The sequence below is a fragment of the Hyla sarda genome, chromosome 6 (genome assembly GCF_029499605.1).
Source record: "Hyla sarda isolate aHylSar1 chromosome 6, aHylSar1.hap1, whole genome shotgun sequence".
NCBI lineage: Eukaryota > Metazoa > Chordata > Amphibia > Anura > Hylidae > Hyla > Hyla sarda.
In genome coordinates, this window is record NC_079194.1 from 234,773,972 (window position 1) to 234,846,060 (window position 72,089).

Below are 72,089 nucleotides of genomic sequence, written 5' to 3' on the forward strand. Positions count from 1 at the left end.
AATGAATAAACATTGCTAATCTCTACACCCCGATGCAGCATGTAATCTTCATCTGGTGATTTGCTAGCTATGAACCAAAGTTCAGGGGGAATTCACTGCCAGGAACATACCAAACACATCAACTGTAACCTTGTTCCTCATATAGGCATAGTAAGATAGCGGATAAGTGTCTGATCACGGGGTCCGAGAGAGCATGAGATACCTGGGTACAGCGCTTAGGTATCTCCGGCTTTCCCATAGAGATGAATGGAGTGCACGTGCCAATCATCATTTCGTGCCCAAAGAGAGCCGGAGAGGTGTGCAGGATATCAGACACTTTAGATAGGGGATACACTTAGAATACAAAATTTTGAATATATTTAGAAAGTAATTACTACATTTAGATAAAGCTGAGAGTATGCTGTGGTCATATACTTTTCAGGCTAAGGGAGAACTTGCTTTGCTTGATGTCTATATCTCCACATATAGTTAGATCACATATAATATACACTTCTTTAATTTAAGTCTTATTTTGAGCAGTTTTATCGGTTTTACATGTAATAAGGACTTGCTTGCTGGGAGGTGGTTAATTTGCTGCATGTTATTTTATGTGAAGACATGAAAATTAATTTCATTTCCATAATGACTTGTCAATCCAGTTACTGTATTTAAAATGCAAAACACATTAAAATGTATAACTCATTTAGTCTGATATACAACATAATTCCTCTGAGCAATTCCTTTTTTTTTTTTTTGTAATTAACAATAATACACGATCCATTTCTCATGTCAGCTAATGACTGGTAGAGACCCATCAAAGAAAGGTGACCTCCAAATGAGATTTCTGGTTTCATGTTGAAGTAGTATGTCAGTCTCCATTATCTGTAATTATTACACAAATGGATGTACGCTTCCATGGAGCTCTTTGATGTGCTTTCAAGCAGCTAGCAGCCAGCCCCAGCCCTCTTTATAGACACTAAATTAAGGAGCCTTAATGTATAAAGAGATAAATGAGGAACAAAACAGAGCAGAAAAAACAAGATCTCGCCCATTCTTGGTGATATGATTAGATTAGATTTCTAATTGTGAGTATATAATAGATGCATTGACACACTGGGTGTCGAATAAATAACCACCTCAATTCATGTGGCATGCCACTTAAAATTCTGGACTAGAGACATTTAGTTTTGAAAGTACTCTTTTCTTGTTATACATATTTATGGCATGTCCACAGCGTGTGCCATAAATGTCTAATAGGTTGGGGTCCCAAGTATTGGGAGAAGTGGCTTCTCTGACTCCTGTTCTTTCAGGCTCGCTCATCACTCAACTTACACTTGTAGGACCACAAAACAACTAACAAGGCCCCCGGTCTGCTATGTTATAAGTCCCATGGTCTCCAGAAGAGTGTGGCTATACATTACTTCATTAAGGGATACCCGCCCCTAGACATCTTATCCACTATCCAAAGGATAGGGGATAAGATGTTAGATCGCGGGGATCCCGCTGCAGCACCCCTATGTCATTACTGCACAGAGCAAACTCGCTCTGTGCGTAATGACGGGCGATACAGGGTCCGGAGCATCGTGACATCACGGCTCCGCCCCCTCGTGTCATCATGGTCAGCCCCCTAAATACAAAACTATGGGCGGGGATGTGTGGCGGCCGTCACGCCCCCTCCCATAGACTTGCATTAAAGGCACGGGCCGTGATGTCACGAGGGGGCAGAGCCTTGACATCACAATGCTCCTGCCGCTGTATTGCCCGTCGTTACGCACAGAGCGAGTTTGCTCTGTGCAGTAATGACAGAGGGGTGCTGCAGACGAGATCCCAGGGGTCCTCAGCGGCGGGACCGCCGCGATCGGGGATAAGATGTCTAGGGGTGGAGTACCCCTTTAAATACCTTTGACCCTGATTCCACCCACCCACTGCAGCATAGCCATGCTTCCCTATTGACCATGTGATCTATAACACTTTCTGATGATAGGAGCTGACATTAGACACAGAAGAGCACAGCAGCAGCATCTGTCATTGTCTTCCTGCCTGTACCAAGGTGTCACCCACCTTCATGCTGATTGCAAAAATCACGTATGTAACCACTACATTGCCAACCTTAGAAAATTGTGCATGTCATTCTCCATTGAAGTCTAAGAAAGCAGCCAACGTTCATTCACCTTATTAGACATGTAGGGACAATGCTGGACCAGATGCAATGGACCCATAAGATAAAATCATTCTTAAAAATCACCCACCAGCTATACGGTGCAGATACTGCTAAACAAAAAGAACTAGATGGATCCTATTAAAGTCAATGGGATCCGTTGGTATCTATAGTGCAAAAAATTTCCTTCTTCTGTAAAGTGGTTTGCCCTCTAAATACTAGTAATGAGCAGCAGGAGCCATATTCAAATTTGCGATATTTCGCAAATATATGGATGAATATTTGTCCTATGTTCGTAAAATTTGCATATTCGCTATGTTTGCTATATTTGCATAGTGTGCATGTGCAATTATATTTTTCACGTAAAAGAAGGGAGAGATCAGTGTCCTATAGAAGTGTGGATATTTGCAAATATTTCCATATTTGCATATACAAAATATTTGCGGTCCCCACCAACTCACACAGTAAGTAATATTGGAGCCTTCTTTGGACCACAAGCTGAGAGCAGGGAGGGATGATCATTTTTTAACATTTTTTTTTTTTTTACACAGTACACATCATTGTTGTAATGTGTCCTGTGAAAAAAAAAAACGACTATTCATAATTATTAATATATATAGCTATTAGAGATGAGAAAAGTTACAGTACTTCGATTCTGCAGTCCTAGTGTCTAGAGTACTGTAACTTCGCTCATCTCTAATCGCTATATTCTAAATATTCATGAAATCACGAAGTGCCGATATTCACGGTAAAAATTAGCATTTCGAATATTCGCGCTCAACACTACTAAATACCCATTTTGTCTATGCATAACCTGTACTATTGTAAGTAATTAGTTACAATAGGAGATTTGTTGATAGATATAGTTTGATTTCATACAGTTACAGTAAACTCTCCCTTAGTGGACACCTCCCAATGGGGACAGTTTTTAATTCCCCATTTTTATGGGAATTTAAGTCCCATAAAACTCAATGTATTGGCACTCTCCGAATAGGGGACATACCCAATAGCATATGCAGACAAACCTTATAGGGGACAAAGCACTCTCAATAGGGGACAAAATATACCCAATGGGGGACAAACCACTCCCATTAGGGGACAATCAGGCTTATGTGTCAGCATAAGGGATAACTCTACTGTAATATTGCTTTTTATCGTGTTGTTTAGGTAATTTTAGTATTTGGTCATTTAGAAAGATTTTTTTGCCTTTTTTCCCAATAGGGCCATCTCTCAATAGCGGACCCTTTTTTATTGCACTGTACTGCATTGTATCCAGCGTGCCTAAAAATTAATGGTATAGATCACAGTCGTGCCATGAATCTCTTTTTATAATGCAGTTAGTAAAATGTATTCCCACTTTTCTTCACAGTGTATACAATTCACCAAAATAGTCTGAAGATGAGCACTCAGATAATAATGTCCCTCAAGTTCAATTTTTTTTACTGCAGCCTCTTTCCATTGATTGACAGCTTAAATTAGGGAGATATTCGTATCCAATTCTTTTTGGAAGAAGTCAGTCCCAGCTTGCTGTCAGTGAACGGCTCATTGTTCCCAACACTAATTCCACAACTACTTAGAGTTGTAGCCGTTCTAGAATTTGGTAGGGTTTATTTAATGTACTGACTTAAGTGCATTTTGTTAAAACATATTTCAAGGCTAGGAATCGATCATCCTTAGGCGAATCTCTTTGTGCTCTGAGGGAATCACTGGATTAATGGATAGAAAATAATATCGGTGCTTGGATTCTATCAGGACATCTGTCAGTTTTATCATCCCGCTCCAGGTTCAGCATTTCAATGAGAAGGACATCAGGAACATATAAGAAAGATGCGGCAGCAAGGAAATGTTCCAAGGCAGAGAGTCACAAAAAATGAAGGATTTTATTGCTTTGCTTTTTTGTTTCAGCAGCAGGTATGACATGAAAAGGATGGGACAAAGTAAATGGAAATTATAGATATAAAGTAAGACTACATCAAGGAACATTTTGTGACTTTTTTCCGTGTTAGGTTCTGACGGTACAAAAAGTATTTTTGTAGCTCTGTTATCATAAACAGTGTTTATTGAAATATTTTTTTATACTCAATTTCTAGTCCTAGTAAAACTGCTATTTGATCGAAACAGTCCATTGGTTGTAATGGTTTTATGTTTTTGTTATAGAATGCATCAAAATATAAAATGTTGTTATAGTCATGGGGCTGTTATTAAATAAAAGTAACATTAAAGTGGTTTATATACAGTATTTATTTTGAGGCTTAACTGTGCAACGTATACTCTATAATTTGAGGGTTAAGTTAAGGCCTCTGGGTCCTAATATCTATAAAGGACCCAACATTTACATGACAACTTTGGTTGGTGCAACATCCAATCTTAGACAAGTTGTGTGACTTGCTGACCGTGCAATAGCCTAGAACAGTGTTTTCCAACCAAGGGGCAATAAGCTGTTTCAAATCTACTACTTTGAGCATGCATGGGCAGCCTTTGACTGGAGAACCACTAGTTGGGAAACACTGGCCTAGAGGGAGTATAGATGAAACAATAGGGAGGAGGTGTGTACGATGGTTGAGTAGTTCTCACACCTTTCATGATCTGTGTCTTACCATTCAATATGGCTTGAAGGCTTCCACATGGTTTCCTCATGCTTTGTAGTGCTGGATGATGGTGCTTCCGGTCACCCTCAATGGTTATCTGCACTGATGGAACCAGAGACTGTACTAACATCTCATGGGATCATGTCTGATTTTGCCAATAAAAAAGCAATTACAGCTTATCTTTTATTTTATCAGAGCTTGTTAAGATATAAAAATTTGTTGAGATTGGTTGCTATGGACAAAACAGGGCAGTTTTTCTTTCAGGCAGATACATTTGCGCTATGGTTTACCTAAAAGGAGGTACAGCTTTTTTCATAAGAAAAAAATATAAACCATGTTGAACCATGCCCAAAGACATGTACATCAGGGTAAATGTTATGTACAAAGAAAACAGGAAGAAACAAAACACAACAGGACAAATAGTGGTGCCAAGGAAAAACAAGTTAGGCACATGTGAAACCAACACCACAGCTGAGAGAACTTAGCACAGCAGTTCAAAAGCAAGCACCACCAATGCATAATGTCAACCATAGCAAATCACCATGTGAGAACAGTACTGTAATGGAATGACTAGCAATAAGGAAAGGAGATAAGGCAAAATGTAGGAGTAAGTATTTATGTAGTAACTCAGTATCAAGAGTGAGCTCAATACTGCTATTTATCAGTAAAAGCTGAATATGTCTTCTCAATATTATATACATATTATACACATCAATTATCTAAATTGCCTGGGAAGAGAACAGGTTCCTATAAACAATAATGCAAGTTGTGGGGACCATCAAAGCTTAAGAGCAAGTATTTCATTTAGAAGATTATGATAGGCTCACCAGTAGTGTGTCACCTTTGGACATAGCCAGATAATTTGTATTATAGTACCCCTTCCGTCACATTATCTCATTGTAACACTCACGTTTCTGAACACAGGAACCCCGGTGGATGTGGATCCGCTGGACCTGTGTGGCAGATGACTCGGACCGTACCAGGGAGAAGAGTCTAAGGTGCTGCTGGTTTTCACCAGAGCCTGCTGCAAAGCGGGATGGATTTGCTGCTGCAGGTGACACCCAGGTCGCTACCCCTGGCACGGCTCAACAACACAGGCGGCTGAGGAGATGCAAGGCACAGGAGGGATAAGGCAGCTCATAGTCTGGATAGCAGAAGGTCAGGGCAGACGGAACAGTAACGTAGTCTAGACGTAGCAGGAGGTCAGTAGGCAGGCGGCAGAGGAGCAAGGTCGAGTCTCAAAGCAAGAGATCAAATGATCCATAACAGACCAATATATGAAGGGTTAATCCAAGTTATTCACCAAAAGATAACCGCAGTGATCCACTAATTCCCTAATTTCCCATATATTAAAAAGATATAGCTTTATTAGTTCACACACTAGATTAAAAAGTCAGGGTGTCTCTCTTTCCCTATATAGATTTATCACTAAGTACTAATGTAACTCAATTGTTGAAATACTGTATGCACCTGCAGTGTGCCATACAGGTAGGGAGGGACACCGCTGTGTTTAAAATCAAATAGCAGCCCCCCTCGACATGTTTCACCGTTCACACGGCTTTGTCAAGAGGCAATGGGGCTAGATTGAAGAGGCAACGGAGAATAGATTGAAGAGCTAATTCTACATGTGCTGAACTTTTAGGTGCCTTGTGTACCATAGTAAATGCTCCAGTCCAATCAGCAGTAGACAATGTTCTTGCTAAGTCCCTTTATAAACTACAAAGGGGATGTGCCTCAGAAAAGCCTGTTGGTAGATGAATGGTGTTGTAAAGTGGTTTTAAACCTTTCTGATTACCAGACAGATATGTCAGGGCTGTCTGAAGGTGTCAGGCTCGATAATAAATTATGAGAACAGGCGAGACCAGGCTAGTCTAAATCCAGGAGGCCAGGGAGGTCTTTGGTAAAAGTAACTGTATAAAGATGAACAGAAGGACCCCTTCTACCATGCTATAGCTTACTTTAGACAATTTGCGAAATGTAGGGTGTTCTGGTAGACCTGTGTACATATTAATTATATCTACGGTATGTCTGCTGATAAATTCCACCAACCTTTCCATAGAGAGACAAGTGTCGCTAGATAATAATTCTTTAGGTCTGAGAGACCAAGGCCTTCATTGTGGCATTGCCTTATGACGATAGTACTTGCCACGCTAGGTTGCCTTCCCGTCCAAACAAATTTAGATAGTATGCCCTGTGCTAGCCAAAAAAAATTGTCAGGTACTGTGATAGGTGGGGTACAATATACATATTCAATCTTATGCAAGCCACTATATGTTATCCTCATGCTGCCAACACCTCCACGCTGTGTCACTCTGCCACTATATGGTCTCCTCATGCTTCAGCCACATCCGAGCTGTGTAATTCAGCCACTATATGGTCTCCTCATGCTGCCAACACCTCCATGCTGTGTTATTCAGCCACTTTATGGTCTCCTCATACTGATGCCACCTCCAGGCTCTGTCATTGTGCCGCTCTGCGGCAGTGATTCTGAAAGTGATGCCTGTAATCTGCATGTCATACTGAATAACAGTATTATTTCACTACCCCAGCACACTCCATATGCGTGATAGAACAAAGAAAAATATTCTACACCCCTATTGAGGCTCTCTGTAGGCCAGAAATAGTCGTTTTTAATATAGATTCTCCGTGAATAAATTCGGATCGAACCAAATTTTTTCAGAAAATTTGGCGAATCAAATTTTTCAAAAGTTCGCTCATCTCTAATTGTAATCAAATGTGATCAGGAGAAAGTTTATGTGCCTCTGAACAGTGTGCATAATCCCATTGTCAGCAGAGGGGTCTGCAACAAGGTTAAAGGGGTACTCCGGTGGAAAACATTTTTATTTTATTTTTTTAAATCAAATCAAAGAAAGTTAAATAGATTTGTAAATTACTTCTATTTACAAATGTTAATCCTTCCAGTACTTATCAGCTGCTGCATGCTCCAGAGGAAGTTCTTTTCTTTTTGAATTTATTTTCTGTCTGACCACATTGCTCTCTTCCATGTCGGGAACTGCCCAGAGCAGGATAGATTTTCTAAGGGGATTTGCTCCTGCTCTGGACAGCTCCTGACATGGACACAGGTGTCAGTAGAGACCACTGTGGTCAGACTGAAAAGAAATTCAAAAATAAAAGAACTTTCTGTGGAGCATAAAGCAGATGATAAGTACTGGAAGGATTAAGATTTTTAAATAGAAGTAATTTACATCTCATGAGTTGCTTTAATGGGCTGCAGGATGGCGAAGAGGCCACACTGGCAGAGCTGACATGCAGGGAGGTATGAGGGTTTTGACTCACAAGCAAGTAATATGTGCTGTACACTGAGAACTGTCTCGGACAACCAGAGGCAGAGAAGATTAAAGTCCAAAGTGTATCTCTTGAGAGCTTGCTGTATGGAGCAGTGGGGAGTTGAATGTGCTGCCTGTGCTACCTGGCTGCCTTGTATCCATGGCCATCTTGCTTGGAAAAGTAAAATTTTGTCAGTTTTGCTTACCGAGCCAGCTTTATTCTTCTCCCTGATGAAAGCTGTAGCTGGAGATTGGTCTAAGGTCACTATAGTAGGTGAAATAGTTGGAGCTTCTACTCTATGCCCCAGATTTATCAAACTGTGTGAGAGAAAAACTAGAGTAATTTTCCTTTAGCAACCAATCACAGATCAGCTTTCACTTTACCAGAGCTCATTAGATGAGCTGTGATTGGTTGCTGGACCCACGTTCAGCAGGTTTCCAAAAAAATCTATTCAAATTTGGCCACCAGCTCTGGCTGGACACAAGGTGTTTGCAAAAGCAACGGCAATAAATTAGAATTTTGCCCCAGCCATTAGCTGCCAATCCCTGAGCTGTAAATCACATTTGCGCCAGAAATTGTCTTGCTGTTGCATGAGAAAGTCGGTCACTGCTTCGTGCTGCTGGTACAGGTGGTCCAACATGCGTAAAGTGGAGTTCCACTGTATTGAAACGTTGCAAATAGGGGGGTGTTGTGGAAAAGTGTTTTGGCACTGTAGGTGAAGCAAGTCATGTTTAAAAGCATAAGAACGGCTAAACCAACCAAAATTTTCCGGCAAGTAGACACTACTTGCCTGACACCTGGACAAGTTATCAAGAAATGTTTGACCACAAGGTTTTGCTCGTGTGCCAAACAGGGAGAGCGTGTCATGCCACTTTGACAATGTTGGTGCCGCTATCATCAACATTTCCCAATGTCAGCTTATGACTTGGGAACCAGTGTGAATCCTCTTGTTGGAGATAGGGCAGCAGCTCATCCGCCATGTGGCTTTTCTCTCCCAGGCTCAGCAGGTGTAAAACAACATGGCAGGGCTTAATTTTGCAGCGATGAAAGGAGAGTGGGGTGCAAGATGTCTGTGGAGGAGGAGGAGGAGGATAGGTGCAACCATGGAGGTGTCACTACAATCTCCTGGCCTCATTGTGGTGGAGCCTCATTCTGCAGCATGTTGACCCATTGGGCCGTAAAAGACATGTAATGCCCCTGGCTTTAGCTACTACTCCACGTATCAACCATGGCATGGACTGTTCTACACACAGACAAGTGCATGGAGTGGCCCACCCACTCCACCACATGATTGTGCAAAGTGGGGACGGCATTCTTTGCAAAATAATGAGGACTAGGTACACACTACCTGGGCTGGCCACAACCCATTAGTTGCCTGAAGGCCGTGGAGTCAACAAGATAGTACGGGAGGGCCTGTGCCACCAACAGCTTGGCCAAGTATGAATTGAGGCAAACTACAACAGGGTGACTGTGAGAATACTGTTGTTTGGAAGACTTGGATTCCCCAATGGATAACTGACAGGATTGGGAAGGAGGAGGGCACGGCACTAATGAGGCATACTCCAAAAATGTGCTGCCTGTGGTAGACGCCTGGCTGTTAGACAGTTGGGAGGGATCTGGAGAATTATCAGTAGCAGCAGTAGGGTTTTTCTCATGTTGTGTGGCGTCTTGACTGTCCCACGTGGCCTTGGGGTGACACTCCATATGCCTACGTAGAGACGTACTTCCTACACTCGGACCCTGGCCACGAGTTACTTTATGTTTGCAGAAATGACATATTGCCACATTATCTGCATCAGGTAAGGTATAAAAGAAGTTCTACACATCAGAATTTTGGAAAGAGACTGCACCACCTGACTGTGCCCCTCCTCTGGATGTTTTTTTGCATGGCAGAGATGACAGCACAACGAGCATTAAAGGTATTTGGTGGCACAGTTCAATGTACCTCACTGGAGCTGGTTTAGGAACACTATTTAATTCAGTGATATGCAGATATGAGCCTTGAAAAAGGCTGTGGATTTATGGTAGCAAAAGATGAGTCCTTCAAAGGCTGTGATTAGGATGTCCACTTATATGCTCTTTTGGTGTATAGGAGCCCCTATAGGATTCTTCTTGTATGGGAATTGAATCCTGTTCACACACACATAAGGTCTCTCATTCTAATCACCAACTGTCCCTATATCTCCTCTCTTTGTAATCTGTATTGCAGTCTCTATATTTCTAACCACTAACTGTTCCTATGTCTGGCTCTGGAAGTTCCCAGCGCTCTGAACACTGTGGGTGACGTCAGTGTCCTTTTTTCTGTGTCCCTGGCTGTGTCCTTTTTGCCTTTGTGCTTTAGTGATACAATAAGCAGCAAAATCACATGATAGACCTGGGTTATCATGTGATCTGCTACTTTCCCTACATCATCTCACCATTCCCTGCCCACCCTGATTCTTCCATCTGCCAAAAAACTATGCTTTCGGGATTTTTGTTGCGTTATATTCCAAATCAGTGAGCCGAACCGGTAAAAGCTCGAGTGTTCACAGAGCCGGAAAAATCCTAACATTCAGGCGGAATCCAAGTTGGCCGGATTCGGCTCACTCATCTATATTCATGTTGTATGACCATGTCGAAGTAAGTTACCATGTTGCCATATAGCCCTATCCTTATGCAGCTGGAGGGTCATCACATTACGTTTGCATGTTACATGTCACAATATATTAGATTAACATGGGTTCACAGCTTTATATATCTGAAAATTGTTGGTGCTGTTCTGCATTTAAGACAGTTTTTAACACCCATGGATGCAGTCCTGACTTACACCTTCTACTTAAAAAGAATAGATGTGAAGAGAAATTTTTCAACTATGAAACAAAATATCTTCCCCTGCAGTTTGTACTCTTCGAAGATCTGTGCGCAAGCTGTTTCTGAGTAACAAGACATTATTCACATTATCATCAGCCCCGCGCTGCTATAAAGGGCTGCTGACATTTTATTTCTTTCCATTTGCCTATATGAGATCAGAAGAAATGGATTTATAGTAATTAAATGCTCAAAGAGGAGAAGAAAGCCATTTTATTTCTTCAACATTTATTGCCGGCAAAATCTTTGCATATCTTCAATGCAAATGAAAACAAAATGAAGGAAACATTCTTTAAAGAGCATTACTTCTACAAATGCACAGCGATCAAAGAAAAACTATTAGTAGTCAAAATATAGAGAAAGAAGAATACTTAGAGAAGCAAAGAATGAAGAAACACTGATATATACTAGTCATGCTTACTTAAAAAGTACCTCTCATGATCTTGTTAATTTTTTTTATCTTCCCAGTTCACTGCCCCTATCATGATAAACCACCTCCTGCCTTTATTTTTTTTATATATTTTTTGTTTTCTACCTTGATATTGCTCTGTATTTTCTGGTTAGTCAGATTTACAGACTGGGAATGGGCAGGTGTGACATAATCTGAAGCCATACAGGGAAGAACTTCCTCCCTTTCTTTGCTACACATAGCCCACAGTAGTTCAGTTCTGTGATGAGCCATGATTGGCTAAGGCTGCACACACCCCGCTCAGCACTCAAGACTGCATTTCCTGATTTTGGACCTCTGTCAGGCCAGCAGGAGTCCAAAGTCTGCAAGAAATGGGGGGGGGGGAAATTTACTCTGGACAAGTAGGGAGACACCTAGTGGCAGCTTTTTAAAAAACAAATAAAACATAGAAAACTTCATTTTTTAAAACAAAGAACATTAGAAAGATTTTTTTATTTACCATAAGGAGTGCAATAGCAAAAAGTTGTTTTAATGAGAGTACCCATTTAAGCATCTTTTGCTACACATAGCCCACAGCAGTTTAGTTCTGTGATGAGCCATGATTGGCTAAGGCTGCACACACCCCGCTCAGCACTCAAGACTGCATTTCCTGATTTTGGACCTCTGCCAGGCCAGCAGGAGTCCAAAGTCTGCAAGAAATGGGGGGGGGGGGAAATTTACTCTGGACAAGTAGGGAGACACCTAGTGGCAGCTTTTTTTAAAACAAATAAAACATAGAAAACTTCATTTTTTAAAACAAAGTACATTAGAAAGATTTTTTTTATTTATTTACCATAAGGAGTGCAATAGCAAAAAGTTGTTTTAATGAGAGTGCCCATTTATGCATCTTTTGACACTCTCTTTATATTTTTTAATTAATTTCCACATGACACAAAATAATGTTCTTTATCACATAAGTTATAATGTTTCATTATTTGTGTTTTAAAATGTCATTGCTTATGCTAAAATGATATTCTCTATTATGAAATATTATCCTGTGTCTGAAAACAACATCTACAGTATACGCAGATTCCAAGACCCTGCACTTAAAGTAAAGAAGCATGCCCACAGGCTTCTCATTCTCTGTAAAATTAAAACTGACAGGTCAAACTATAAGTGGAGTTGTCCCATGTAGGAAAATGTATTCCCTAATCCCCTATCTAAAGGAGGGGTCGGCACGTGCCTTCCATGCCTCTCTATAGGAGAGCTGGAGATACACGAGCTTGTGTGCGCATGTATCTCAAGCTCTCACTCCGTGCGCAGTACAAGAGATTGCGGGGGGTCCCAGTGGTCGGACCCCCAGCAATCAGACACTTACTACCTATCCCTTGAGTAGGGGGATACATTTTCCAACATGGGACCACTCCTTTAACCCCTTAAGGACCCAGCCATTTTACACCTTAGGACCCGGCCATTTTTTTGAACATCTGACCACTGTCACTTTAAACATTATTAACTCTGGGATGCTTTTAGTTATCATTCTGATTCTGACATAGTTTTTTCGTGACATATTCTAATTTATTTTGGTGGTAAATTTTCGGCGTTACTTGCATTCTTTTTTGGTGAAAAATCCCAAAATGGCATGAAAATTTAGAAAATGTAGCATTTTTCAAACTTTGAAGCTCTCTACTTGTAAGGAAAATGGATATTCCCAATACATTTTATTTTTATTCACAAATACAATATGTCCACTTTATGTTGGCATCATAAAATGGCCATATTTTTGCTTTTTGAAAAAATTAGAGGGCTTCAAAGTAGAGCCGCAATTTTCAAAAATGTCATGAAAATTGCTAAATCTGAAGGGACGGATGTTACAGAACTACAACTCCCAGCATGCCTGGGCAGTCTAGGCATGCTGAGAGTTGTAGTTTGGCAACATCTGGAGGGCTACCGTCTGGGCACCACTGTAACAGTGGTCTCCAAACTGTGACCCTCCAGATGTTGCAAAACTACAACTCCCAGCATGCCCAGACAGCCTTTGGCTGTCTCGGCATCCTGGGAGTTGCAGTTTGGCCTTCCTAGTGGTTGCCACAGTAAAGATCACTTTACTTTCACTTTCAATTACCCCCCCCCCCACACACACACACACCGTCGCTTCCCTACCTGAGCAAGGATCCAGTGACAATCAGCTGTTCCTAGGCATCTTCAGGTAAGGCACCCGGCCTCCATCTTCTTCCCACGATCCCCTCGACATCCAGGGGTGGCCAGAACGGGGGGTTGCCATGGCAACCCACTGTCCTGCTCTGCCATTGGTCAGAATCAATTCTGACTAATGGCAGGGGATAGGAGGAGATTGCAGCATTGCGAATTCACTCCTGCCCTGCAAGATGATTAGGGCTGTCACTGACAGCTCCGATCATCCCAATTTTCCGGGTGATCGGGTCTCCAGAGACCCGATCAGCCCGGAATAGGAAAAAATCGCATGTCTGAATTGACATGCGATTTTCTGCGAGGACCACTCCTCGGCATTTGCACGGCATGTCTGCTGAAGGATTTCAGCAGGCATGCCGTTCCGATCTCCGCCCGGTGAGCGGCAGAGACCGGAAAACACCATGACGTACTCATACGTCATGGGTCCTTAAAGCCCAGGGTGTGGAGATGTACGCACACGTCATGGGTCATTAAGGGGTTGAGGCAGCATTGGGGTTATGAGTGCCTCCATGACATTTATTTGCTCTCCATGTATTTTTGAGAATTTTCACTGAATGCTTTAACCCCTTAAGGACCGAGGTCATTTTGGCCTTAAAGGGGTACTCCGGTGAAAACCTTTTTTCTTTAAAATCAACTGGTGGCAGAAAGTTAAACATATTTGTAAATTACTTCTATTAAAAAATCTTAATCCTTCCAGTACTTATTAGCTTCTGAATGCTACAGAGGAAATTCCTTTCTTTTTGGAACTCTGATGACATCACAAACACAGTACTCTCTGCTGACATCTCTGTCCATTTTAGCAACCATGCAGAGCAGATATATGCTAAGGGCAGCATGGTGGCTCAGTGGTTAGCACTGCTGCCTTGCAGTGCTGGGGACTTGGGTTCAGATCCCACTAAGGACAACAATAATTAAAGTGTTATTATTATTATAATAACGTCAGCAGAGAGAACTGTGCTCATGATGTCATCAGAGAGCATTCCAAAAAGAAAAGAATTTCCTCTTTAGTATTCAGCAGCTAATAAGTACAGGAAGGATTAAGATTTTTTAATAGAAGTGATTTACAAATATGTTTAACTTTTTGCCACCAGTTGATTTAAAAGAAAAAAGGTTTTCACCGGAGTACCCCTTTAAGGACCAGAGCATTTTTTTTTGCAAATCTGGCCACTGTCACTTTAAGCATTAATACCTCTGGGATTCTTTTACTTATGAATTTGATTCCGAGATTGTTTTTTCGTTTATTCTACTTTATGAAAGTGGTCAATTTTTGTCAATACTTGCACCATTTCTTGGTGAAAAATTGCAAAATGTTATGAAAAATTAAAAAATTTTACATTTTTCTAACTTTGAAGCTCTCTGCTTGTGAGGAAAATAGACATACCAAATATATTATATATTGATTCCCATTCACAAAATGTCTACTAAAGTTGACATGTTTTTACTTTTGGAAGACATCAGAGGGCTTCAAAGTTCAGCAGCAATTTTCCTATTTTTCAAAAAAATTTCAGAATCAGAATTTTTCAGGGAGCAGTTCTGTTTTGAAGTGGATTTGAGGGGTTTTCATATTAGAAATACCCCATAAATGACCCCGTTATAAAAACTGCACCCCTCAAAGTGTACACTATAACATTCAGAATGTTTGTTAACTCTTTATGTATTTTACAGGAATAGCAGCAAAGTGAAGGAGAAAATTCTAAATCTCTATTTTTTACACTAACATGTTCCTGTAGACCCAGTTTTTGAATTTTTACAAGGAGTAAAAAGAAAAAATGTCCCCCAAAATTTGTAACCCCATCTCTCCTGAGTATGGTTATACCCCATGTGTGGATGTTACGTGCACTGCGGGCGCACTACAATGCTCAGAAGAGGAGTCACATTTGGCTTTTAGAAAGCAAATTTAGCTGAAATGGTTTATGGGGGGCATTCAGGAAGCCCCTATGGTGACAGGACAGCAAAAAAAAGAAAAACATGGCATACTATTTTGGAAACTACACTCGTCAAGGAACGTAACAAGGGGTACAGTGAGCCTTAACACCCCACAGGTGTTTGACGACTTTTCGTTAAATCGAATGTGTAAATGAAAACAAAATGTTTCACTAAAATGCATTTCCCCCCCCCCCCCAAATTTACTATTTTTACAAGAGGTTATAGGAGAAAATGTCCCCCAAAATTTGTAACCCCATTTCTTCTGAGTATGGTTTTACCCCATGTGTGGACGTCAAGTTCACTGCGGGCGCACTACAATGCTCAGAAGAGAAGGAGTAACATTTGGCTTTTGGAAAGCAAATTTTGCTGAAATGGTTTTTGGGGGGCATGTCCCATTTAGGAAGCCCCTATGGTGCCAGGGCAGCAAAAAAACTAAATAAAACACATGGCATACTATTTTGGAAACTACACCCCTCAAGGAACATAACAAGGGGTACAGTGAGCCTTAACACCCCACAGGTGTTTGACGACTTTTCGTTAAAGTCGGATGTGTAAATGAAAAAAAAAATGTCACTAAAATGCAGCTTTTTTCCCCAAATTTACTATTTTTACAAGAGGCTTTATGAGAAAATGCCCCCCAAAATTTGTAACCCCATTTCTTATGAGTATGGAAATACCCCATATGTGGACGTAAAGTGCTCTGCGGGCGAACTACAATGCTCAGAAGAAAAGGAGCTTTTGGAGAGAGAATTTGTTTGGAATTGAAGTCAGGTGCCATGTGCATTTACAAAGCTCCCCGTGGTGCCAGAACATTGGACCCCCCCACATGTTACCCCATTTCAGAAACTAAACCCCTAACGGAATATAATAAGGGGTGCAGTGAGCATTTATACCCCACTGGTGTTTGACAGACTTTTTAAACAGTGGGCTGTGCAAATGAAAAATAACATTTTTCATTTTCACGGAAGACTGTTCACAAAATATGTCAAACGCCAGTGGGGTGTAAATGTTCCCTGTACCCCTTATTACATTACGTGAGTGGTGTAGTTTCTAAAATGGGGTCACATGTGGTGGGGTCCACTGTTCTGGCACCATGGAGGCTTTGTAAATGCACATGGCCTTCAATTCCAGTCAAATTCTTTCTACAAAATCCCAATGATGCTCCTTCTCTTCTGAGCATTGTAGTTCGCCCGCACAGCACTTTTTGTTGTGTGCTTGCAGAGCATTTTACTCCCACATATGGGGTATTTCCGTACTCTTTTTATTTTGGGGTTCTTTCTTTCCTTTTACCTTTTCTAAAAATAAAAAGTATGGGTCAACACCAGCATGTTAGTGTAATTTTATTTGTTTTTTTACAATAACAAGCTGGAGTAGACCCCAACTTAACCTTTTCATAGAGGTAAAAGGAGAAAAAGCCCCCCAAAAATTGTTAGGCAATTTCTTCCGATTACGGAAATACTTCATATGTGGCCCTAAACTGTTGCCTTGAAATATAACAGTGTTCCGAAGTGAGAGAGCACCATGCCTATTTGAGACCTAAATTAGGAATTTTTCTAGGGGTGGGCATAGGGGTATTCTACGGCAGTGTTTCCCAAACAGAGTGCCTCCAGCTGTTGCAAAACTCCCAGCATGCCTGGATAGTCAATGGCTGTCCCGCAAAACTGGGAGTTGTTGTTTTGCAACAGCTGGAGGCTCCGTTTTGGAAACAGTGCCATACCTGATGTTTTTCATTTTTATTGGGGAGGGGCGACGGGGGGGGGGGTGAATGTGTAGGGATGTGTGTATATGCAGTGTTTTACTCTTTATTTTGTGTTAGTGTAGCGTAGTGTTTGTAGGGTACATTCGTATGGGCGAGTTTACAGCGAGTTTTGAGCAAAAGAGGAAAATTTGCTGCATTTCAAACTTGCAGCGAGAAATTCACTGTAAATCTGCCTGTGTGAATGTACCCTGTACATTCACATGGGGGGGGGCTGGGACAAAACTACAACTCCCAGCATGCCCTTTGGCGGTCCGTGCATGCCGGGAGTTATCCCCTTAAGGACCCGCGGTTTTTCCTTTTTTGCATTTTTATTTTTTCCTCCTTACTTTTAAAAAATCACAGCTTTAAATTTTGCACCTAAAATAAATATTTTACGCAAAAATCTACGGCAAAATGGAAAAAAAATTCATTGTGAGACAGAATTGAAAAAAAAATGCCATTTTGTAAATTTTGGGGGCTTCCATTTCTACACAGTACATTTTTCGGAAAAAAATTACACCTTCTCTTTATTCTGTAGGTCCATATGATTAAAATGATACCCTACGTATGTAGGTTTGATCTTAAGTTTATAGCGGTACCATTTTTGCATTGATAGGACTTATTTTATTCATTTTTCCATGATATAAAAGGTCACCAAAAATGCACTATTTTGGACTTTGGAATTTTTTGGCACGTACACCATTGACCGTGCAGTTTAATTAACAATATATTTTTATAATTTGGACATTTACGCATGCGGCGATACCACATATGTTTATTTTTACTTTTATTTACACAGGTTTGTTTTTTTTGTAAATGGGAAAGGGGGGATTCAAACTTTTATTAGTGAAGGAGTTAAATGATTTTTATTCACTTTTTTTTCACTTTTTTTGCAGTGTTACAGCTCCCATAGGGGGCTATAACACTGCACACATTGATCTTTTACATTGATCAGTGGTTTCTCATATGTTGCCCCGCGTTATAGAACGGGAGTGGACTCAGGACTTACAGGTAAGCCCTGGGTCCTTAACAGGTAAAACGCAAAAAAAAAAAAAATACCCACATGTGACTCCATATTGGAAACTACACCCCTCACAGAACGTAACAAAGGGTATAGGGATCCTTAGCACCCCACAGGAGATTGACACATTTTTGTGAGAAAATGAAAAAAAAAATGCTGATGTTACCCAAAATTTTTTCATTTTCACAAGGGAAAATAGTAAAAAAGCCCCCCAAAATTTGTAACCCCCATTTCTTCTGAGTAATAAAATACCCATATATTGATGTAAAGTGCTCTGCGAGCGAATTACAATGCTCAGAAGAGAAGGAGCGCCATTGGGCTTTTGGATAGAAAATTTGTCCGGAATTGAAGGCCATGTGTGTTTACAAAGCCCCCAGAGCGCCAGAACAATGCCCCCCCCCACATGTGACCCCATTTTGGAAACCACACCCCTCATGGAATGTAATAAGGGGTACAGTAAGCATTTACGCCCCACAGGTGTCTGACAGATCTCTGGAACAGTGGTCCGTGAAAATGAAAAAAATAAACTTTTTCATTTGCACAGTCCACTGTTCCAAAGATCTGTCAAACACCAGTGGGTGTAAATGCTCACTGCACCCCTTATTAAATTCTGTGAGAGGAGTAGCTTCTAAAATGGGGTCACATGTGGGAGGGCCACTGTTCTGGCACCACGGGGGGCTTTGTAAATGCTCATGGCCCCAGACTTCTATTCGAAACAAATTCTCTCTGCAAAAGCCCAATGGCGCTCCTTCTCTTCTGAGCATTGTAGTGCGGCAGTAGAGCACTTGACGTCCACACATGGGGTATTTTCATACTCAGAAGAAATGTGGTTACACATTTTTTGGGAGCATTTTCTCCTATTTCCCCTTGTAAAAATGTAAGATTGGGGGAAAAAACTACATTTTAGTGAAAAATAAAAAATTTTATTCACACATCCAACTTTAACGAAAAGTCGTCAAACACCTGTGGGGTGTTAAGGCTCACTGTACCACTTTTTATGTTCCTTGAGGGGTGCAGTTTCCAAAATAGTATGCCATGTCATTTTTTTTTTTTTTTTTTGCTGTGCTGGTACCATAGGGGCTTCCTAAATGTGACATGCCCCCCAAAAACCATGTCAGCAAAGTTTGCTTTCCAAAAGCCAAATGTGACTCCTTCTCTTATGAGCTCTGTAGTGCGCCAGCAGAGCACTTGATGTCCACACATGGGGTATTACCATACTCAGAAGAAATGGGGTTACAAATTTTGGGGAAATTTTCTCCTATTACCCCTTGTAAAAATGTGAGATTTGAGGAAAAATACAGCATTTTAGTGAAATTTTTCATGAAATTTGGGGATTTTTCACTAACAAAAGATGCAAGTAATGCCGAAAATTTACCACTATGTTAAAGTAGAATATGTCACGAATAAACAATCTTGGAATCAGAATAAATGGTACAAGCATCCCAGAGTTATTAATGCATAAAGGGAAAATGGTCAGAATTGCAAAAAAGGGCTCAGTCCTTAAGCTGAAAAAGGGCTCAGTCCATAGGGGGTTAAGGGAGGATATGATCAACGTATAAAAGTATATAAATGGTCCATACAATGAATATGGGGAAAACTTGTCCAGGTTAAACCCCCTCAAAGGACGAGGGGGCACTCCCTCCGTCTAAAGAAGACAATGTTTAGTCTCAAGGATTAATAGAAGAACTGAATGTTAAACACCAAACTGATCAGGAACATAGAACACAGAACAGTGAGTGAGCACAGAGGAAACTGTAGACTAATGGTAAAGCACAGAGGAAACACTAGATCAGTGATCATGTACTCCATGATCAGTGCATGTACTATAAACTCAAAAGATCAGCAATCATGAACTCTATACAAAAATACAAGAAAACCAAACTCCACAACGTGAAGGAACACAGGTCAGGATATACTAGACAGGATAATTTTCAAGATACAAGACAGGATATATTCAAAACCAAACTCCACAACATGAAGGAACACAGGTCAGGATTCTCACAATGTGAACACAGACTAAGAAACAAGGTACAAACAGAACAGACATACAATAATCCTAAAAACAGACAATTGTACTTCATACTAAAATCTACAATAAACAAGACTATTTACCATGGTTAAAAACTCAGAAATATCACAATATAAATACATGTCTGACTATGCAGACATGAACAGAGTAGCACTAAATACAAGGTGCATAATAAAACATATTCAGAAGTGCAATCACCAGTAACCAGAGTGCAGCAGAGCTAGGGTTTTAAAGCCAGACCCGAGCTGCAATAGGATGACAACCTTAACTCTTCCAAGGCTAGGAATAATTAAAACAAGAACTGCTCAGACAAAAAAAACAACAGACTCCAGGACATGAAAACACAAAAACGGTCATTATACCTTCCAGTACTAATCAGCTGCTGCATGATCCACAGGAAGTTCTTTTGTTTTTGAATTTATTTTCTGTCTGACCACAATGCTCTCTGCTGAAATCTCTGTCCATGTCAGGAACTGTCCAACAAACAGGACCAAGGCAACAGTAGGATCAGATCAATTCAATTTTATTTCAAGGTTATTATCCAGAATGCAACACGTTTCACTGTGTAAGCACAGCTTTATCAGGCATGGCAAGACATAGTAAGGTGCAGACTTAAAGGGGTACTCTGGTGGAATATTTTTTTTTTAAATCAATTGGTGCCAGAAAGTTAAACAGATTTGTAAATTACTTCTATTAAAAAAATCTTAACCCTTCCAGTACTTATTAGCGTCTGTATGCTACAGATATTTTTTTTTTCTTTTTTGTATTTTTTTTCTGTAATGACCACAGTGCTCTCTGCTGATACCTCTGTCCATTTTAGGAAATGTGCAGAACAGCATATGTTTGCTATGGGGATTTGCTACTGCTCTGGACAGTTTCTGAAATGGACATATGTGTCAACAGAGAGCACTGTGTTTGTGACAGAAAAGAAATCCAAAAATAAAGAATTTCCTCTGTAGTATACAGGCGCAAATAAGTACTGGAAGGATTACGTTTTTTTATAGAAATCATTTACAAATCTGTTTAACTTTCTGGCACCAGTTGATTTAAAAAAAAAAATAAAAAGTTTGCCACCGGAGTACCCCTTTAAGTAGTAAAATGTTAACTATTTCACTCACAGATACAATCATTGCAAGAAAATTAGCTTATAAGGAACTTAACAGGTAAAGGAACTGTCCAGAGCAGGAGCAAATCCCCATAGCAAACCTATCCTGCTCTGGACAGTTCCTGACATAGACAGAAGTGTCAGCAGAGAGCACTGTCATTATACAGAAAATAAATTCAAAAAGAAAATAACTTCCTGTAGTACACAGCAGATGATAAGTATTGGAAGGATTACGATTTTTGAAATAGAAGTAATTTACAAAACAGTTTAACTTTCTGGCACCAGTTGATTTAAAAAAAAAATGATTTTCCATCGGAGTACCCCTTTGAAGAAACACTCAGTTTTTTTTTTGGTTTTTTTTTTTTGCTCATATATTACAGCATAGGCTATTATTACAGAATATTGTAGAGGTTGTTGTGTATGCTTAGTGCTTACCTGTTTTAGCTCATGCGGCAGGCTTGAGAAAGCCTCTAGTTTGTATGTAAATCCATCTATGAAATGGTTCCGTAATGCAGCCTACATTTCCCATGAATCCCATCTTTGGCTGGAGCATTTGAATATTACACCTTCATCCTATTAGGCTGCCTGTGCTGAAGTTAACCCAGGGGAACTCATTACATTCTTAAGTGGGTTGGGGACAGTTCAAGGTATTTCTGAATTTAGGAGGGTTTTGCTGTAAGCATGCAAAATCACAGTACCAATTACACATTTGCACACTTACGTAAAATAAGCACAATAATTGCCGACAATTTGGGGAAGAACACAGCAAAAATATAAAAATTCAGCAAAAAATGCAATGTGTGAACTCCACTTGGGAGTTATCACTACTATATAATTGGATCCCTTAGACATAGAAGAAGGGACTGGGAGAGGAGGAGTCTGAGAGCTAGTAGGAGAGTATCTTGTAGGTGATTGTTTCATCCTGTAGTTCACAGGAAGGCAGAACCCAGATCTGACATCCTGTTCTGACACATTAACCACTGAAAGATTTGGAGAATCAGACTGGTGATCACATGACTGTACTACTGTAATGAAAGGTAAGGATGCAGCTGTGCTATGATAAAAACAAATGGTGCTCTATGATTAGTGATAGTAACTGTGCATGATATAGGTAAAAAAAAAAAAAAAAAAAAACAAGCCCTAAATGCTTCTTTAACCCCTCAGGAACAGGCCAATTTTTGTTGTTGCCTTTAGTTTATTCCTCCTCACCCTTTAATAGCCATTACTTGTTTATTTTTTCATGTACACCCATATAAGGGCTTGTTTTTTGGGGGGATAAATTGTACTTTGTAATGTCTTCATTGTTTTTCCATGACATATGCTCCAAAATAGAAAAAAATATATATTTGTGAGGTAAAATTGAAAAAACAAAAACAAATTTGTAGTGATTTCCTATTTATGCTATTCACTGTGCTGTCAAATTAACATATAACCTTGATACTTTAGGTTGTCACAATTAAAACTATACCCAATTTGTATAGTTTGAATCATGTTTTACTACTTTTAAAAAACTTGTAAACTTTTTAGAAAAAAAAAGAATTGCCATTTTCTGACCCCCATAATTTTTTATCTCCATATTACTGGGCTGTTTGAGGGCAAATTTTTTGCGCCGTAATCCGTTGTTTGAATCGGTACCATTTTGGTATTGATCAAACTTTTTGATATGATGATTCTTGGTTTTATATTTATTTACCTTTATGTGGTTCACAGTACGGGATAAATAATGGTTAGCTTTTTTAATAATTTGGACAAGTACACACGCGTTGATACCAAATTGTAACACTCACGTTTCTGAAGACAGGAACCCCAGTGGATGTGGATCCGCTGGACCTGTGTGGCAGATGACTCTAAGGTGCCGCTGGTTTTCACCAGAGTCCGCCACAAAGCGGGATGGACTTGCTGCTGCAGGTGGTACCCAGGTTGCTACCCCTGGCACGGCTCGACCACACAGGTGGATGAGGAGATGAGAGGCACAGAAGGGATAAGGCAACTCGTAGTCTGGATAGCAGAAGGTCAGGGCAGGCGGCACAGTAGCATAGTCAAAGTGAAGCAGGAGTTCAGTAGGAAGGCGGCAGAAGAGCAAGATCAAGTCACAAGAGAAAGAGATCTGATGCAAGGCAATAAAGAGGAAAGCTTTCTCAAAGGCACAAGGCAACAAAGATCTGGCAGGGAACTGAGGAGAGTGGAGGAATTTATAAATGAGCCACAGGTGGATTACACTAATGAGCGTACTGGCCCTTTAAATTTTAAAGCTCCGGGGCGCGTGCACACTAGGGGACGGGGACACGTGCGCTGGAGCAGAGAGGCAGTGGCAGGAGAAACAACTGGAGAGTAACGGACTGGGGCTCCCATGCGGGTGCGTTCCACGATGCGAGTCCCAGCCCCATCGGCTGCAGAAGGTAAGGGGACCATGCGCTCAAAGCGAGCGTGTGTGGCCGGAGCGCATAACGTGACACAATTTTTTAACTATTTTTCATATTTTTTCATATTTTTAATATGGAAAATGGGAAAAGGTGGGTGATTTAAACTTTTAACATGAAAGGGGTTAATGGGTGTTTTTTTAAACTTTTATTTAACTTTTTTATACACTTTATTAGTCCCCTCAACTACATTGATCTGTGTGCTCTGAGTTAGATTGATAAAGCCTGGTCCAGCCAGGTTCTATCAATCACAGAGCCACAATCAGCACAGGTAAAGAGGTAAGAACCTCTGGCCACCTCAGCAGTGGATTCGCCATCCTCTACGCGACCATGCTGTTGGGGGGATGTCACTACTTAAGTCATTTAGTGAGTTCAGCATGACCACTTCTTCTAGCAGAGAGTTCCTTCCTCTCACTTATCTTATGATAAAGGATCCCCTTCTATGTTGGTGTAGAGTCATTCTTTCCTGCTGATTTAGAGACTGCCCTCTTTCTATAGCTCTTTTACATATAATTGCTGTATATTTTTTTCACAATTTAACCAATGTCTTTGAGATCAAAGATTAATGCCAGATGTGACCTCGAGGACACAATGAGAAAATGAGCAATGAATGAATTCATATATTAAGAAATAGCCCAATATATCATCCTACTGTAATATTTGCTTAACACGACAATTTCTATATTTATCATTACTCATAGCAGAAAGGAGCTTAGTGAAATTGGTTCATAACCTTGCCAAAGTATGAGATTTTTACTAATTCAAGTAACTAAATCTTGACAAATGGGGGCTATAGTTTTAAAGTGCCATTTGATAACCATACAATTTTATAGTATTTGAAGTATTATTATATATAATATAATACTATATTATAGTATTATTTGAAGAAATTGTCATAACAAGGAACTGCATTGCTTCTAGAAAGCACATGTCAAAGGGGAAATTAACCTTTTAAAAATTGATTATCTATGATCTTCTAAAGTGAGCATTTTCATAGTAAATTGTTTCCGCTTTTAAAAATGTATTTATAAAGCATGTGGTTTCCTGCATAGTGGGTAGTTTGTAGAGTGACCTAGCTTAGAGCACCAGAGCAACTGCATAAGGGTGCTCCTGTCATTTTGACAAGAGTCCCAGCTTCCTAGCAGTAAATAGTGATGTGCTAGTCATCACTGCTTATTGTTTACACCACAGAGGTAACTGGTGATGCTCCTTACACTTTCTGGGCAAAACAGTTTGTACCAGACCCAGTAAGTGTAGTTACAAATGGGGTCACTTACCCCAGCTACCTCCCTACGTCTGACAGGTGGATCCTGAGCCTCCGCTATCTGGGAGCTGGGGTACATGTTTGCGGCAGCACCTCCACCCAGTGGAGCATTCGGGATACGGATGTGGACTAACTTTATATAGTAAGTAGCAAATCAACAAAATACATAGGATGATACAATAGTGTAACACAGATAGGAATGCAATGTGGATTTTCCTCACCCACCCACTAGCACACCTGCGACCCACCCCTTTTCTTTGCCGTAATGGCTGTTGGTGCACATAGGAGTGTTGGGGCCCTCACAACACCATTACCTAGGTCAGTCCAGCAGTAGTCCACTCTCACTGTATTCACCAGACGTCTGGACTCCATGCTTATCTCTGCCAGCAGTTCTCTCTCTCAGCTATTGTGGTACCGTGTGAAGCAAGTTCTCTCAGCTAGGTGCTATCTCTGTGGTGCAGTCTCTCACAGCTTTTTCTCTGGCTAAGCTTGTGGTCGTCTGAGCAAATCCTCAGGACACAGGACCTGTATGATGTCACACTAATGTGACAGAAGTCTCTACCAATCAGCATTATCTCTCATGAAATGGCGGCTAATCATGTGATCATAGCTCCAGTCTTTATTAACAGCATACTAGTTCATATGTGGTCTCCATCCGCCATCTACTGGGCATTTCAGATAATGCAGTCAACTCCAAAGGGGTTACATGCTCCCCCTTGAAAAATACTTGCCTTCCACTGGCAAGTCCTAGCCAGCAGGCTAGCAAAAAAACAAGGTATAGCATATAAAAATTCTACATACAGTACAACTAGCACAGTAACATCCTAGCTAGCTATTGATCTAGGGCAAAGAGTGATTAACATTTACCACTTCAGCTAGTGCATGTAGGAAAGTGGTAATTTTAGATGCCTCCTGTGTTAGTGGGGCATAAGTGGGCTCTCCTCTGTTATTAAGTGCTGCAGAATCTGTAGGCGCTATATAAATAAATAAAATAAATAAATAAAATAGTTATCATAAACTAGAGCCCTAGGGGGTTGCCGCACTCTTGTGCTGTGTCTCAGTTCTCACTGTGGCAGAGGGCCTTGGGACCACAAATGTGGAACTTTGGCTCCTGCCTTCGAACTAGAGGAGAGTTCCAGGCACAAAACAGGGACTTTCTTGGTTCAACCTTGGAGAACTTCCCCCAGGAGGGGTTCCAGGACTTTGTGAAACCACAGGATTTAAAGGAGGCAATTGCTGTGTCTCCTCATCAGGAGATGACCACCACTGATCCTCTGTACTGGGGGTTCCCAGGGTCTCCTCTGCCCCATTCAGAGGACTCTCTGTTATGCTTTCCTCCAGTTCCTCACTACTCTCTTCCTCTTCATCAGCATATTCAACTGGAAACAGATGATTTCTATGCCAAGTCTTTATTCGGCCCTCTGGACACTTGATGTTGTACACTGGCAGTCCTTCCAGTTTAGACACAACTTCAAACAGGGTATCTTTCCATCTGTCAGCCAGTTTGTGTTTACCAGGCACTCCTAAATTCCGGAGAAGAACTTTATCTGCTGCTCAAATATCTCGATGTCTCAGCTTAGTATCATACATTCTTTTGTTTCGTTCTTCCATTTTTGCTGCAGCTTAGGTGGCCAACTCATAGGCCAACTCATAGGCTCAAGGTTTTGTTATAAGGTGTGGTTTTGGACTTATGCACGTGTAACATGTCCAACAGTTCCTTAATTAACTTGCTCTGAAAGTCTCTACCTTGATCAGAGCATATCTGATTGGGTAGTCCATAGTGTCTAAAATACTTCTGCCAAAGGACTTTGGCTACAGTCACAGCCTTTTGATCTTTCGTGGGGAAAGATTGAGCATATCTTCTAAAGTGATCTGTTACCACCAGCACATACCCAATCCCTGCTGTATCATTTTCAATGCAGAGATAGTCCATGCACACAAGATCCAGGGGTCCCATACTTTTCAGATGACCCATAGGGGCAGCTCTCACAGGCAGGGTCTTCCTCTGGATACACCTTCTGCAGGTCTTTACATGTTGGTCGACATGTTCCCTCATGTGAGGCTAATAGAACCGATCTTGTACTAGGCCATAGGTCTTTCCACCCCGAGATGCCCATGTTGATCGTGGAGGTCTCTCAGGACCATGCCCCAGTATAATTCTCTTCGGTATAATTCTCTCTGACTCACAGGGAGAGAAGTCAGCAATTTAGGATTCTTAGTCTTCATTGCCCTGAACACTGTCCCAATATTCCTGTGCTGTGCTTGAGCCTTCCTCTTGTCATCTGTGGTTATGCTGGACCACTGTTGAAGCATGACTGGAGCCTGGAACACCTCGGGCGCTGCTCCTGGGGAGTGACTAATAGAGTCTATCCCTCTTAGCTTAGCAAATTCCTCTTGACTCTCAGCCACTATATACGTTTGACAAAAGGCTCCCACCCCCGGTCCAGGGATCTCTTCCCATTCATGTTCTTCTTGGTGAGGAGGGAGTCCAGGTCTGCGGGACAGGGCATCTGCACTAACATTCTTGTGGCCTGGCTTTTATTTAAGGCTGAAACTGTAGTTTGACAAGGCAGCCAGCCATCTATGTCCTGTGGCATCCAGCTTGGCCGTAGTCTGAATGTAGGGGAATGGATTGTTATCAGTCCTTACTTCAAATGTTGCTCCATGCAAATAGTCATGCAGCTTATTTACGATGGCACACTTGAGTGCCAGAAATCCGAACTTATGGACTGGATAGTTCTTCTCAGCACCTGTAAGATTTATACTTATGTAAACCACTGGTCTTAATCCTTCTGGATAGCTTTGGTGCAATACACCCCCTAGGCCTTCCATACTGGCATCCACATGGAGGATATATGGTTTCTCAGGGTCTGCATACGCCAAAACAGGAGCTTCTGGAAGTCTCTTCTTTAATGTCAAAAAAAGTCTCTTCACATCATGAAGTCCATTTCCCTCCAAATGGATCTTTAAGACATAGTGCCTTAGCACCCCCTACGTCAGAGGTAATCTTCAGCAGGTCATGTAACTCTCGAGCAATCTTTGAGTAGTCTTTCTCAAACCTTTGATAGTAACCACAGAAACCAAGAAAGGAGGGCAATTTGCTGATGTTATTAGGTCCTGGCCAATTCAACACTGCTTCAAACTTAACTGGGTCTGTGGCTACTCCTTCAGCATAGACTATGTGCCCTACGTAAGTGAGTTCTGGGCAAACCGGCATTTTTTCACTGATAGCTTTAGGCCCTCTGCTTGAAGTCGATCCAACACCTTCAACAAACTCTGTTCATGCTCCTCTGGTGTCTTCCCGAAACACAATTAAGTCATCCAGATACATTAGACACTTTTTGGGATTCATATCCCCCACAGTTTTCTCCATCAGTCTCTGAAAGGTAGCAGGGGCTCCTGTGACTCCTTGTGGCTTTCTGGTAAACTGGAAGAACCCCAAGGGACAGATGAAAGCTGTCTTCTCCTGATCCTCCTTATTCATAGGTACTTGATAATACCCAGATCTCAGGTCAAGCACACTTAACCACTGGCTACCAGATAGTTCAGCAGATCCTCTATCTGGGGCAAGGTGTACTGATCGGCCACAGTCCTCTTGTTCAGAGTACGATAGTCCACACATAGCCGAACTGCATCATTCTTTTTTCTTACTACTACAATGGGTGAAACATAGGGACTCCTGGATTCTGTGATGATGCCAGCTCCTTCCATCTGTTGGAGTATGTCCCGGACATCTTCCACATCTCGAGGGGGTATTCTTCTTGACCTTTCTCTGAAAGGAGTAGGATCAGAAAGTTTTATAGCATGGGTGACACTCTTAGAACACCCCACATCCATTTCTGCTCTGGAGAAAACTCCCTATCGAGTAACTAGTTTAGAACAAAGGCTGTCTTTCCACTGTTGTGGCAGAGGAGAATCTTCCAAATGAAAATCTTCCAGTGCTTTCACATGATCCTTCTGTTCTGCCCTCACAGACATGATGGACGAAACTTGATCTAATAGGTATATAATGCGAATCTTCTGATGATGATCAATCCGGATTTCCGTGGTGGTTAAGTTCTGTACCATCACAGGAAAGCTCCGACACCAATCTTTGCGCCAATCTTTCACCTTAGGTATAAGAGTCCACCCCTTCTTCTGTTCCTCTTCAGGTAGAGATTCAATAAGATATTGTCCAGTTCCCCCCCCCCCCCCAACATTTCACGGTGCATTGAGGCTATGGCTTGTAAGGTTTTGGTGTCACCAGGCTTCACAAATACATGTTCTGTCCCTGAATAGTGGCACAAACCTGGTTGGTTTTGTTTCAAGGGCTAGTCGTTGACACTCTTTTCCTAGGACAGGGCTGATCTACATCAGTCGGGCTAAGGAAATATTTCCCACTTCTGTTAGGTAGGCCCTGAATACATCCTATACCATCTTTGCATTACTACCTAAGATTATTGAGGTGCACACTTTCTTGGCTGCAGGGCATTGAGAGCTTCAAGCTCCATAGGACAAATCATCCCGGTGCTCAACCCCCTAAGGACACATGACGTACTGGAACATCATGTGTCCGCTCCCGATTTATAACGTGGGGCCATGGCGGGTCGGGCCCGACCTCTAACAACGGCCAGGACCCGTGGCTAATAGCGCGCAGCATTGATCGCTGATCCGTGTGCTATTAACCCTATAGAGTCTAAAGTGAAAGTGGAAGCATGCCGGTTAGCTCAGTGGGCTGTTCGGGATAGCCACGGTGGAATCGCGGCATTCCGAACAGCTTACAGGACAGCAGGAGGGTCCCTACCTGCCTCCTCGCTGTTCGATCGCCGAATGACTGCTCAGTGCCTGAGATCCAGGCATTAGCAGTCAAGCGGCAGAATCATCGATCACTGGTTTCCTATGAGAAACCAGTGATCAATGTAATAGATCAATGTGTGCAGTGTTATAGGTCCCTATGGGAGCTATAACACTGGAAAAAAAAAGTGAAAAAAAAAGTGAACAAATATCATTTAACCCCTTCCCTATTAAAAGTTTGAATCACCCCCCTTTACCCATAAAAAAAAACACAGTGTAAATAAAAATAAAAATAAACATAAATGCCACGTGCGGAAATGTCCGAATTATAAAAATATATAATTAATTAAACCGCACTGTCAATGGCATACGCAAAAAAAATTCAATAAGTCCTATCAATGCAAAAATGGTACCGCTAAAAACTTCAGATCACGGCGCAAAAAAATGAACCGTTATACCGCCCCATATGCGCAAAAATAAAAAAGTTATAGAGGTCAGAAGATGACAATTTTAAACGTATTAATTTTCCTGCATGTAGTTATGATTTTTTCCAGAAGTACGACAAAATCAAACCTATATAAGTAGGGTATCATTTTAATCTTATGGACCTACAGAATAAAGATAAGGTATCCTTTATGGAATAACTTTCCCAGCTGTAAACGGTTGATATTGTCAGTGGCTTTTTCATGTTAGTTCTGCCTAGTAGTTAGGAACTTAACCAACAGATGATCCAAATCTTCTGATTTTCCATAAGCGTCCTGTAAAACTTGCAGATAGTCTTGCACAGTAGCTTGTCCATTCACTCTCTTGCAAAGTCTTATCATGTATGCAGCTGGAAAACGAAGACTTTCCACCAACCGCTGTTTCTTTATGGTATCAGTACAAGACCATTCCTTCAACAACTGCATAGCATTATCCTTCCAGACCTCAAAAGGCTCTTCTGGAGGGACAGGCTGTTTCCCGGAAAACACATTTAGTTTTCGGTAACTATGGGTGTGGTTTGCTGTCACTATGGCCACTGAGAGCTTTTGTAGTATGTCAGATACATAACTAGGTCAGTCCAGCAGCAGTCTCCTCTCAATGTATTCACCAGACATCTGGACTCCGCACTTGTCTCTGCCAGAAATTCTATTTCTCAGCTAGTGTGGTCCTGTGTGAAGCAAGTTCTCTCAGCTAGGTGTTGTCTCTGTGGTGCTTTTTCTCTGGCTAAGCTTGTGGTCATCTGAACAAATCCTCAGGGCACAGGACATGTGTGATATCACAATCATGTGACAGAAGTCTCCACCAATCAGCATTATCTCTTATGAAATGCCTGCTAATCATGTGAGCACAGCTTTAGTCTTTATTAACAGCATACTAGTTCATTTGTGGTCTCCATCCGCCATCCACTGGGCATTTCAGACAATGCAGCCAACTCCACAGGGGTTACAACTAAAATCTACTTAACACTTAAAGTGTCCTGGTCACTTTAAAAAAAAAAAAATTGGACATGTGACAGGTCAGAAGTTTAGATTTCGGGGTTTGGGTGCTGATACCCCTTGTCATTATTACATGCAGCACTTAACTAAGCACTTACTCCTGGATTGCTGTGTTTTCTATGGAGACTGTCTCCTCTAGCAAGACAGAGATCATAGTGAGCTGGGGAGTGAATTACTAAGCTGTGCGCTTCTTCCCCAGTTATTGATAGATATGTGAAAAGAGTTGACTCCCACTCCCATATTTAATAACCCACACTAAATGGATTTCATAATATGGATCACTAATTATATAAAATGCAATAATTCAATGGACAATACCAGGTCTTTTTCGTTTACAAAATCCTCACAATAAATCTCCTAAGTTATAGGCTAAAATGTTGATATTAACACCAAATCTATATGGAAACAATGCATTCAGTATGTACCAGAGCAAAAAAGGAATAAGTAATAATGTAAAAAGTAATAATAATATAAATATGTCTAATTCAATTATTATATAAACTTTCTTTGTATTGGAGGATATAATAGGTCTTTTTGTTTTAAGAAATGACAATTTACCAGTCCTAAAGTATGGGTCATATACAACATTAGGTAAATAAAACAATAGTAGGAATTTATATATTACTGTTCCGTATCTGTCACGATGCCGGCTGGCAGGTAGTGGACCCTCTGTGCCAGAGAGGGATTGGCGTGGACCGTGCTAGTGGACCGGTTCTAAGCCACTACTGGTTTTCACCAGAGCCCGCCGCAAAGCGGGATGGTCTTGCTGCGGCGGTAGTGACCAGGTCGTATCCACTAGCAACGGCTCACCTCTCTGGCTGCTGAAGATAGGCGCGGTACAAGGGAGTAGGCAGAAGCAAGGTCGGACGTAGCAGAAGGTCGGGGCAGGCAGCAAGGATCGTAGTCAGGGGCAACGGCAGAAGGTCTGGAAACACAGGCAAGGAACACACAAGGAACGCTTTCACTGGCACTAAGGCAACAAGATCCGGCAAGGGAGTGCAAGGGAAGTGAGGTAATATAGGGAAGTGCACAGGTGAAAACCCTAATTGGAACCACTGCGCCAATCAGCGGCGCAGTGGCCCTTTAAATCGCAGAGACCCGGCGCGCGCGCGCCCTAGGGAGCGGGGCCGCGCGCGCCGGGACAGAACAGACGGGGAGCGAGTCAGGTAGGGGAGCCGGGGTGCGCATCGCGAGCGGGCGCTACCCGCATCGCGAATCGCATCCCGGCTGGCAGCAGGATCGCAGCGCCCCGGGTCAGAGGACGTGACCGGAGCGCTGCAGCGGAGGGAGTGAAGCGAGCGCTCCGGGGAGGAGCGGGAACCCGGAGCGCTCGGCGTAACAGTACCCCCCCCCTTGGGTCTCCCCCTCTTCTTGGAGCCTGAGAACCTGAGGAGCAGACTTTTGTCAAGGATGTTGTCCTCAGGTTCCCAGGATCTCTCTTCAGGACCACAACCCTCCCAGTCTACTAAAAAAAAATTTTTCCCTCTGACCTTTTTGGCAGCCAAAATTTCCTTGACCGAGAAGACGTCCGAGGAGCCGGAAACAGGAGTGGGAGGAACAGATTTGGGAGAAAAACGGTTGAGGATGAGTGGTTTGAGAAGAGAGACGTGAAAGGCATTAGGGATACGAAGAGAAGGAGGAAGAAGAAGTTTATAAGAGACAGGATTAATTTGACACAAAATTTTGAAAGGACCAAGATAGCGTGGTCCCAACTTGTAGCTAGGGACACGGAAGCGGACATATTTAGCGGAGAGCCATACCTTGTCTCCAGGGGAAAAAACGGGGGGAGCTCTTCTTTTCTTATCCGCGAACCTCTTCATGCGTGAAGAAGCCTGTAAGAGAGAATTTTGGGTCTCTCTCCATATAATGGAAAGGTCACGAGAAATTTCATCCACAGCGGGCAGACCAGAGGGCAAGGGGGTAGGGAGGGGGGGAAGAGGGTGACGGCCGTACACCACGAAAAATGGGGATTTGGAGGAAGATTCAGAGACCCTGAAGTTATACGAAAATTCGGCCCATGGAAGGAGATCTGCCCAGTCATCCTGGCGGGAGGAAACAAAATGTCGCAAATAATCACCCAGGATCTGGTTAATTCTTTCTACTTGTCCATTGGACTGGGGATGATATGCAGAGGAAAAATTTAATTTAATCTTGAGTTGTTTACAGAGAGCCCTCCAGAATTTAGACACGAATTGGACCCCTCTATCCGAGACAATCTGCGTAGGCAACCCGTGAAGACGAAAAATGTGTACAAAAAATTGTTTAGCCAACTGAGGCGCAGAAGGAAGACCAGGAAGAGGGATGAAATGTGCCATTTTGGAGAATCGATCAACGACCACCCAAATAACGGTGTTGCCACGGGAAGGGGGTAAATCAGTAATAAAATCCATACCAATCAGAGACCAAGGCTGTTCGGGGACAGGCAGAGGATGAAGAAAACCAGCGGGCTTCTGGCGAGGAGTCTTATCCCGGGCACAGATAGTGCAGGCTCGCACAAAGTCCCCAACATCCGTCTCCAGAGTCGGCCACCAATAGAAGCGGGAGATGAGTTGCACAGATTTCTTGATGCCCGCATGACCTGCGAGATGGGAGGAGTGACCCCATTTGAGGATTCCGAGGCGTTGGCGTGGAGAAACAAAGGTCTTTCCTGGAGGAGTCTGCCTGATGGAGGCAGGAGAAGTGGAGATCAGGCAGTCAGGTGGAATGATGTGTTGCGGAGGGAGATCAACTTCTGAGGCATCCGAGGAACGAGAGAGAGCATCGGCCCTAATGTTCTTATCGGCAGGACGAAAGTGAATCTCAAAATTAAATCGGGCAAAGAACAGAGACCACCGGGCCTGGCGAGGATTCAGCCGTTGGGCCGACTGGAGGTAGGAGAGGTTCTTGTGGTCGGTGTAGATAATAACAGGAAATCTTGATCCCTCCAGCAGATGCCTCCATTCCTCAAGTGCTAATTTAATGGCTAGAAGCTCTCGATCCCCGATGGAGTAGTTCCTCTCCGCTGGAGAGAAGGTCCTAGAGAAAAAACCACAAGTGACAGCATGCCCGGAAGGATTTTTTTGTAGAAGAACAGCTCCAGCTCCTACTGAGGAGGCATCAACCTCCAATAGGAAGGGTTTGGAAGGGTCAGGTCTGGAGAGCACGGGAGCCGAAGAAAAGGCAGACTTGAGTCGTTTAAAGGAGTCTTCTGCTTGAGGAGGCCAGGACTTGGGATCAGCATTTTTCTTGGTTAAAGCCACGATAGGAGCCACAATGGTAGAAAAATGTGGAATAAATTGCCTGTAATAATTGGCGAACCCCAAAAAGCGTTGGATAGCACGGAGTCCGGAGGGGCGTGGCCAATTTAAGACGGCAGAGAGTTTGTCTGGATCCATCTGTAGACCCTGGCCAGAGACCAAATATCCTAGAAAAGGAAGAGATTGGCATTCAAACAGACATTTCTCAATTTTGGCATAGAGTTGGTTGTCACGAAGTCTCTGAAGAACCATACGGACATGCTGGCGGTGTTCTTCTAGATTGGCAGAAAAAATTAGGATATCGTCCAGATATACCACAACACAGGAGTATAACAGATCACGAAAAATTTCATTGACAAAGTCTTGGAAGACGGCAGGGGCATTGCACAGTCCAAAGGGCATGACCAGATACTCAAAGTGTCCATCTCTGGTGTTAAATGCCGTTTTCCACTCGTCCCCCTCTCTGATGCGGATGAGGTTATAGGCGCCTCTTAAGTCCAATTTAGTGAAGATGTGGGCACCTTGGAGGCGATCAAAGAGTTCAGAGATGAGGGGTAAGGGGTAGCGGTTCTTAACCGTGATTTTATTAAGACCGCGGTAGTCAATGCAAGGACGTAGGGAGCCATCTTTTTTGGACACAAAGAAAAATCCGGCTCCGGCAGGAGAGGAGGATTTACGGATAAAGCCCTTTTTTAGATTCTCCTGGACGTATTCGGACATGGCAAGAGTCTCTGGGGCAGAGAGAGGATAAATTCTGCCCCGGGGTGGAGTAGTACCCGGGAGGAGGTCGATAGGGCAATCATAAGGCCTGTGAGGAGGTAGAGTCTCAGCTTGTTTTTTGCAGAAAACATCCGCGAAGTCCATATAGGCCTTAGGGAGACCGGTTACTGGAGGAACCACAGAGTTACGGCAAGGGTTACTGGGAACCGGTTTTAGACAGTTCTTGGAACAAGAGGACCCCCAACTCTTGATCTCCCCAGTGGACCAATCCAGGGTTGGGGAATGAAGTTGAAGCCAGGGAAGTCCAAGGAGAATCTCCGAGGTGCAATTGGGGAGGACCAAAAGTTCAATCCTCTCATGATGAGATCCGATGCTCATAAGAAGGGGCTCCGTGCGGAAACGTATGGTACAGTCCAATCTTTCATTATTTACACAATTGATGTAGAGGGGTCTGGCGAGACTGGTCACTGGGATGTTGAACCTGTTGACGAGAGAGGCCAAAATAAAATTTCCTGCAGATCCAGAGTCCAAGAAGGCCACTGTAGAGAAGGAGAAGGCAGAGGCAGACATCCGCACAGGCACAGTAAGACGTGGAGAAGCAGAGTAGACATCAAGGACTGTCTCACCTTTGTGCGGAGTCAGCGTACATCTTTCCAGGCGTGGAGGACGGATACGACAATCCCTCAGGAAGTGTTCGGTACTAGCACAGTACAGGCAGAGGTTCTCCATACGGCGTCGTGTCCTCTCTTGAGGTGTCAGGCGAGACCGGTCGACCTGCATAGCCTCCACGGCGGGAGGCACAGGAACAGATTGCAGGGGACCAGAGGAGAGAGGAGCCGAGGAGACGAAACGCCTCGTGCGAACAGAGTCCATATCTTGGCGGAGTTCCTGACGCCTTTCAGAAAAACGCATGTCAATGCGAGTGGCTAGGTGAATAAGTTCATGTAGATTAGCAGGAATTTCTCGTGCGGCCAGAACATCTTTAATGTTGCTGGATAGGCCTTTTTTGAAGGTCGCGCAGAGGGCCTCATTATTCCAGGACAATTCTGAAGCAAGTGTACGGAATTGTACGGCATACTCGCCAACGGAAGAATTACCCTGGACCAGGTTCAACAGGGCAGTCTCAGCAGAAGAGGCTCGGGCAGGTTCCTCAAAGACACTTCGGATTTCCGAGAAGAAGGAGTGTACAGAGGCAGTGACGGGGTCATTGCGGTCCCAGAGCGGTGTGGCCCATGACAGGGCTTTTCCGGACAGAAGACTGACTACGAAAGCCACCTTAGACCTTTCAGTGGGAAACAGGTCCGACATCATCTCCAGATGCAGGGAACATTGGGAAAGAAAGCCACGGCAAAACTTAGAGTCCCCATCAAATTTATCCGGCAAGGATAAGCGTATCCCAGGAGCGGCCACTCGCTGCGGAGGAGGTGCAGGAGCTGGCGGAGGAGATGACTGCTGAAGCTGTGGTAGCAACTGTTGTAGCATAACGGTCAGTTGAGACAGCTGTTGGCCTTGTTGCGCTATCTGTTGTGACTGCTGGGCGACCACCGTGGTGAGGTCAGCGACAACTGGCAGAGGAACTTCAGCGGGATCCATGGCCGGATCTACTGTCACGATGCCGGCTGGCAGGTAGTGGACCCTCTGTGCCAGAGAGGGATTGGCGTGGACCGTGCTAGTGGACCGGTTCTAAGCCACTACTGGTTTTCACCAGAGCCCGCCGCAAAGCGGGATGGTCTTGCTGCGGCGGTAGTGACCAGGTCGTATCCACTAGCAACGGCTCACCTCTCTGGCTGCTGAAGATAGGCGCGGTACAAGGGAGTAGGCAGAAGCAAGGTCGGACGTAGCAGAAGGTCGGGGCAGGCAGCAAGGATCGTAGTCAGGGGCAACGGCAGAAGGTCTGGAAACACAGGCAAGGAACACACAAGGAACGCTTTCACTGGCACTAAGGCAACAAGATCCGGCAAGGGAGTGCAAGGGAAGTGAGGTAATATAGGGAAGTGCACAGGTGAAAACCCTAATTGGAACCACTGCGCCAATCAGCGGCGCAGTGGCCCTTTAAATCGCAGAGACCCGGCGCGCGCGCGCCCTAGGGAGCGGGGCCGCGCGCGCCGGGACAGAACAGACGGGGAGCGAGTCAGGTAGGGGAGCCGGGGTGCGCATCGCGAGCGGGCGCTACCCGCATCGCGAATCGCATCCCGGCTGGCAGCAGGATCGCAGCGCCCCGGGTCAGAGGACGTGACCGGAGCGCTGCAGCGGAGGGAGTGAAGCGAGCGCTCCGGGGAGGAGCGGGAACCCGGAGCGCTCGGCGTAACAGTATCAATGGTGTGGACCATTAAAGGGGAACCATGGTGGAAAACATTTTTTTTTATAAACTGGTGCCAGAAAGTTAAACAGATTTGTAAATGACTTCTATTTAAAAATCTTAACCCAGTAATTGTCAGCTGCTCTATGCTCCTCAAGAAGTTATTTTCTTTTTAAATTTCCATTCTGCCTGACCACAGTGCTCTCTGCTGACACCTCTATCTGTCTCAGGAACAGTCAAGAGCTGGAGATGTTTGCTATGGGGATTTAAAATAAATTTTAAAAGAAAATAACTTCATGTGGAGCATACAGCAGCTGATAAGTACTGGAAGGGTTAAGAACTTCAAATAGAAGCAATTTACAAATCTGTATAACGTTCTCACTGGAGTACCCCTTTAAAGATCACCCATGGCTGGTCCAAAAAAAATTACATCATACTATCATTGAAAAGCTTGGGGTGATCACACTTCTTTTTTCCAGTTTCTCAATAGGCCCTTCCTTCCTGAGATTTAAAAGTTTATAGTTATCTGACAATTCAGGGAATCAGTCACATGTGCATCAACTTAAATAGAAGTGGCCCCCTGACTGTATAATCCTGCCCATCACCTACTATTTATTCCTATTGTTAAAATTAAGTTTACACCCACCTGACTGATTCCCTGAATTGTCAGACAAACTGAACTGTAAACCCTCATATCAGTAATCTCATTTTGTTTAGTTCGTCACAATTCCTCTTTAAAATATCTTTTTCCTAGAAAGAACATGAATTTTATTTTTTTAACTTCCTTAAAGGGGTTATGCAGGAATCGAAAAACAGAGCTAATTTCTTTAAAAAAATGCTCCCTCTCTGTCTCCAGGTTGGGTGTGGTATTACAACTTGACTCCATTCACTCCAATGGAACTGTGCTAAAAGTAATTAGCTCTGTTTTTCGATTCCTGGATAACCCTTTTAAACACAATAGGCATCATTTACTAAGCTGAAACCGACTGGTTTTTGTCTGGTTATTTTGGCGCAAAGTGTCTGAGACATGTCTGCGCCAGTCTGCGCCAGTTTGCGACAGTGTGCGCCTGAAAAATCCAACAAACCCGACATTGCACTGTGAAAAGCCGAAAAGGGGCGTGATCTGTCGAAAAGGGGCGTGGTTTCACAACCCGACTGATTTACTATTGAATTCACAGAAAATCCTGTGGGTAAATGGCTGGAATTATCGACCTAGAAAAAGCTGGTCAGAAAATGTTCCCAACTTTTCACAATAGTAAATAGAGAGGAATCCTGCAAGTCTGCAACAACTTTTCCCACTAGTAAAAACCTGAAACTCTTAGTAAATGAGGCCCAATATATTTCTAATTTATACAGTATAAGTAATAAGTTATGAACCAATAGAAACAATTGAATTAATAATTAGCAAAAATAAATAAATAATTCTCCAAAGTCTTGAATCCTATCCCACGTCCTGTAGTTTCTGTGGTGCCCTATTTCAAAGGGCCATGAAAGCTTTGTATATAGACAGATGCAACAAGACTAATTATTGAGCACTCACCAGGTATGCTTAATAGAAGAATCTTTATTTCAATGCGATCCAAACAGATAAAAATCTGATACAGTGGGGAGCGGAGGCAGTAGCGTGCTACTGCCTCCTCTCCCCACTGTATCATATTTTTATCTGTTTGGATCGCATTGAAATAAAGATTCTTCTATCAAGCCTTCCTGAAGAGTGCTCCATAGCTAGTCTCATTGCATATGTATATATGCTGTTGGAATCTCTTGCTTCATGTGCAGCACCGCCAGTTTTGATATATCACTCTCTCCATTTACTCTGACTTGTCCGATAGGACTGTATATTCATACCGAGACCAGTGCCAGGTACTTGTTCACTTTCATGTTTGATACTTAGTATATAGAACATTTTTACACACAGTAGTAGTACAGATAGTTAACTCAATAATAAAAACCTTATATCTCAGTACAAAGTGATATAAAAATGTTTTTTAGACTAATTAAAGGTTCTCTTTGTTTAAAATTTGGATAAACCACCTGTTACATTAGCTGTGTGTATACATTTAGAATTTTTTTTATTGATTGTGAAGCACTTTGATACTTGTTTCTATCATAAAAATATTGAAAAGATTAATAAGATAAATATTTTTTTTTCCATGTTTCCAGCCGAATAACAAGCACACGGTGAAATCTCTTCAGGAAATAAACAGCAGGAAATGATATAATACGGATATGTATCTCTTCAGTTATTTCACACTTCAAGTTAGACTTTGATTACATCTTCTGCTTTCAAAACAGGAGTCTTTGGTTCTTAATAAATGTTGCCTTGGAGCAAAACAGCAAAATGATAAGTTTATAGCTAGAGATAAAGATGAGATCAATGTGTCGGTCAAATTAATGTGGGTTCCTACTGTGTCAATGACATGGGTATTCACTGTTAAATATCAATGTTTTCTATTCTACTTTTAATGAAACCTGTAAAAAATTACAGTCAACCTGTCACAAAATTTAGGAATTCAGATATAATTTACAGGGACCTATAAGAACAGTTGCAATCACAGCAATGCCACCACCTTCAGGGGTGCAGTTATGTAAGGGGAAACTTGCAAATGCATCAGGAGTCTCCAATTGAACGTTGGACCTTCATTCATCAATGTAAAAGTATTAGAGTACACTTGTAGTAGTGCAGATATATATGCATATATATGTGCATATAAATATGTATTTATATTTTTTAATTACTTCAGCTGACTATGCAAAATATAATAAAGTAGATGTGACTACTGAACATGTAACCCCCCCCTAACACAAACACACACTCACTTTTTCATTGAAAAAGAACAATGTTTTTTCAATTGTTATTGAACTCCAACTGTTATCAGAATTTGACAGGACGAGATCTAGATTACTTTATTAAAGGGGTACTCCCCTGGCCTGCGTTCGAAACATTTAGTTCCGAACGCTGTGCGCGCTGTGGGCATCGGCCATGCCCTTCGTGTTGTTAAGCCCCACCCCATGATGTCAAAAGGGGGACATGGTCGACCCCCACAGCGTGCACACAGCATTCGGGAACTAAATGTTCTGAATGCTGGCCAGTGGAGTACCCCTTTAATGCCTCTACATATGCATAATACAATATTCCGTACACAGGAAGCATGCATACAGTATGTGACAAGTAAATATCAAGTTAGAATTAAAGGGGTACTCTGGCACTAAGACATCTAATCCCCTATCCAAAGGTGCCTGATCGTGGGGTCCCGACACTGGGGACCCCCATGATCTTGCACGCAGCACCCATTAGAATCAGTCCCCGAAGCATGTTCGCTCCGGGTCTGATTACTGGCGATCACGGGGACGGAGCATTGTGATGTCACGGCTCCGCCCCGTGTGACGTCATGCTCCACCCCCTCAATGCAAGTCTATGGGAGAGAGCTTTTACTAAAAATGTTGATATCTTCATTGATGAAGAGATGAAGACCAACAAAATCTTTATTAGCATCTCCACACACAGATCTAAGGCTAGGTTTATATCACAATTTGTGCCTCTGAGGGACATAGATATGTCAGGAAATTTTCAAAATGACATTCCAATGTATCTGTGCTTGTACAGGCATGGGCTCCATTTATTACAATGGCCGAAGCACAGTCAGCTAGTGATTATGTTCAGGTCATTTTCCAAGCATACACAAGTTTTGGCTCAGACTGAGTAATGTGTAACTTAAATATTTGTCAGTTTTGCTCTCACTCTTGAAAATGACTTTAGCTGTTAAAGGAGTACTGAAGGTCTGAGCAATATATATCCACATGAAACAAAACTAAAAGATATACAACTGGTCAATGTACTTACGGTGCATTGTCTGTAGCCATCCATCTGTTTGCTGTCCTTTTCGCTCCCGCCAGAAGTTTAGTAGTTCAACAGAATGTCCACCTACAGTATATTGCACTCTATTACTCGGCCATTTTGGGCCTAATGTGTCATTGGATTTCCATTATACAAAAGGAAGCTTTATTACACTTTACCTGCCTGAGTCAACCCACCGCGCATGATGGAAAGCCATTGCATAACTAACTGATCTTTCGGCCCTCATAGGCTGCATTCTATTGCTGCCCATTGATTTCGCCCAGCATTGTATACAACTTGGTTGTGCCTGCACACTCCACTGCTCACTTTGATTCTCATTACGGTACTGCCAGTCAATGGGCGCCAGTGAAATAAGACTCAGATATCCCTTTGGTAGGAATTTCTACTTGGTGCACATGCGCAGAAACGCACAAAGTATATTGTAGCGGAACCAGGGATCTTTATTATAGATTGTAACTGGGAGACAATGTAATTTGATATGTGTTCTTAAAATGGGCTTGTTCTTACAAAAAACGCCAGAGGACACCATATAGTGGCTGAATGACACAGCGAGGAGGTGTTGGCAGCATGAGGAGACCATATAGTGGCTTAATGACACAGCCTGGAGGTGTTGGCAGCATGAGGAGACCATATAGTGGCTTAATGACACAGCGTGGAGGTGGTGGCAGCATGAGGAGACCATATAGTGGCTGAATTACACAGCTTGGATGAGGCTGAAGCATGAGGAGACCATCTAGTGGCTGAATGACACAGCGAGGAGGTGTTGGTAGCATGAGGAGACCATACCGTGGCTGAATGACACAGCCTGGAGGTGTTGGCAGCATGAGGAGACCATATAGTGGCTTAATGACACAGTGTGGAGGTGGTGGCAGCATGAGGAGACCATATAGTGGCTGAATGACACAGCTTGGATGAGGCTGAAGCATGAGGAGACCATGTAGTGGCTGAATGACACAGCATGGAGGTGTTTGCAGCATGAGGAGACCATAAAGTTTCTGAATGACACAGCCTGGAGTTGGCTGAAGCATGAGGAGACCATATAGTGTCTGAATGGCACAGCCTGGAGTTGGCAGCAGCATGAGTAGACACTAGGGCTTCCCAATCCCTAACTTTAAAAGATGAATTTTGAAATCTAAATTGAAGATTTAGGATAGCTATTGCTACCATAATTTTTTTTTAGGCCAAGGCCCAGGCCCAGCAGCATCAGTAAACCATATATTGGCTAAATGACACAGCCTGAAGTTGGCTGAAGCATGAGGAGACCATATAGTGTCTGAATGGCACAGCCTGAAGTTGGCAGCAGCATGAGTAGAAACTAGGGCATCATAATCCCAAACATTAAAAGATTAATTTTGAAATTTAAATTGAAGATTTACGGTAGCTAGTGCTACCATGAAAACTTTTAAGGCCCAGGCCTAGGCCCAGCAGCATCAGTAAACCATATATTGAGTGACACAGCCTTGAGTTGGCTGAAGCATGAGAAGACCATATAGTGTCTGAATTGCATAGCCTTAAGTTGGCAGAAGCATGAGAAGACCATTGAAATTTAAGAATTTTAAATAGAAATTTTGAATTTTGAAATTGAAATTGGGGATTTTAAAATTACAATTTTGACTCCCAAGTTTTAGTGTCCCGGGCCCCGACGTGTGGGTACAAAAAAACAAATCTAACAAGGAGTTACATGTCACATGGCAGCACAATGACAGAGCCTGGAAGTGGCATCAGTATGTGGAGACCATGTAGTTGAATGACACAGCCTGGACCTGGTAGCAGCATGAGTAGACACTAGGGCTTCACAATCCCTAAGATTAAATGATGATTTTTGAAATTTCCATTGAAGATGCATGGTACCTATTGGTACCATAAATATATATAGGTAATGTCCTAGGCCCAGCAGCATCACTAAAGCATGCAGTTGCTGAATGACACAGACTAGAGCTGGCAGCACCATGAATATACAAGAAGTCTTCACAACCCCTAAGATTAAATGATGAATTTTGAAATTTCCGTTGAAGATTTATGGTATCTAATGCTACCATATACATATATATAGGTAATGTCCTAGGCCCGGCAGCTTCACTAAACCATGTAGTTGCTGAATGACACAGACTGGAGCTGGCTGAACCATCAGTAAACCATATATTGGATGAATGGCACAGCCTGGAGGTGGCTGAAGCATTATTAAAACATATATTGGATGAATGGCACATCCTGGAGGTGGCTGAAGCATGAGGATACCATATAGTGTCTGAATGGCACAGCCTGGAGTTTGCAGAAGCATGAGGAGACCATTGAAATTTAAGAATTTTTAAATAGAAATTTAAGATTTTGAAATTGAGGATTTTGAAATTGAAATTTTAACTCCCAAGTTTTAGTGTCCCGGGCCCCGGCATGTGGGTACAAATGACCAAATCTAACAAGGAGTCACATGGCAGCACAATGACAGAGTCTAGAGGTGGCATCAGTATGAGGAGACTATATAGTGGCTTAATGGCACAGCCTAGCAGTGGCCTAAGCATGAGGAGACCATATAGTGTCTGAATGGCACAGCCTGGGGTTGGCGGCAGATGAGGCGACAATAGGGCCTCACAATCTCTAATAATAAAAGATGAATTTTGACATCTCCATTGACGATGTATGGTACCTAGTGCTACCATAAACATGTATTGGTAATGTCCTAGGCCCAGCAGCATCACTAAACTATGTAGTTGCTGAATGACACAGACTGGAGCTGGCTGAAGCATCAGTAAACCATATATTGGATGAATGGCACTGCCTGGGGGGGGGGGGGCTGAGCATCATTAAAACATATATTGGATAAATGGCACAGCCTGGAGGTGGCTGTATCATCTGTAAACCATATATCGGATAAATGGCACAGCCTGGAGGTGGTTGAAGCATCAGTAAGCCATATATTGGATGAATGGCACAGCCAGGAGGTGGCTGAAGCATCAGTAAACCATATATTAGATGAATGACACTGCCTGGTGGTGTTGGCAGCATGAGGAGACCATATAGTTGCTGAATGACACAGCCCGTAGCTCGCACCAGCATGAGTAGACACTAGGGCTTCACAATCCCAAGATTAAAATATGAATTTTGAAATTAAAACTGAAGATTTATGGTAGCTAATAAAAAATTTTTAGGCCCAGGCCCAGCAGCATCAGTAGACCATATATTGGTTGAATGACACAGCCTGGAGGTGGCTGAATCATGAAGAGACCATATCGTGTCTGAATAGTACAGCCTGAAGTTGGCAGAGGCATGATGAGCCCATTGAAATTTAAGATTTTTCAATGTAAGATTTAGAAATTGAGGATTTTGAAACTGACATTTTAACTCCAAAGTCTTAGTGCCCCGGGCCCCGGAGTGTGGGTACAAAGAACCAAATTTGACAAGGAGTCACATGTCACATGGCAGCACAATGACATAGCCTGGAGGTGGAATCAGTATGAGGAGAGCATATAGCGGCTGAATGAAATAGCCTGGAGGTGGCGGCAGCAGCATCAGGAGTCCTGAAAGTGACCCTAATGCAGAGGAATTTCTGAAACTGGGGTCCAGCACCTTAATTATCTTTTGCAGTTTCCATGGCAGCACAATGAGAGAGCCAGGAGGTGGTAGCATCAGCATGAGGACACCATAGAGCAGCACAATTAGAGAGCCTGGAGGTGGCATCATCAACATGAAGAGACCATATGGTGGCACAATGACAGAGCGTGGAGGCGGTAGCATCAGCATGAGGAGACCGTAGAGCAACGCAATGAAAGAGCCTTGAGGTGGCAGCAGCAGCATGAGGGTCATGCCAAGTGAGGGTTGAGTCTGAAGAACCAACCGACTGTTGACTGGGGATGTCGGATGTCACTTGTGATGAAGTGGATGACTGAGTGAACCGATCATTCACGGCTGCTGGGTTGCTGGTCGAGACACGACTGCTAACTGACAGTGGGAGCTTAGACGGCTCGCTGTGGTCACATGCCCTTACTCTGCTGCGACTTCTGCCTACTCCTGATGAATTTAGGCCTCTGCCACTCCACTGTGCACATCCTGTCACTACTCTGCCTGACATACTTATTGTGTATAGAGCAATAAGACTTGGCACTCAAAAATTGCAGTTTAGATGATTTATTTCATATGCAATCCATAAGGTAAATAGATAATGTTTCGGTCAAACACTGACCTTCATCAGATCTAGAATCATACAACATAGATGTCATTAATTATACATATGTACAAAATTGTGTATAGAACAGATGTCATATAGTGACAATAGTTAAACAGATAAACAGTGCCCTGTTCTAAATCAAAAGAAATCGAGTTCTAGCATATGAAGCGATGTGGATAGGGTAATATCTGGAATAAGTTGTGAAGGAGAAATGTGGACATCTTGACTGGAATGAGTTTTACAGCAGAACTATTGCAAGAAAATTTACAAATTGTGTGATGAACTTGTTATTGAAGAGATTGTAAGTAGGAAATTGCCAGTAAAAATGCTGGGGACTTCTAACAGTTGTGTGTCTCAATATAGTCATGTATGTATATCTGAGTGCAGAATAAAAAGTGTATGATATGGAGGTAAAAAAAAACACTGAATCATGTAACAATAGTATTTGATATCTAAAAGCCATCATGTGTCTCTGTAAATAATAGTATAGAAATATGCAGAGTTATGAATGATTAATAGAAAATAGTGAGAAAAAATGAGGAGAAAAAAAGGGCGTATAATGGAAATTAGTGGAAAAATAGGCATTTACACTTGTAGGGTAATGATGGTAATGTGCAAAATTATATGCATCAGGTAAGATATGAATATTAAGGTAAGTATTACATGTCAGGTAAGATCTGAATATCATGGTAGGTATTACATGTCAGGTAAGATCTGAATATCAAGGTAGATATTACATGTCAGGTAAGATATGAATATCAAGGTAGGTATTACATGTCAGGTAAGATCTGAATATCAAGGTAGGTATTACATGTCAGGTAAGATCTGAATATCAAGGTAGGTATTACATGTCAGGTAAGATATGAATATCAAAGTAGGTATTACATGTCAGGTAAGATCTGAATATCAAGGTAGGTATAATGTTAGATTGTGCATCAGGTAAGATACAGGTATCCAAGTAGGTATTGCATATAGGACATAGGATATACAGGTAACAGATTCTGCAGTTTTAATGCACCTAAAATCTATGCCATGCAGGTCACGCACCGCATAGTAACGTAGCTAATGAAATAGTAAACAGAATAATGAACATCGTGGCTCACCCAGGATTGCTGCAGAGTATAGAGACATCGGCCTGTAGCCGTGAAGTTGGATGCGACAGCCGCAGCTCCTGCGTCGTCACTTCCGGTGTAGGTCCGTTAGTAATGTTTAGAAGGAACAAATAATAGGTGAGGAGAGGCTCTAAAGAGGACGTGGCAGGATGTGTGGACTAAACAATGTGAATAATATGAATAATATGAAATATGAGGGAGAAATACCGGTGTTTAAATGGGTTGAGGACGCTGCATTCCGCCATGACGTTATGACATCACGGGGAGCGCAGCGCCAGCCAATCAGGTGAATGAATAGTGAACATAGAGGAAATAGAAATAAAGTCTGACAAAAGAAGAGAGAAAAAAGAAGAGAAAAATGAGAATATAGGGAAGAAATGGTGAGAAGCAAGGTTGAACACAGAGTAAGTGCTGGGTATATAAGAAGGAGACAAGAATATGAATAATAAGTCACTATGGAATGAGTAATATATGCATGTAAAATAAGATTGGTGGTATGGTAACTAGATATGAAGTATAATAGGGAATATACTAGGGAAAAAAGGAGAGATAGTGGACAAAAAGGCATGTCTGGTAGAAGGGAGCCCATAGGCACTCATAATAAGACAGGAAAAACAGGAAAATGGAAAAAAAAAAGGGGGGAAATATGAAAGTATAAGTAGGAAGTAATAGGTAATAGAAATAAAACAAGTAAAGGGAAAGTATATAATAGAATATAGGGAGTAAAGGTATAAGTGATAGTGGTGATGAAAAAGAAGGGGGGAAGTAGAGACCATGAAAAATTGAAAGAGAACCAAAGTACCAGAGACCGCCTAGAAAAAAAACTCGTAGGTTAAATGATACATCCAAATAGAGTATAAAGTCAAATTGTCAATCCGCAGCAACTCATAGGGCCTGAAAAAAAGAAGCTTTTTTCTAGGCGGTCTCTGGTACTTCGGTTCTCATTTCTCATGATCTCTACATCCCCCCTTCTTTTTCATCACCACTTTCACTTATCCATTTACTTCCTATATTCTATTATATAAGTTCCCTTTACTTGTTTTATTTCTATTACCTATTACTTCCTACTTATACTTTCATATTTCCCCCCTTTTTTTCCTTTTTACTGTTTTTCCTATCTTATTATGAGTGCCTATGGGCTCCTCTCTACCAGACATGCCTTTTTGTCCACTATCTCTCCTTTTTTCCCTAGTATATTCCATATTATACTTCATATCTAGTTACTATACCACCAATCTTATTTTACATGCATATATTACCCATTCCATAGTGACTTATTATTCATATTCTTGTCTCCTTCTTATATACCAGGCACTTACTCTGTGTTCAACCTTGCTTCTCACCATTTCTTCCCTATATTCTCATTTTTCTCTTCTTTTTTCTCTCTTCTTTTCTCAGACTTTATTTCTATTTCCTCTATGTTCACTATTCATTCACCTGATTGGCTGGCGCTGCGCTCCCCGTGATGTCATCACGTCATGGCGGAACGCAGCGTCCTCAACCCATTTAAACACCGGTATTTCGCCCTCATATTTCATATTATTCATATTATTCACATTGTTTAGTCCACACATCCTGCCACATCCTCTTTAGAGCCTCTCCTCACCTATTCTTTGTTCCTTCTAAACATTACTAACGGACCTAAACCAGAAGTGACGACGCAGGACCTGCGGCGGGACTTCCGGTGACTCCGTATTTCACGCCGCACGCCACACATGCCGCCACAACTCGTACAGCGACGGCTGTCGCATCCAACTTCACGGCTACAGGCCGATGTCTCTATACTCCGCAGCAATCCTGGGTGAGCCACGATGTTCATTATTCTGTTTACTATTTCATTAGCTACGTTACTATGCGGTGCATGACCTGCATGGCATAGATCTTAGGTGCATTAAAACTGCAGAATCGGTTACCTGTATATCCTATGTCCTATATGCAATACCTACTTGGATACCTGTATCTTACCTGATGCACAATCTAACATTATACCTACCTTGATATTCATATCTTATCTGACATGTAATACCTACCTTGATATTCATATCTTACCTGACATGTAATACCTACCTTGATATTCATATCTTACCAGACATGTAATACCTACCTTGATATTCAGATCTTACCTGACATGTAATACCTACCTTGATATTCATATCTTACCTGACATGTAATACCTACCTTGATATTCATATCTTACCTGACATGTAATACCTACCTTGATATTCAGATCTTACCTGACATGTAATACCTACCTTGATATTCAGATCTTACCTGACATGTAATACCTACCTTGATATTCAGATCTTACCTGACATGTAATACCTACCTTGATATTCAGATCTTACCTGACATGATATTCAGATCTTACCTGATGCATATAATTTTGCACATTACCATCATTACCCTACAAGTGTAAATGCCTATCTCTCCACTAATTTCCATTATACGCCCTTTTTTTCTCCTAATTTTTTCTCACTATTTTCTATTAATCATTCATAACTCTGCATATTTCTATACTATTTTTTACAGAGACACATGATGGCTTTTAGATATCAAATACTATTGTTACATGACTCGTGTTTTTTTTTTTTTTACCTCCATATCATACACCTTTTATTCTGCACTCAGATATACATGCATGACTATATTGAGACACACAACTGTTAGAAGTCCCCAGCATTTTTACTGGCAATTTCCTACATACAATCTCTTCAAGAACACATTCATCACACAATTTGTAAATTTTCTTGCAATAGTTCTGCTGTAAAACTCATTCCAGTCAAGATGTCCACATTTTTCCTTGACAACTTATTCCAGATATTAGCCTATCCACATCGCTTCATATGCTAGAACTCAATTTCTTTTGATTTAGAACAGGGCACTGTTTATCTGTTTACCTATTGTCACTATATGACATCTGTTCTATACACATTTTTGTACATATGTATAATTAATAACATCTATGTTGTATGATTCTAGATCTGATGAAGGTCAGTGTTTGACCAAAATGTTTTCTATTTACCTTATGGATTGCATATGAAACAAATCATCTAAACTGCAATTTTTGAGTGTCAAGTCTTATTGTTCTATGAGTTTAAGGAGTGGGATCCTACTTGTGCACCTATGTTGATCAAGAGTGCCATATTCTACTATTACATATACTTTTTGTGTATATCAGGGGAGTACAATACGCTTCACTATGCTTAAAACAGTATTTGTCTAGAACAGCAGAAAGGTTTACTATTAGCTGTCACAGTATATGGGCCCTTGACAGATTATCAGGTACAAAATAGTACACTACTTAGATGTAGGTATGTGGTATGCAATTATGAGAGCCGAAAAATGCGCTACAGTACACTTAGAAAAGTACCTGGGTACAACACCAGCCGTTGAGTACTTTTGCCTGGACTATCACAGTAAGTAGGCCCTTGACAGATTAACAGGTACCTAATAGTACACTATTTAGATGTAGGTATGTGGTATCAGGTATGCACTTATGAGGGGAGAAAAAAGTGGTACAGTACGCTTCAAAAAACGTATCTTAGTAAAACACCAGCCGGTGATTACTTTTGCCTGGACTTTCACAGTATGTAGGCCCACGACAGATTAACAGGTACAAAATAGTTGACTATATAGATGTATGTATGTGGTATGCACTTATGAGGGCAGACATAAAAATGCGCTACAGTACACTTAAAAAAGAGTCTGAGTAAAACACCAGCCGGTGATTACTTTTGCCTGGACTTTCAGAGTATGTAGGCCCACAACAGATTAGCAGGTAAAAAATAGTACACTTCTTAGAGATGTTGGTATGTGGTATTCACTTATGAGGGCCGGAAATTGCCCTACAGTACATTTTTTCCTACCTACCTTTAACAAATCATAACTCTTTCAATTTTGCACCTAAAAATCCATATCATGGCTTATTTATTGTGCCATCAATTCTACTTTTTAATGACGTCAGTCATTTTACCCAAAAATCTACGGCAAAACGGAAAAAAAATCATTGTGAGACAAAATTGAAAAAAAAACAAAACTCAATTTTGGGTGCTTCCGTTTCTACACAGTACATTTTTCAGTAAAAATGACACCTTATATTTATTCTGTATGTCCATGTGATTAAAATGATACCCTACTTATATAGGTTTGATTTTGTTGTACTTCTGGAAAAAATCATAACTACATGCAGGAAAATTGTTATATTCTGACCCCTATAACTTTTTTATTTTTCCGTGTATGGGGCGGTATGAGGGCTAAGTTTTTAGCGGTATCATTTTTGCATTGATAGGACTTATTGATCTTGGACTTTGGAATTGGAATTTTTTTTGCGCGTACGCAATTGACCGTGCGGTTTAATTAACGATATATTTTTATAATTCAGACATTTCCGCATGCGGTGATACCACATATGTTTATTTTATTTTTATTTACACTGGGTTTTTTTTATGGGAAAAGGGGGGTGATTCAAACTTTTATTAGGGGAGGTTTTAAATGATCTTTATTCACTTTTTTTTTCCACTTTTTTTTGCAATGTTATAGCTCCCATAGGTGGCTATAACACTGCACACACTGATATTTTACATTGATCATTGGTTTCTCATAAGAAACCACTGATCGATGATTCTGCCGCTTGGCTGCTCATGCCTAGACATGCCTCGGACACCAGGAGGCAGGTAAGGCGACACTTCTCGTGTCTGACAGCTGTTCGGGACACAGCGATTTCCCTGCGGCGGTCTTGAACAGCCCCCATTAGCTAACCGGCATTTGTTTACTTTCACTTTAGACGCGGAGATCAACTTTGAGCACCGCGGGTCCCGGCCGGGCCCAACCCATTATAGAAAGGGAAAGGACTCGGGACGTACAGGTACGCCCTTGGTCCTTAACCACTTAAGGACCAAGGATGTACCGGTACGTCCTGAGTCCTTTCCCTTTCTATAACGCGGGGCTACGTCATAGTGGGTCGGGACCAGCCTCTAACAATGGCCGGGACCCATGGCTAATAGCACGCTATTAACCCTTTAGACGTGGCTATTAACCCTTTAGACGCGCTATTAACCCTTTTGGCTGTATCTAAAGTGAAAGTATATCACTGCCGGTTACCTCAGGGGGCTGTTTGGGATGTCCGCGGCAAAATTGTGGCATCCCGAACAGCTGTGGGATATGAGGAGGGTCTCCTACCTTACCTTCTGGTGTCTGATCGCCGAATGACTGCTCAGTGCCTGAGATCCAGGCATGAGCCGTCAAGCGGCAGAATCATTGATCAATGGTTTCCTAAGAGAAACCAGTGATCAATGTAAAAGATTAGTGTGTGCAGTGTAATAGCCCCATATGGGAGCTATAACATTGCAAAAAAAAGTGGAAAAAAGGGAATAAAGATAATTTAACACCTCCCCTAATAAAAGTTCTTCTGAAAAGTCGGGGGTCATCTTATATGCCGGGTATTGAGGTCCAGGATAGGAAAACTTCAGATTATCTGCCCAGGCCGGCTCCCGTGTGTGGCTGCAGGCGGGGGCCGGTCAGAGCAAGTAAAAACTAATACTGTATACTAAAAACCAGGGTGCCTCCAGCTGTTGTGAAACTACAACTCCCAGCACGGCAAAGGCTGTCCGGGCATACTGGGAGTTGTAGTTTTACAACAGCTGGAGGCCCCCTGGTTTTTAGTATACAGTATTAGTTTTTACCTGCTCTGGCTGGCCCCCGCCTGCAGCCACACACAGGAGCTGGCCCGGGCAGATAATCATAGGTATTCCTATGCCGGACATCCCTGTGTCCCGAAAAATCTTTTCGGGACATAAGGATGTCCACCGGTCACTTACCATTCCCCGGCGGCGCGTGTCCTCCTGCGATCCTCCTTTGGTCCTCCTGCGGTCCGGTCCTCCATCTCTATGGTTGTACGCATGGGACGTCAGTGACGTCACGTGCCTACAACCATAGAGGCAGAGGAGCGCAGGACCAGGAGGACCGCAGGAGGACGCGCGCCGACCAGGGCCTGATGAGCGACCGGCCGTGCTATCTTAAGTGATCCGGTCACCGCTCCCAGGTCCCGGCACGTACTGCTATGGTCCATAGGCCATAGCAGTAGATGGTGACCCGGGCCGGAGGAGCGGTGATCGGAACACTGTGGGGGCAGACCAGTACAGACATACAGCCTGCAGCCATACACTGTATATGGCTGGAAGCTGTATGTCTGTTGGGGGGAGCTGCCAATCTAATGTGGGGGGAGCTGCCTACTATTGTGGGGGGAGCTGCCTACAAATGTGGGGGGAGCTGCCTACAAATGTGGGGGGAGCTGCCTACTATTGTGTGGGAATTGCCTATTATTGTGGGGGAAATGCTGACCTAATGTGGGGGAATTGCCTACAAATGTGGCGGGAGCTGCCTACTATTGTGGGGGAACTGCTGACCTAATGTGGGGGGAGCTGCCTACAAATGTGGGGGGAGCTGCCTACAAATGTGGGGGAGCTGCCTACTTATGTGGGGTAACTGCTGACCTAATGTGGGGTAACTCCTGACCTATTGTGGGGGGTAGCTGCCTACTATTGTGGGGGAACTGCCGACCTAATGTGGGGGAACTGCCGACCTAATGTGGGGGAACTGCCAACTTAATCTGGGGGAAACTATACTGCCTACCTAATGTGGGGGGAACTCTACTGCCTACCTAATGTGGGGGGACATGATGCCTACCTAATGTGGGAGGAACTACAAGGTACCGTACATCGCGGTAGGAGGGGTAGTCTTATATGGCGAGTATATCCCAAACTCTATATTTTAACTGTAAAAGTTGGGGGTCGTCTTATACGCCAAGTCGTCTTATACGCCGGCATATACGGTATGTGGTATCGCCACGTGCGGAAATGTCCAAATTATAAAAATATATCATTAATTTAAACCGCACATTCAATGGCAAAAAAATTCCAAAGTCCAAAATAGTGTATTTTTGGTCACTTTTTATATCATGAAAAAATGAATAAAAAGCGATCAACAAGTCTGATCAATACAAAAATGGTACCGCTAAAAAATTCAGATCACGGCACAAAAAACGAGCCCATATACTTCCCCATATGCAGAATTTTTTTTTCCTGCATGTAGTTAGGATTTTTCCAGAAGTACGACAATATCAAACCTATAAAAGTAGGGTATCATTTATTTATTTTTTTTTCAATAAAATTTTATTTGGTTTTCATAATACAACAAGGGTTCCGGGAAGCTCCCAGAGAGGATATATAAGTGCCGTAGTAAGTAGCATATACATCATATCAGCCAAAACACCGCTAACAAAGTACAGCAGATATTACATGTTTGCTATGATATCCCGAGTAACTCCCACCCACCCTCCCCCTCCCCCTCCCCTTATAACATCCAACTCAGCCCCAATAAACACAACAAAGCCAATGTGGGTCTCCCATTCCCGACTGTCAGCTATTACTCCCGAGGGAGAAATATCGATTAGTGTAGATAATGAAATCACCAGTCAAAAATTAGTGATACATTGAGACAATATTACAAAGTCATAGAGTCATAATAGCAACCATCCATTCACAAGGGACTGCGATCCCCAATACTCCCAGTGTCCGCCAGCTACTCATGTCGACCCCTATCTTCCTACCCAATATGCAACCTACCTAAGGATCCCGCTATGCTCCTTGTAAGGTACCAGACCGTGTCTTTAAAGGGAGTGACTACTTGTATGATCTCATCATCATTGAGAAAATGAGTAATAAAGGATCTCCACTTCTTGAAGAACCCTTTAGCCGAGCGGTCCTTTGATTTACTCAGCTCAGTAAGGTCAAAGAACAAATATTTTTTCATGGTAGTAATCAAGTCCGTGATTGTGGGCATAGTAGGGACCAACCATTTAGACAGTAGACACCTTTTAGCCACAAGAATAAAGGTATGCAGGAGAAGCGAAACAACCACCCCCTCAGGATCAATGTGGAGAAGTAAAAGCGTAGGAGTGATGGATAGAGAGGTCCCAAGTGTAATGCCCAATAGTCGGAAGAGGGCCCCCCAAAACCTCCTTGTCTTGGGGCACGTCACCAGTCCGTGCAATAGGTCAGTCTTATAGGCTCCACAGTTCGGGTAATGAGTTATACGGTCAGGATTGTCCGGTGTACGGGGGAAGGAAAATCCATAGGTGGCATGATGGACGATTTTAAACTGGGTTTCCCTCCAGGCTTCGTTAATCACCGCCTTCCATACTTTAGTCCACCCGTTTAGTAGAGGCACAGCTATGTCCGTGACCCCCAATTTCCTTTCCCAATAGTCAAATAAGGAAGAAGTCACAGTCTCCTCACCACGTCTCGTGATATGTCGGTATAGGTGGGATAGGGAGTGGTAGGGTGTCTCAGTAAAAATATAGGAGTCAAAAGACGTTCTAGCCCATTCCCTAGAAAGATTTTGTAGTCGAGGTTTAACAAAGGACATCACTTGGGAATATGGTAGGAAATGTCCTGGGCCTAAAGAGAATTTCAAGCTAAGTTCTGAGAAGGTGAGATAGCGGGGTTCGGTGTCGTGTAATAAGTAGTGTACAGTCAGTATCCCTGCCCTCTTCCAAACACTAAACAGTCTATTGTCGCGTCCAGCGGGGAAGTCAGGATGTGACCAAAGGGGCATATGTTTGCTGAGGAGAACAGGCAGTGCCATAAGTAATCTACATGCCTTCCAGGCAGCCATCGTGTCACGTATAATAAGGCTGCCCTTGAGGGAGATCTACAAGAAGTGTGGAGCAGGGCGCCCAATGACCATGGAGCGACCAACTCGGACTCCAGATCGAAGTTCGAGTAGCAGTTAATGCCCCTTAGCCAGTCCACCCCGTGTCTACATAAACAAGACAGGTTGTAGTGACGAATATCAGGGAGTCCCACCCCCCTTTGTCTTTTGGGAGCATAAGCTTACGCAGGGCTATGCGGGGGCGTCGGCCGGCCCATATGAATTTAGTAAAGATAGATGTCAATAGGTTAATGTCAGTGTGTCCAGTAGAATGGGGATTGTTTGAAGTGGGTACAACAATTTAGCAAAACTGAGCATCTTCAGTAAGTGGCATCTAGCCAGCAACGGTATGGGTAATGGATGCCATCTAGTCAGTTCTGCTTTGATTTTTTGAATGGTGGGAGGGAAGTTAAGCGTGTAGAGGGAATGTGCTGTGCGGCCAATCCAAATACCCAGGTATTTCAAGGAACTACGCGTGATTTGAACTGGAGAGGATATCCTCCCTGCCGATAACGCACACTCTGGGGAGGATAAGTCTAACAATTCACTTTTGGATATGTTTACTTTGAAACCCGAAGCAAGCCCAAAATCTTCCAAGTATTGGAAAATCTTAGGTACGTCATCTACAAGGTTGGTCAAGAAAACCAACAGGTCATCAGCAAATAGCGCATGTGTCACCGTTACCCTCCCCACTTTTATGCCCCTCACTCCATTAGCAGTGGACAAAAATCTAGACAAGGGCTCAATCGCTAAATTGAAAAGCAACGGTGATAACGGGCACCCTTGGCGAGTCCCCTTCTGGGGGGAGAAGGCGTCTGACAAGAACCCCGGGGTATGTATTCTAGCCTTAGGATTCAAATACAAGGTATGCAAATATTGAAGAAAAGGACCAGTAAAACGCATAGTGCGAAGCACCTTCCACATCCAATCCCAGGAGACATTGTCATACGCCTTCTCCGCGTCAATCGATAATATGGCATCCGATCTATGGAGTTGTGGTCTAAGTTTAATGTCGTCTAAAACTGCGATCACTCGCCTAACGTTAGCTACTGCTGAGCGACCCTTCACAAATCCCACCTGCAGAGGGGAAATCACCGGTGGTAGTATCAAGGATAGTCTATCCGCCATAATTTTGGACATAATTTTTAGGTCAACATTAATAAGCGAGATAGGTCTATAACCATTGGGCGACAATAGATCTTTACCCGGTTTAGGCAATACCTTAATATACGCTGTATTGACAGAGTCAGGGATGCTCGCCCCCTGCAGGTAGGAGGTATAAAGGTCCAGCAGAATCGGGCTGTCTCAGATTTTAGGATCTTATAAAAGTCACCGGTGCCTTGTCAGATTGTAAGTTCTTTATAACCTCATCAATCTCTTCCCGTGTTATGGGAGCATTCAAGAGCTCTAGGTCTGTATCTGTCAGAATTGGGAGGTCCGCAGCGGCCAACCAATCTCTGGTAGGTTGTGCACCGGAATCATATGAGGTATAAAGATCTTTGAAATAGTCACGTAGGATGGCATTCATTTTGTCAGGCTGTTTGTGTAGATTGCCATGACGGTCCTTTAGGGCCGAAATGTGTGTCAACCCCTGCCTGCCCTTGGCGAATCTCGCCAGCAGTTTGCCCGGCTTGTTCCCAAACCTGAAAAGAGTGGCGTCAAAATGGGATCTATTTACGTCTTCTCTCTTAGCACACCACAGATCATAAGCGGCTTTAGCATTGGTCCACGACCTTTTGTTAGACTCAGAAGGGGTATGCAAGAAAGCAGTGTAAGTAGTTTGCAATTGCGAACTAAGAGTTTTAAGTTGGCTTGCAATCTTCCTTTTTAGGAAGTGGGTATAACCCAAAATATTACCCCGTAATACAGCTTTAGCAGCATCCCAAAATAATTGCGGGGTGTGGAGGTGGATGGAATTGTCTCCCACATACTCTGCCCACCAACCCTTCAATAGACCATGAAAGCGTTCATCCCAGGCCAAGCCCCTAGGAAAGCGCCATATGAAGTCCGACCCCCTAGGCATTGTGTCATACAGGTCAAGCACCAGGGGCGCGTGATCAGATATGACCAAGTCAGTAAAATAGATCTGTCGGACCCTGGAAAGCAAGGTTTCGGGAGCAAAACCATAGTCCAGGCGTGACCAGGAGTCATGGGCGTGGGAGTAGTGACTATATTCCCGGTCATCTGGATGTAAAGTCCGCCATAAGTCTATCACTCCCACCTGCACGGCCCATTGGCGCAGCAGTGAGTCATATGAACGAGGGGGAGGTTGGGGAGACCTGTTGCTATTCCTATCCTCCCAAGAGTGCATCACAGCATTAAAATCTCCCATCATTATCCCCTGGGATGTAGTGGACGTCAGCATTGTGTTGGTTAGAGAACGGAAAAAAGAGCCATCATCCCCGTTCGGACCGTAGATATTGTGTATAGTGTAATAGTCTGTTGCGGTTTTAAAGTCGACTGAGCATACCCTCCCTTCTGCGTCATGACGTGTAGAGGTAATGTCAGCTGCGAAATTCCTACTAAACAGAGTCAGAACTCCCGCTTTACGATCAATGGAGGGGGACCCTCCTACTTTCCCGACCCACCCCTTCTGCATTCTCGGGAAATCAAGCTCCTCCAGGTGAGTCTCCTGGAGGAGCACCATGTTGGGAGACAATTTCTTCAGGTGTCTCAACACTATACCCCTCTTCTGAGGGGATCGCAGTCCCTTAACGTTCCAGGAGATGATTCTTATAATAGTAAAGAGTAAAAGAAAATAAAGGATGATGAGACCCCACATATGGCATATAACAATAACATAGCCCATCCCAACATATCAAATCTATCCCTCCCCCCTCCCCCTCCCCTCCCAATCTAAGACCCCAAAATTCAAAGCACATAGGTGTGCTACCTTACAGACATACTAACGTTAGGTAGCAGAAAACCTTACAGACTACCATTTTTTCCACGCTGTGAGGTAGGGCAAAAATACTTAACAACTACTAGTATCATGGAGAACTCTGTCCCCACCTTCATATGTTCGTAATTGAGCAGTGGAAAAACAGGAGAACATACAAAATGTGCACAAAGTCCCGAGCGCCTCACGGGTAAGTAAAGATCTACAGCGGTAACAGGGCAATGTAGGTGAACAGGGCCCAGGCCTAGTAGCCAAGTCCTGATCTAGACCAGTCCAGTCCAGGAACAGTAACATCGGTGGTATCACGAGCACATAAGATCAGTCTGTCACACCAATAAACACCAAAACAATACAGTTTGCCCGATAGCGAATAATAGGAATGTTCGGGTATAAGGCAGCTATGTCAGATCTGGGAGACCTGGGTCTTGGAGAAGTGCCGTTCCTTTCCGCAGGTTGAGGTGTCGGTGAGCGTCTGGTCTCGAGATCACCTTGCAAAGTCCCTTTTAAGTCCTTCTCAGCTTGCTTCGGATGCAGGTAAGTTGAGGCAGTGCCGTTGGTACTGTACACCTTAAGCATGGCGGGAAACAGCAAGGCAAACCAAATCCCTTTTCGGTGTAGTGTGGTACATAGAGGAGCAAACACCTTTCTCTTCCTGGCCACCTCCGCTGAAAAGTCGCCAAATAGGAGCAGTCTTGTCCCTTCAAACAATAAGGGCTCAGATCTTTTGCGGAAGGCCCGGAGCAGGGCAACCTTGTCTGTAAAGTCCAAGTATTTTACAATAACCTGCCGCGGTCTGTTGCTGTTCGTGAGGCCGGGGGGATCTCCACGTTCCGGTGCTGCTCACATATCAGGGCCCACCCTGTGGGCTCTTTCAACCTTACAATAGTGGCGTAAGCCCAGCATGTCAGGTAGGATGGATTCACAGAAGCGGTGGAGCATCTTGCCCGGGACAGACTCAGGGACGCCAATCACCCGGAGGTTATTCCTCCGGGATCTGTTCTCGAGGTCCTCCACCTTGTCTCTGAGACGGCGGCACTCCGTTTCGGCCATAGAGGCTTTAGTCAGGGCAGCTTCAGCCGTGGCCTCCACTTCCTCAAAGGGTATCATTTTAATCGTATGGACCTACAGAATAAAGAGAATGTGTCATTCTTAGCGAAAAATTTACTGCGTAGAAACAGAAGCCCCCAAAAGTTACAAAATGGCGTTTTCTTTTTCAATTTTGTCTCACAATGATTTTTTTTTCCGTTTCGCCGTAGATTTTTGGGTAAAATGACTGATGTCATTACAAAGTAGAATTGGTGGCGCAAAAAATAATCCATCATTATTTAAATTTGAAGTGCAAAATTGAAAGAGTTATGATTTTTTTAAAGGTAAGGAAGAAAGATGAAAGTGCAAAAACGGAAAAACCCCTGGTACTTAAGGGGTTAACAGGTTAAAAATACGTATTTTTGTAAAACACCAGCCGGTGAGTACTTTTGCCTGGACTTTCACAGTATGTAGGCCTACGACAGATTAACAGGTTAAAAATAGTAGACTACTTAGACATGTAGGTATGTGGTATGCACTTATGAGGGCAGAAAAATGCGCTACATTACGCTTTAAAACTCTATATTTTTGTAAAACACCAGACGTTGATTACTTTTGCCTGGACTTTCACAGTATCTAGGCCCTTGACGTATTAACAGATACAAAATAGTATACTACTTAGATGTACGTATGTAGTATGCACGACAACACAAGCAGTACACAACAGTGCTGCAGCACAAAAAAGCTGTGTACTAAACACAAAATGTCACTCTGTCAAAGACTATTTTCTGTGTAACACACGTTACAGTGATATCCGTCCTATCTGTATGCAGTGTAATGAATGATATGACAAGCCACAAAATGGCTGCCGAATACATAGGGCTGTCACATCACAGGGGTGACTGGCTGCTGATAGGCTGCATAATGCATGTGATTCAGGGTGATCCCGCCTACTTTCCTTTGCGCCTTGCCTTCCCCCCTTTCCAGCGTTCTTTGCCCCATGTACTGACATGTGGATCTGCCATTTTAGATGCCCTGGAGCCTGGACCGCAGTAAATGGAGTTTAATGAAGTGATTTGCGCAATAGAATCGCGGGGATATTCGCATTCATTGCGAATCAATTATTTCATGAAATTAGTGACGAATTTGGGTTCGTCAGCTTCGATTCACTCATCTCTAATTTTTACCCATGTAGAGCACTTTGTGCAGTGGTCACTGATTTACCAAGTGCGACTTTTTGCGGGATGTCGCAAAATTGGTGCAAAATTATCCCCTGATCCCAGAAATAGACACTTTCTCACATCAATTCAGTCCTGCCCTACATTTTCTGTGTGACTTTTGAGTCAGGGTATATGCGACTTTTCACAGAAAAGTGTCACATGTTGCACAAAATCTGCAACTTTTTTTAATTTATTTTTTTACATTTATCAAAGTCTGTGCGCTGTTTGATAAATTTGGCACACGTCCGCAACTATCGCCACAACTTGTGTACTCTAAAACAGTTAAGAATTTACACCACGCTTTGTAAATTCCCCACTTTATCAATAAACTAAATGTGTAAAATGCATCCCAAAAGTAGCATTGGTCAAAACATGTGCTTATAAATACTGTATTATTTTGCTATATTAACCCCTTAACGACCACGGACGTAAATGTACGTCCTGGTTTGGCGGGACTTCCCAATACAGTACACGGCATCTGCGACATCCCCAGCGCTGCTGCGGGGATCCGATCATCCAGCATGACAACCGGAGGTCCCCTTACCTAGCTCCGGCTATCTCCCAGGGTCTTCTGCTCTGGTCTGCGATCGAGCAGACCAGAGCAGAAGATCACTGATAATACTGAGCAGTGCTGTGTCCTATACATAGCACTGCACAGTATTAGCAATCAAACGATTGCTATAGACAGTCCCCTATGGGGAAAAAAGAAGTGTAAAAAAAAAGTTAAAAAATTTAAAAATAAAAAGTAAAAAAAAAGTGAAAAATCCCCACCCCCAATAAAAATGAAAATTGTTAGTTTTTCCCATTTTACCCCCAAAAACCATACATTTTTTTTTAATAAACATATTTGGTATCGCCGAGTGCGTAAATGTCCGAACTGTCAAAATATAATTATCCCGTACGGTGAATGGCGTAAACGTTAAAAAATTTAAAAAGTCCACAAATCCTGCTTTTTTGGCACATTTTATTCCAAAAAAATTATAAAAAATTATCTAAAAGTTTTATATTTGCAAATGTGGTATCTAAAAAAGTACAGATGACAGCACAAAAAATGAGCCCTTATACGCCCTATATACGGAAAAATAAAAAAGTTATAGGTGGTCAAAATAGGGCGATTTTAGATTACTGATTTTGTACAAAAAGTTTTAGATTTTTTTTAAGTGGTACAAAAATATAAAAGTATCTAGCCATGGGTATCAATTTAATCGTATTGACTCACAGAATAAAGAACACATGTCATTTTTACCGTAAATTGTACAGTGTGAAAACAAAACCCTCCAAAATGTGCAAAATTTTGGTTTTCATTTAAATTTCCTCCCCCAAAAATTTTTTTTGTGTTCGCCGTACATTTTATGGTAAAACGAGAGGTTTCATTACAAAGTACAATTGGTCACGCAAAAAACAAGCCCTTATACGGGTCTGTACATGGAAATATAAAGGAGTTATGGATTTTAGAAGGTGAGGAGGTAAAAACTAAAATGCAAAAATAAAATTGGCCTGGTCCTTGAGGTGAAAATGGGCTTGGTCATTAAGGGGTTAAAGGATAAGATGGCTCAATATTGATGTTATAATGCCTATATATATATATATATATATATATATATATATATATATAGGCATTATAACATCAATGTTGAGCCATCTTATCCTTTAACATGTAGAAGAATATATATATATATATATATATATATATATATATAGATATAGATATAGATATAGATATAGATATATATATATATATATATATATATCTATATATCTATATCTATATCTATATCTATATCTATATATATATATATATATATATATATATATATATATATATATATTCTTCTTCTACATGTATTTTATGTAATTTAATGGTTTCAAATTTCTACATTGCTGGACTCTGGATCACGAGACAATAGACTGTAACCAGACATTTGGCCAGGTTCTATTTTCCACACGCTACCTCAAAGAAGTAATCTCCTGTTTCTGTTCTCAGATCTGTTAGAATAGGCACAACTTTTTATGCATGTATGTATTTATTTAAATGTATTTATTTATTTATTTATTTTTTCTCTCTGTTGACTTAATTAGAACATGGGTGTGTGGCCTAAGATGTACTTTTGTTGTCAGATACCCTGGCTGTGTCATTACCACTCCATATTGATTCCTTCAACCATAAATATGGTATATACATTTTTATATTATACTAGTTTTAATAAGGCTCTAGATCTCTGACTTAAAAGAAACCTGGAAAAAGAGGTATTCCAGCTTTTGTGTGTGTGTGTCTGTACCTGTAATTGATGGTTGGCCTAACAATTTTTATGTGGTCTTTGCCCCAATGTTTATTTTAATCAGCACACAAAATTAGGTTTTTCCAGGTTGCAGTGCAGCCCGAGACATTACATTACGGGTTAAATATTGGAAGGGACCCTGTCTGCTTAAATGGGTGGAGCAACTGATAGGTGGGAATGAGATCATTCTTCAAAGGGCTGCAGGGAATTGTAGTTTCATAAACAACACACATAGCTCAGGTGTGCTGCAAAGGGTGAGGTGATGTGTGAAAGGGAGAAAAGTGATTTTCTCACATTTACAAACAAGGGATCCTGGGACTTGTAGCTGGAGGTTGGGAACTCCAACAGGACATTTCACAAAAAGAAAGCAGCCATTTAGCCTCAAAACAAGCACGGGTCCTTCATAAGCCCTTACTCTCTGGCAAGTAAGTAGTAAGATTGAGTTCTAGTATCAAGACATTCCCGTGTTTTCTTTAGGTTTTCTGGGGGATTGAGTTTTTATTCCTGTTTGTTCCTGCAGTCTGTGCTGACTCATCCGTTTCCCAGTCTTGTGTTCTGGACCTAATATGTTTATTAGTTATCTGTGTCCAGTGTGAACAGTTTTCTATATTTATATCCTGTTTGGTTGATCTGATCTTTGTCCTTTGCACTTGTATCTGTTTGTGAACAGAGTCCTATTTTCCTGTTCAGTTTGCCTGTTTATATTCTTTCCTGTTAGTATTTGTATCCTGTCCGGTATATCTGGTTGTCCAGTAGTTTTCCATTTCAGTTTCTGGCCTTTGACCAACTATGTATACTATTTGTTTTTATGACACTGCACTGCAGCGCAGGGAGGGACCAGCTCCAAGTTGTTGATCAATTGGTTAGGATGGATGGGCAAGTAGGCAGGGAGAGTGTTTTTAGGGTCAGTTTAGGGCCTACTCTCCCTTTCTCCGCAGTCGGTCATGACAAAAACAAAACAGAATTGTTATGCCGAGTGCTCAGAGTCCCTGCTCCTCCCCGGAGCGCTCGCGGCGTTCTCCTCTCTGCAGCGCCCCGGTCAGACCCGCTGACCGGGAGCGCTGCACTGACATTCACGATGGGGATGCGATTCGCATAGCGGGACGCGCCCGCTCACGAATCGCATCCCAGGCCACTTACCCGTCCCGGTCCCCGGCTGTCACGTTCTGGCACGCGCGGCTCCGCTCTCTAGTAGTGTTGAGCGGCATAGGCCATATTCGAATTCGCGAATATTCGCGAATATATGGACGAATATTCGTCATATATTCGCGAATATTCGCATATTCGTTATATTCTCGTTTTATTTTCGCATACACGAAAATTCGCGTATGCGAAAATTAACATATGTGAAAATTAACACATACAAAATTAACATACGCGAAAATTCGCATATGCGAAAATTAGCATATGCGAATTTTCGCACGCCAGTCTCACACAGTAGTATTACAGCCTTCTTTACACCACACAAGCTGGAAGCAGAGAGGGGTGATCACTGTGATGTGTACTGTGAAGAAAAAAACAAAAAAAAAACGAATATTCGTAATTACGAATATATAGCGCTATATTCGCGAAATTCGCGAATTCGCGAATATGCGATATTCGCGAATAATATTCGAATTGCGAATATTCGCGAGCAACACTACTCTCTAGGGTGCGCGTGCACCAGCTCTCTAAAATTTAAAGGGCCATTGCACCAGTGCCCTTCACTTCCTTGCCGGATCTTGTTGCCTTGTGCCAGAGAAAGCGTTTAGTGTTGTCCAAAGCCTGTGTTCCAGATCTTCTGCTATCACCATTGACTACGAACCTTGCCGCCTGCCCCAACCTTCTGCTACGTATGATCTTGCCTCTGTCTAGTCCTTCTGTCCCACGCCTTCTCAGCAGTCAGCGAGGTTGAGCCGTTGCCGGTGGATACGACCTGGTTGCTACCGCCGCAGCAAGACCATCCCACTTTGCGGCGGGCTCTGGTGAATACCAGTAGCAACCTAGAACCGGTCCCCCTACACGGTCCACGCCAATCCCTCGCTGACACAGAGGATCCACATCCAGCCTGCCGAATCCTAACAAGAATATAAATTTTTTCCACTTAACGAATAATTTATGAATAATTAGTTAGTAATAGGGCCACACAAATATTGTTAATTTCTTGTCTGATTGCAAAAATGTAGTATATGCCGTTCCCAGATTATCACAAACTGCATTGTTGTCTAGATAAATCCAAAATATAGTCTTTTACTCTTTGTTTTAGAAACATATATAGTGTAGGCCTCTCTCTTGGGGGCTGACATGTAGTATTGAACCCTCTCCGAGTCTCACATATAGTACACGCCTCTGTTTTAGTTTCACCAATAGTATAGGTCTCCATCGGCGTCTCACCTATACTCTCTCTTGGAGGCTGACATACAGTATAGGCCTCTATCTTAGTCTTATCAATAGTATTGATCTCTATATAAGTCCCCATATAGGACTCTCTCTATGAGTTTCACATACATTTTATGACATCTTTTTGTTTCTAATATATTTTAATTTTATTTAACATAAACCCTTATATATTCCATTCCTCATACAGTCATGGCCATAAATGTTGGCACCCCTGAAATTATTCTAGAACATTAAGTAATTCTTACAGAAAAGGATTGCAGTAACACATGTTTTGCTATACACATGTTTATTCCCTTTGTTTGTATTGGAACTAAACCAAAAAAGGGAGGAAAAAAAGCAAATTGGACATAATGTCACACAAAACTCCAAAAATGGTCTGGACAAAATTATTGGCACCCTTAACTCAATATTTGGTTGCACACCCCTTGGAAAAAATCAGTCACTTCCTATAACCATTAATAAGCTTCTTACACCTCTCAGCCGGAATGTTGGACCACTCTTCCTTTGCAAACTGCTCCATGTCTCTCTTATTGAAAGGGCGCCTTTTCCCCAAAAGCTATTTTAAGATCTCTCCACAGGGGTTCAATGGGATTGAGATCTGGACTCATTGCTGGCCACTTCAGAACTCTCCAGCACTTTGTTGCGATCGTTTCTGGGTGCTTTTTGATGTATTTTTTGAGTCATTGTCCTGCTGGAAGACCCAAGATCTCGGACGCAAACCCAGCTTTCTGACATGAGTGTCTTAGTGAGATGGGTCATTGCATACAGGGAGGGTGTGGCCTACCGGCCGGACTGACCCAGAGCGGAGCTTGTGGAGTAAGGCACCAGAAGTTCTATATACTTGCATGGGACTTGAAACAAAAACCAATCCTTCACATATTGGGGAAGATTAGGGGTTAATTTAATTATTATATATTTTTATTTGACATATAAGTAACATGTCACAAGTATTATCGAAATATCTCCAGCCACTTGGAAGTTATGCAGTAACATATATTTCCCATAAACTTGTATGTGACTTTAAATAAAAACCCTGACTCTCGCAAATGGGGTTGGGTAAGGGTTAAATTGCCTATCCAATGTTTGTTGTTGACATATGAGTAACATGTGTGCCAAGTTTCATGTTAAAATCTTTAGCGGTTTGGAAAGATGCTGTATATATATACTAACGGAGTACCCGGCATTGCCCGGTTTTTCCTTCCTAATCCTTGTTGGGGAGGAAAATAAACAAAGGAGGAAGCTTTTGACTTCATAACCCATCCTCATATATTATTGTCATATCCCAACCCCGTATCCTGTCCTCATATCCCGTCCTCATATCCCGACTTCATATTCCGTCCTCCTATCCCGTCCTCATATCTCGACCTCCTATCTCGACCTCCTATCCCAACCTCCTATCTCAACCTCCTATCCCGTCCTCCTATCCCGTCCTCCTATCCCATCCTCCTATCTCGACCTCCTATCTCGACCTCCTATACCAACCTCCTATCTTGACCTCCTATCCCGTCCTCCTATCTCCTCCTCCTATCCCATCCTCCTATCCCGTCCTCCTATCCCAACCTCCTATCCCAACCTCCTACCCTGACCTCCTATCCCGTCCTCCTTTCCCGTCCTCCTACCCCAACCTCCTACCCCGACATCCTATCCCGTCCTCCTATCCCGATCTCTTATCCCGATCTCCTATCCGACCTCCTATCCCGTATTCCTATCCCGTCCTCCTATCCCAGCCTCCTATCCTGACCATCCCGACCTTCTATCCCGTCCTCCTATCGCGACCTGTAATATGTGTACCAGATATTGAAATATCTCCAGCCGTTCGGAAGTTATGTGGGATCATTCATTTCCCATTGATTTGCATGGGACGTTAAACAAAAACGCCGACCCTCACAAATGGTGGTAGTTAAGTGTTAAATTAACTATCATATATTTTAAGTGGACATATAAGGAACATGTGACCAAGTTTTATTGAAATATCTCCAGCCGTTAGGAAGTTATGCAGTAACATATATTTCCCATAGACTTGTATGGGACTTTAAACAAAAAACCCGCCCTTGGCAAATGGGGGTGAGTAAGGGTTAAATTATCTATCCCATGTTTGTTCTTGACATATAAGTAACATGTGCGCCAAATTTCATGTTAATATCTTTAGCCGTTTGGACGTTTTTGTGGAACATACATACACACACACACACACACACACAGGTTGAGTTTTATATATATATATATATATATATATATATATATATATATATATATATAGATACTAGCTGAGTACCCGGCAATTTTTCCTTTTTCCTAATTGTGGAGGAAAATCAACAGAGGAAGCTTTTGTCTTCATATCCCGTCCTCATATATGGTTGCCATATCCCAACCCCATATCCCGTCCTCATAACCCGACTTCCCATCCCGACCTCCTATCCTGTCCTCCTATCTCGACCTCCTATCCCGACCCACTATCCCAACCTCCTATCATGTACTCCTATCCCAACCTCCTATCTCAACCTCCTATCTCTACCTCCTATCCCAACCTCCTTTCCTGACCTCCTATCCCGTCCTCCTATCTCGACCTCCTATGTCGTCCTCCTATCCCGTCCTCCTATCCCGTCATCCTATCTCGCCCACCTGGATATGATGCTGGAACATACACATACACACACACATTGAGTTTTATATATATAGATTTTACAAGCAAGTAATGTAAGAAATATGTTTCTCTGGGAACTGTTTAGCTTTTATTTCTAAGTGTAAAGAGGTAAGATCTCGACCTGAGTCCATGATAGATTTCCACTGCACAATTTCCTTTTCAACCTGAGGTTCACACAATAAAATGCTGCATTCAATTAACTTGCTTTAGTCGGGAATCACATTTTACACAAAGGGCAGGAGGAGAAGCAGTGCATTACATGTATTTAAAGTTCATGATCCTATTAAAGACCAAAATGTCCACTTAAACACAAAATGCAGCTGAGACTAAGGGATTATCCTGTCAGAAAAAGTAATGTAACAAATAAGAAGAAAGGTGAATTCAAAGTCTTCCACACACTCTGTCCTTTTTTTTTCTTCTTATATTAAAAACAAAAAACATAGCTTATTCCAATACCTTATCTAACAGGATGTGACTAACATTAGCAATATTATGGGATTAGATGAAGATTAAAGGGATACTCCGGTGGTTAATTTATTTAACTATATGGCATCTTCTTTGTAAGTTTAGTTTTTTTGCAATATACACATGTTATATGTTTTGGCAGCATGTGTGTTTTTCTTACCTGATTGTTGGGCAGGAAGTTCTGTAGTTCAGAGGGTTTTCTTTTACTGTTGTCCACAGTTCTGAGTCTGTTGTGGACAAGATGTCATAGCTTTTTTTTTTCTCTCTCTGTCTGCATGAGAAAAATAAGCCACGCCCCCTCATCTCATCCAGCTGAGTACACAGCTCCTCACCTCCCCTCCCCCTGCTCTGTATTCTAAGGACGCAGGTCTGCACAGGAGAAGGACCTCACAGAGAAGATAAGTGTTATTTGAAGGGGAGGATGAGAAGGTGCACGGGCTCGGGGTGTATGGACTGCAGGGGAATAAATCTCATACTGGGAATGATCTCTATATGTGAAGGGGAGGGGGGACTCCTGAATGACACATGCTGGGAGCTGTAGTCCCTGTTGTGTGTGTGTATGCTAGTGTTTACAAACCAGTGTGCCTCCAGCTGTTGCAAAACTACAACTCCCAGCATGCCCTGACAGACTTTGGGCATGATGGGAGTTGTAGATTTGCAACAGCTGGAGGCTCACTGGTTGGGAAACACTGTTCTAGCCTATTCAGCATACACATCATGTTACACCAGTGTTTTCCAACCAGTGCATCTCCAGCTGTTGCAAAACTACAACTCCTAGCATGTCCAAAGGCTGTCAGGGCATGCTGGAAGTTGTAGTTTTGCAACACCTGGAGGCACCCTGGTTGGGAAACACTGGTGTATGCACTATAGAGGTGTGGTGAACTACAACCCCCAGGAGACTACAGAGGCAGCATGCTGGTGTTATACCACAGACTGAAGACTCCTGAATGACACATGCTGGGAGTTGTAGTCCCTTTTGTGTGTGTATGACAGTGTATCCCAACCAAGGCTGATTATATTAGTGTGCTGTGTATAAGGGGGCCGACCCGGGAAAATAGTAGGATGGGTAAAGGGCGGAACAAACAAACAAAAAAAAAAAGGAGCCGCACCAAACCAGCAAGGCATGTGGCATGCTGAGATTTGTAGTTTTCAGCAGAGCAAGAAACAGGAAATAGAAGCAAAGATAGGAAAACAAAGTGGGGGATAAAAAGACAACAAAGAACGGAAATAGAGTAGGCTAAACAACAAGAATAGAAATGAAACAAAACAAATAGGGTAAGTCAAAAGCAGAAAAACATGTTGACCACCGGAGTACCCCTTTAAGCCAAGACCAATTATACAACCCTAAATAGAAAGACCCAGCACTATAATACCAAAAGAGGTGGTGGACCGTTGGTGTATTATGTGCTCAGTGGATCTGTGATTGCTGAAGGCAGCCTTTAGCAATCGAGCGCAGAAAACATAGATCATTGTAATACAATAGCATTACATTGATCGATTTTAGCTATCTACTGATGGTCTATATAACATGCCCCTAGGTGGGCCAAAAGATGTGTAAAAAAAAAAAAAAAAAAAAAAAAGCTCCCCCAAAAAAGAAATTTAAATCCTCCCACTTTTCCCATTTTTTTATTAAAACACTGTAGAAAAGTAATACACATATTTGGTATCACCACTGTATGTATTAGTCTTGTACTGTGACATCATTGTGTTTATTATCTTTGTACAGTGACATCACTGTGTGTATTATGCCTGTACTGTTACATCACTGTGTATAATATCTTTATAGTAACATAACTCTGTATATTTTTCATGTACTGTAAAATCACTGTGTGTATTATCCCTGTACTGGGATATCCCTGTGCATTATTCCTGTATTATGTGTATTATCCTGTATCACTGTGTGTATTATCCTTTAGTTTTTAGAGTTAGTATGCACAGTGACATCACAGCACAGGGTTATATGCACGTAATGATGTCACATATATAATACACACAGTAATATCACAGTACAGATAAAATATACACAGTGATGATACATTACAGGGATGAAACACACAATGATGTCACAGTACAGGGATAATACACACAGTGATGTCACAATACAGGGATAATATACACTGTGATGTCACATACATGGACAATACACACAGTGATGTTACAGTACAAGGACAATGAACACAGTGATGTCACAACACAAGGACAATGAACACAAAGATGTCACAGTACAAGGATAATACACAAAGTGATGTCTCAGTACAGGGATAATACACAGTGATGTCACAGTACAGGCATAACTCACACAGTGATGTCACAGTACAAGGATAATACACACAGTGATGTCACAGTACAGGGATAATACACAGTGATGTCACAGTACAGGGATAATGAACACAGGGATGTCAAAGTACAGGGATAATGCACAAGGTGATGTCACTCTACAGGGATAATATACACAGTTATGTCACAGAACAGGGATAACACACAGTGATGTCACAGTACAGGGATAATACACAAGTTGATTCCACTGTACAGGGATAATATACACAGTGATGTCACAGTACAGGGATAATACACACAGTGATGTCACAGTACAGGGATAATACACAAGTTGATGCCACTGTACAGGGATAATATACACAGTGATGTCACAGTACAGGTATAATACACACGGTGATGTCACAGTACAGGGATGTCACTGTACAGGGGCTGTTACGTTCTTCTGGAGGACACAATGATTGACTGCAACATGGAACATCATATGTAAAGTATGTCATAATAATTAGATGTACAACATATGCTTGTTATATCAAGGAATTTAATTTTATTTACTTTTTACTAGGTACACCACCTTTTTACTGAGCAATGACAGAAGTAAAAATGTTTTATATGTTGTACATCTTGGCAAAACATCAACATTTCTAATATACTTTATAAAACAAAATATCTCCTTTTTTTTTGGAAATTATGGTTTATAAAAAAAAGACCACTAGGGGTTCCCATGCCATCCAGAACATAACCCTCCCTGGCTGCAGCATCATCTTTGTCTCAGCTGAAGCAAAGGGTTGGACAACGCCCAGTAAGTGAGAGCGGGACTAGCACTCCTCTATGCTTTCTACTGTCCCATAAGGCTACAGCATGAAAACAGAGAGGATGGGGTTAGAGAGCAGCCTGCAGGGAATGATTGAAGAGACCCAGCACATCACAGCAGACTCATGGAGGAGGTTAATTTAAGGAAAGTGGGGGTGGGCTCAGAGCTTGCCTTGGACACACCCCTTCCAGAACAAAAGATGTCTGAATGAATGAACAGAAGAACAGAGGGATTTTTGAGCCAAATAAAGAAGCTAGATACATAAAAAAATACATGTAAAGAATTGGCATGACCTTGTGAGTAACATATATAAGAATAATTTTTTTCTGTCATATGACACAGTCAGCCAAGGGAAATCTCAACCTTAACATTTTCCTGGAGTCCTTAATTTTATCAACCTGACTAAATGAATTAGGCTGGGGCTATTTGACACCATCAAGTCACAGACAATGATTACAAATTACAGTCACGTTATAAAATCTATTATTCCTTATAGATGAAAAGATTTGAAGATGTCTTGTGATCAAAATTTTTAGTTTAAAAACTTCAGTTTGGTAAAGAGCAGTGATAATATGCTTTTACTTGTGGCAACAATAATGTGCTCTTCTTTATTATGTACCAATGCGGCATGTACAAGGTTGTCAGCTGGTGTCTGTTATACATATGTATTTTCAATGCTGTGCCATCTGTTGTTTAGCAGATGGCACCGCAAAACAGATATGAATGGCCCTTCATTTAGAGTATGGTTTTGTGTCAGTGTTAAAAGTTACAGAAATCTA

At 42.3% G+C, this 72,089-nt stretch overlaps 1 long non-coding RNA gene across 1 annotated transcript; it reads left to right on the forward strand.

Annotated features, from left to right (window-relative positions):
- Positions 1–3,528: 3,528 nt before the first annotated feature.
- LOC130277712 (uncharacterized) lies at positions 3,529–39,861 on the forward strand. The gene is made up of 3 exons (XR_008845545.1): positions 3,529–4,048; positions 22,207–22,315; positions 39,632–39,861. It is a non-coding gene; the product is annotated as an uncharacterized LOC130277712 (long non-coding RNA).
- The last annotated feature ends 32,228 nt before the right edge of the window (positions 39,862–72,089 follow it).